Here is a 63,738-nt window from a genome sequence, read left to right on the forward strand (position 1 = left end):
TTATGTTTTAATTTCATTAAAGGCATATTCAACATCGTTATTCTAAACTCACACACACGCTAGCATACATCTAGCAATCAACATGGCATCAATCATCCCTAAACCCTAACATACACCTATCACGGAAACTCATATCAAACCTAGCATACATCTATCATACATATCATATCATCTCATCCAAGACAGCAAGCAAACAAGATATCACAAGGGCAGAAACATAGGTATGGCAAGATCAAAATAAACATGTGATAGATATCCCTACGTATCATTCAACCAAGCATTTTCATATACATCACCAAAGCATAAGATAAATGTATCTTCATATGAATGCATGTCTTACCTCACTTACCTTACTATATCTCAACACCTATGCATTAATGCATGGACAGTTGATTGCATGTTCATGGCAAAACAAAGAAATCATTAAAGAGAAACCTTAATCTAGCATATTAAAAACAAACAAACAAAAAATCAAATAGAGAAACAAGGACTCAAAAACATAAAAGAGGGTCAAAACAGAGGCATATTTTGTAAAAGAAATAAAGAAACAGGAGCAAAAAAACTCAGATTAGGGTTTTTGGGCACGAGTATGCGTATGCATACAGAGGCCTACGTACACAAGCCAATTGTTTGCGTACGCATACTTCAAGCTTGCATACGCATGCAGAAAGTATGCGCACACAGACACGCCTTAGAACCCTAACCCAGAAATAGAAACACAAAAAACAGAGTAGAAACAAAAACAAAAGAAATTAACAATTTAACATGCTTTAAAACAGAAGGCTACTAAACCCTAGGCTACCTAAACATATTACAACATAAACAAAGCAAGAAAACCAATAGAAAACAAAATTAAAACAAGGAAATGAAAAGAAAAGGGTTAGAACTGAATACCTCAAACAAGAAGCTTTTCAAACTTGATTTTGACCGTTCCCCTCAATCAATCTATTCATAATCAAATACAAAAGTGATTAGTAATCTTAAAACTCGAAGATCAAGGGCAAAAAAGGACTTAATAAAAAAAATTGACTTGAGAATGTTTAGTGAAAAACTCTCTCTTTGATTCACTATTTCTAGTGAATCTTGTATTTTCCCTTAGGATTTTCTGTGTGTTTGAAATATACCATGTAAGGCTTTATATAGTTGAAAAATGGGGGTTTGGAACGGCTCCTAGACGATGTGGGATTCATTCCAAACCTTAGATTTAATGCAAAAAAAAACTTGTCTTTCATAGCTTTTGGAACCCTAGCTATTTACGCAGGTCCGTGTATGTGTACGCATACATCAAACCTGCGCACGCAAATGCGTGTATGCGCATGCAGCTCTAGGATTTTCGTGACCTTTATTTTCCAAAAATAGTTTTATTTTATTCAAAAAAGAGTTATATTTTCCCAAAAAACCTTCCTCAAGTCAATTCATAATCTGATTGGGCCCTAAACCAACCTTGGGTTTAAAATTCTACCATCATTGGAGAACAGGGGCCCAAGTCGTACGAAATGCGGTGTCTACATCGGGGAGGTGGAGATAGGGAATAAAAAAAATAGAACTATAGCTGAGTGTAATGCATACTAGTACGGCCTCCCTCTTTACCTCTAATATCAAATCATCATCTTCCCATTCAACCCAGCTCACCATGTCCTTAGGAAGAAGAAGGGCTCTCTTAATGCAGTTAGCCATGCGGCCACCCCGACTACCTCTCCATGACCTTACCCTTTCAGTGATATAGATGGGATCATCATTGATTGTGAAAGCTTGCGCGTATTGAATAAAATCAGGGTTTACTCCCGTGGACAAGAATGTCGATGAAGGGTAGCCGAGGATCCCCAACTTTAATTGCTTCGGGAGCCTTCTTCAAGATCCAATACATGTTGGTGTATCTAAGAACAAGATGAGCCACCCATAGTTGACCGTCTATGTGTTTGTAAATCGGTGACCGGAGTAGTCTATTGAGATCAGTGGCATTGATCAGCTGCCTATTCTTCTTAAAGGTAACGTCAACTGCAAAATGAAATAGCAAAGTTAGTAAGAAGGTAGTGTTAAGTCAAAGTAAAGGACATTAACTGACGTTCCTAAGTTCCTACCAACCTGCTATACCCTAAGAGATAGGGCAAAGAAGCTCATCAGGATGCCAATTTCCTGTGACCACAAGGAAATCTCCCTCTATTTCCTTGTTGAAGTTTGGGAGATATGAAATCTGCCTGACTTCCTTGTGGCGGCACTTGAAGTAGAAACCCAAGGTTGCGCTATCCTAACAATTGTATATCCAATTGATATCATGCTTTATAAGGTTGAGCTTGATTCTTCTATTAAGCTCGGTAACACTACTGACCACCTTGAATATGTTCGGGGTACACTGGTTGAGACATATCCTAAAATATCTAGGAAAATTGGTGAGAAGTTTACTCATTAGAATCCTAACCCTACCCTCTATGAATACAACTAAAGGGATGATCTCAGTTTCTAGTGTCCTACTAACATCTTCATCATCCTCATGATAGTACCTCACCCCGTCGTTGTTAGGGATCCATATTTCACCCTAAATGCGGCTTACCTCTCGAGAGTGTCAACTAGGGACCTAAACTTACCCATTTTTCTACTTTAAGGAGAAACAAGAATAGATTGGAAGAATGTAAAGAATTAAGGAGGAAGCTTACCTAGACACAGAAAAACTCGAACTGGGCACCTCAGGAAGTTGAATCTCTTAAAATGGTTGAGCTCTCTCTCAAGAACGAGTGGAAAAAAAAGAAGAAATGCGTACCTAGAAACTGGCCTAGGCTTCCCCTTCATATAGGAGTGGGGTGAGTGGTAAAGGGGAGTCTTGACTCTTGGATTCCTACGTCCCATTGAATCCCTAAATCACCATTTGACTGTCTATCTAGCACATATAATTCATCAAGGCTAGGGAAAAAGGGTTATGTTTGGAGCAATTAATGCAAAGTTGCGCCATATTCCATCAATGGCAGTTAATGATGATCCAATGCCTCGAGCCATGATACCCACTCCATTATAAATGAAGAAGAGATTGTGAGGGGTTGGAACATGGCTGCCTCGCGGACTTTAGGCCGAAGATGAAAGGCTAAAGAGACACTCCCGAAATATGACCTCGGCCTAGGTCCCAACTTAAAAAAGCCTAATCCTAAGAAAATATAGCTCATCTGAATCAATTGTCGAGGTAATTTAAGGAACAGATTTACCTCGAGATAGAATGACCTAATCAAGAATAGATCAATGAATTCACCAAAGATGCAACTTCAATTCCCCATTCCTGAGGAACGCGAAGAATATGACGTAGAGCTCAACGTAATAGTCACATTCATATTAATTAGGTGTTTCTACCTAATGTTAGCCCCATTAAATGCTGAATGCCTTGCATAAACAGTAAAGATACCCCAAAAGTCTACCTTCATGATCAAGAAATGGTAAGATGGGGTGCCTGATGGGGCAAGTATCTGCACAAATCCAGTTAAGAGAGATACAACTAGAAAAGAGGAAGGGAAGGAGGATAAAAGGAGGATGGAGCCAACATGAAGGGAGATCTAGAAAAATTAGAGAGAGAGAGAGAGAGAGAGAGAGAGAGAGAGAGAGAGAGAGAGAGAGAGAGAGCGAGAATTTGTATTTTTCTTCCTTCACTTAATTCACTCTTTCTATCTTAGGAATTGGTTTCTTCTTAATCAAAGTTTTTTGTTTCCAATCATCTGTGCCTTCAATTATTTTCCAGCCTTCCCATTGTGGAGTTTTACCTCTCTTTGCATAGAAATTAGTTGTGTTGATCAAGAGTTCTATAGGCCGTTCTTGATAATTTGTGTTTTGACCCCCAAAATACTCAACACCAAGTGAAAACCAAGAAAAATAGAATGTGTATGTCATTGCATTTAGGAGAGAAAAAAAAAAGCTTTGAGAGGATTTAAAGCTCTAGAAAGATTTACCATTTGTTCGTTTGGCAATTTTGTTGAATAGCTTTTTTTGTGAGACCCTACATCTCCTAATCCTTAATTTTATTTTTTGATAGATACAATAGGGTTTTAATTTATGATGTTCACTCTATAATGATTGCTCTTTATCACCAGGCTAAGATTCCAATTGATTCTTGGTGTAGGCAAGGTTTAAATTACGAATTTCTTTTTTGATGATAAGAAACATTATTTGTTGAGCTAATTAAAACCCATTCATTATTCTTAACTAATCCTATATTATTTTGTAATTGGTATGATAATGATTTAATCATTCAAACAATTCACATAACTTGCACAATAAATTTAAAGAAAGATTGTGATGCCCTAAATTATGCAGATTTGATTGGGTAGGCTTGGATTGTTTGGAAGTGTATTGTGGGGGAGTCAAACATTAAGTGTTTACTAGGTAGATGTTTGAGCATTCACAATGGTGGAACTAAATTTTTAGCTTTTAACATGTCAAAAACTCACTTTATCCATTTTAACGCACCACTTTATAACACACCCAACATCAGTGGTTCTATTTTTTTACCACTTTGATTAAAATAATAGGGAAAAATGCCAAGATACCTCCTAAACTTTGAAGCAGTGGCAAGAACATCCCCTAAACTTTTATTTTCGACAATTTGCTCCTTGAACTATACAAGCTTGCCAAATAAAGCCATCTGTTAGTCTGTCTAGTAAGTGACTAATGGAACACGTGCATTTCATTTATATATTAAAAAAAAACTATCCAAACCGATTGAGAGATCCCAACAATGGCGACATGTTTGAAGAGGAATAGGAAGAAACATGGACATGTCACATCATCTTCAATGCTAAGTTCACCTACCTTGGCAAAATAACCATCATCTTAACTACTAGCTTCATTTAAGTCAAAAGATTAGCACATTTGTGAAGACATTATATAGATGTGTTTTCAACATGTTCGTCACTTCTGTCACTCTTTTCTTCATCACAAGCTTCTAATCCTTCTGTCATGGCTACTATAAAATTCTTTATATCACTTTCCAGAATTGAGTTTCTTTTTCAATTGTTCTATTGTTGAAAGAAAAGAGAGTTTCAAATGATGTAAACTTGTTTGAGGCCATAGATAGTGAGCGCCAAACATGTTCGACAAGTACCATCTTGGGTTTTCAGCAAAGTCTCAAAGCCCAAACCAAAGCTTCATTATGCAACTTCTCTCTCTAAACCCACAGATCAACCTCTCTCTCAAACTCACAGGTTAGTCACCATGGTTGACTCAAGACCGCTACCACCACTGCCGGCTGTGGCTCCTAAGACCAAGCCATCTCTCTTCTCTAGCTTCTCTCTATTAATTTTTCTCTTGCAATTTTCTCTCTATAGCCAATCTACAGCCTCCATAGTTAAAAAGTCTCAAGCTCTAGCCTCTAAGAAGTCAAAACTAATCCCAACTCTAATCTCCACATCTTAAACTCTCTCTCCCTCTCTTAAAATTAATCCATAGATTTCTCCAATCTAGGTTTCTCTCTCAAGGTCGTATACTCTTTTTCATATGGCAATAATGGCTGCAAATGTACAGACGATGATAAGTGGTAGAAAATATAAATGACGTCAGAACCATAAACTCAAGTGATGCACTCTCTATTAGAATGTGGTGGATTTTTTTAAATTTAAATGAAATGCACGTGTGTGTTGTGTTCCGTTAGTCATTTAATAGATAGAATAACGGATGGCTTTATTTGGCAGGCTTGTATGGTTTAAGGAGCAAATTGACCAAACTAAAAGTTTAGGGGTGTTTTGGCCACTACTTCAAAGTTTAGGGGGTCTCTTGGCATTTTTCCCAAAATAATATTAAGAAATCATTAAAATGATAAAATAATCCACCACAAAAACTTTAGCAACTAGCCACAACCACCACTTTAGCAAGCCACAAACGAATTTTTTTCTTCTTCAATTTAACACCAAAATTTTAACAATTTCGTTAGTTAGCATCGTTTTCAAACTATTTAGGAAACTAAAATCTCGAGTCTCTTAGACTTGAGTTTACTGTAGCAACTCGAGTCTTAAGACTCGAGTTTAGTGTGTTGAGGGTGGAACTTGAGTCTTAAAGACTCGAGTACCCACAAACCAGAGACAAACCTAGAAGACAAACCAAAAAAAAAAAAAAACAAATCCAGAAGACAATGTAGAGAATAAACCAGGGAGACACCACTGGAGACACCAAAGAGAACAAACCCAAAAAACAACAAAATCAAACCCAAGCACATTAGAGACAACAAACCTAGAGAGAAATAACAAAATCAAGCAACAAATTCACAGAGAAACAACAAACCCAAGCCGCTCTGGTGCTGAGATCGAAACTACCATGGGTTTGGGGATATTTGTTTTGATTTTTTTGATTGTGGGTTGCTACTTCTTCTTAGGGATGACAATTTTTGCCCGACCTGTGGGTACCCTGCCCGACCTGCGGGTACCCAACCCTAATGGGTTGGGTTTTACCCGGTCTGATTAGAAATAGGGTCGGGTATGGGTTTTTTAAAAAAAAACCCGAAGCGGGTCTGGGTTTTATTAAAAAAACTCGAGACTTGACCCGAAACCCGGTCCAATAAAAACTCGATACCCCTAAATTACCAAAATACCCTAATATATATACCTATAATCTAACCCTAACTAATCCCTCATTTCTTCTTCACTCTTCAGCACAGCAGCCCACTCATTTTAGCTCACTCAGTCTGTGTACCACAGTCCCTCTCCCTCATTTCAGCTCACTCCCACACTCCTTCCTCCCTCACGCCTCAGTCCGACCCTCCCTCAGTCCGAGCCTCTCTCTCCCATAGCTCAATCCACTCAGTCCGACCCTTCCATACTCCTTCAGTCACTAAGTCAGTCATGCCTCCCTCAGTCCTTGATTAGCTTCATCCTTTAGGTACAACCGCAGTCTAGTCTGTGTATCCAAAGCCTATTTCTTGTTTCCCTTTTTTTTTTTTTTTTTTTGGTTAACTAGGTAACTATTCTTTTCTGTTAACCATGTATATCTATGTGTGTGTGAGTGGAAATTGATTATTGAGTTTTATATTAATTTTGGAAATATATTAATTTTTTCTAGGTGTAGTTGTATAGATTATTTGTTTGCATCAGATGGATAGTATCACTAGCTAATGAGTTGGGGTTTTTAAAATGACTTTAATTAGGATAAATTTGTGTTCACATTTGTAAACTTACAAAGGTTTGGGAATGATTTTGTATCTTAGATACCTGAATCTAGCCCGCTTATTAATTTTTTTTTTTCCTTCAAATGAATAGAATACCTCCATTTATAATTTTCTTTACACTAAAAAGTAGGGTTTCTTGAATAGAAGTAAGCGTGGCTTTGTTTCTCTCTTATAATATAACTTAATTAAGGGAAAAAAACCAAGAAGCTCACTAATGCTTTGTTTCTTTTTTTTTTTTTTTTTTTTTTGGTGATTTGGATTTTGTCTTATACAAGTTTCTGAAGAAGAAAAGATATATCGAGTTTATTGAGTTTTTCTTTTTATATTACCTATGTTATATTTTTCTTTTTTCTTTTTCTTTATTGAGTTTTTTTGTTGATGTAATGTTTATGGTTTGCTTAATTTCAAATTTTAATCACTAGACTAAAAAGAAGAAAAGATAAACAATAGCATTATATTGTTCTCCTTTTCAACCTTGGTTGGCCAGCTCAAATTCTTTAGCTTCTATGAAACTATGTGCATTAATCCTCCCAAACATTTGTGGTGTAGCTCAATATGCATGCTGAACAGTACTGACATGATTATGTCCTTATAAAGTCTAAATTTCTACTTATAATAATCCCATCAAAATATGACATACATTTTATGATGAATTTTTATTAATTATATAAATGGTTAAATAGGGTTTGATTTTATGTTTATTGGTTGAGTTAATTGTAACTCCATTCTATCATTGTGTACTATTGGTGTAAGGCTGAATTTTTACTCTGTTAATTTGATTCACATTGATTTGGATTTGATGTTAATCATAAATTAACTCTGTTTGAAATTTATTTTCAAATTAACTTTGTTAACTTGCATTTCTTGTTTTCTTATTGTGATTTTGTGTTTGTTGGGAATGCAGAGCCTAAAACGAAGATGGAAGACACAAACAAATCTGGTTCTTCCTCGCCAAGCGGCTCTCCCTTAAGAACTAGATGTTGTCACTTGCCAACTATGCAGTCTCCTTCGCCATTTTCACGATCACCCTCGCCATTGTCGCCTGGCAACTCACCCTCAGGATCACCATCACCTTTATGCCCATTAAACAACAAGTAAGTGTTTGAATTTGTTGTTAATCATGTTTAATTTATGAATTTGTGCCTATTAATTAATGAGTATGTGTAATAATAAATTTATGATAATTTGTTTTGATTCTAACTCCCAAACTTCTGAACCAATTAGGAGTCCGAAATCCCTGACGGTAGACTTAGAGGTAGAGGAACAAGAAGGGAGTCAACGGAGTCCAGGGATAGAGGAAGAGAGAGAGCAAGAGCCTACAAATGAGGACTTGGATATAAGTAAAAAAAGAAAGACTACCTCAGATGTTTGGGCTCATTTTATAGGAAGAAAATTGAAGGAAAAGTTAAAGCCCAATGCCATCATTGTGACAAACTTTACTTGGGTGATTCTAGCCAAGGTACAACCCATTTGCGTAATCATTTGGCAAGATGTCCACGGATGAAGTATAAAGATATACGACAACAAGTTTTAATTAAACAACAAAATATGGTGGATGGAACTACGAGTTTAAATACTTACCAATTTGATCAAGCTAGAGTGAGGAATAAGCTTGCTCGTAATATCGCCTTTCAATGGTTGATCACATTGGGTTTAGAGAATTTGTGACTGATCTTCAACCTATATTTAAACTTGTCACAAGAAATACTTTGAAGAGTGACTTTCTTAAAATCTATGATAATGAGAGGGAGAAAGCTTTGAAGATCACGGACAAGAATGGAAGTGGGATGGCAATTACAACTGATATGTGGACTTCAAGTAACAAAAAGAGAGGGTTTATGATCATTATCGCACATTTTATTGACCATACTTGGACATTGCAAAGCCGGGTTTTAAGGTAATTTTTTTATCTATAAATTGAATGTTAAAAACTTTACATTTAGAATGTTTATTGAGTTATGTTAAATTGAATATTTATTTATTTATGTTATAATTATTCCTAATATTTTTCTAGGTTTGTTTATATTCCTTCTCCACACACGAAAGATGTCCTTGCTGAAATCCTTGTTGATTGTTTTTTAGACTGGAACATTGATAGGAAGTTGTCCACAATAACCGTAGATAATTGTAGTACTAATGATGCCATAATAAGACTTCTTTTGAATAAGCTTGATACTAGTTCTCTTTTGTTGGGTGGGTCTATTTTGCATATGAGGTGTGCTGCACATATTTTGAATTTGATTGTTCAAGATGGGTTGTCTCTTATTGGTTATGGTATTGAAAAGATTCGTGATAATGTAATTTATTGAACTGGATCACCAGAAATGAGGCAAAAATTTGAAGAAAATGCACGTCAATTGCGTGTTCAATGCACCAAAGAGTTAGTCTTAGATTGTAAAACACGTTAGAATTCAACTTACTTAATGCTTTCTACTGCATTAATTTATAAAGATGTTTTCTCACGTTTGGCTAAATGTGAAACATCTTATACTTGTTTGTCATATAATCATGATTGGGAGGTAGCCAAAGATATTTGTGGGAGGTTGGAGTTGTTTCATAGTGTGACTGAGTTTTTCTCTGGTCGTAAGTATCCCACAACAAATATGTATTTTTCTTTGGTGTGTGAGTTGAAAATTGCATTGAATGAATGGAGTTTGTCTTTAAGTGAGATGATAAGTACGATGGCAAAAAGCATGCTTGCTAAATTTAATTCTTATTGGGCTAATGTTAGTGTTGTTATGGCTGTTGCTGCTATCTTAGATCTAAGATATAAGATAAAGTTATTGGAGTTTTATTATCCTAACATTTATGGTGATAATTCTGATTTAGAGATTGAAAAAAGTAAGAATCTTTGTTATGATTTTCTTGACGAGTATGGAGATGTAGATGAGTCTCCTAAAGGTAATAAAGGAAGTTCTCATATGCCTACAAGTACTTCAAATCAAGTGGCACAAATAAAATTTAGGTTGATTGGGTCAATGTTAAGATTTGATAGGTCTGTGATCAAGTAGTTCAAACAAACATGGGGAGTGGTAGAATGAAATTTGATCATTTCATTGATGAGAGAGTGTTGAAGAGGACTGAAGACTTTGATATTTTGACATGGTGGAAGAGTAATGGTCTCAAGTATCCTACTTTACAAAGGATTGCAAGAGATATTTTAGCTATTCCCGTTACAACTGTTGCTTCAGAAGCTACCTTTAGCACTAGTGGAAAACTTTTAAGTCCACACCGTAGTAGACTACATCCCAAGACTATAGAAACAATGATGTGTGCTCAGAATTGGTTATGGAGTGAAATCAACTATTAGCAATTGTCTAATTTCTATTTATAAAATCAAAATTGTGTTTTTATATTTGTTAATTACAATTTGATGAAGTTTATTCAATTTTTTAATTCATTGTTGTTGTAGGTTCTTCAACTATATCTGGAAATAGTACATTTCAATCAATTGTTGATGATGCGGAGCCAAATGAAAATGATGGGAGTTGTGCCACAGTTGATGGGAGTTATATCACAATTGATGAAGATTAAACAATTTGTATTAATTTAGTAGCTTTTTTACTTTCTTAGACTTGTTGGATTACTTTTTTGGTTTGTAATTATTCTAATTGTTAGGGTTTGTGCTATAAAATCCAATTTATTGGCATGTCATGAATATTTAAGTTGTTTAATTATATGATACTATTTATGAACTAGTGGGACATTATCTTAGTCCATGAGATGCATAATATGTGATTTATGTGAAAAGTCACAAAAAGATATAAATCACAAGTTCTTTGTAAACTCAGAATTTTAGTTTGTAGTTGGTGATGAAATTGGGCATTTCATCTGCGAAGACTATAACATATCAACTAAGATGATTTGTCTTGATCATGGAAGTGAAGACTTCTAGTTGATATGTTTTAAGAGTTAAGACATATTGAACTAGACCACTGTGAGATTTATTATTTTCCTAACGACTGTCAAATGAATAATAAATCTCACGACTTCTATTTACATCAACTCTAAATCCTGAGAGAATAATAGACCTGATCATGAGATGCATGTTGCTTTGATATATCAGGAGTGAGATCTATGTTACGGTCAAAACCTCAGTATGTTGAGCAGTCGCATTTAATGTTGATGGAACATATATTCTCAAGATGGAATTCATAATCTCTTAATGGAGATATAAAATATTCTCTTGAGATAAGTTTAATGGGTTTAGTTATTTAGAGTGTTGGGTCCAACCACTTTAATAAGGAGTTACTAAAGTATATATTTATGGAATTGGATTTCATAAATATATGATGAATAACATAAAAAGATTAAACCGGGTACTCAAGGATTAAGTTGTAGTAATTTTCAAAATGGTAGTCTATTTTATAACTTTGTATTACTACGAATATTTTTATGAAGGAGTTGTATGAATAATAAAGTCTTGGAATATAATTTATTAATAAGGCCTAGAGTGCAATTATATTCTTATAGTGGTATTAAATATAATTAATGGTAACTTTGGACTTGTCAAGAGTTGACAAAAAAGTCCAAGGCCCATTGGAGCTAGAGTCTTATTTGTTCCCTTTGGTCCCATCTCAAGCCACAAACTAAATCCCAATTTGGTAAGTCCAAAAGGCTAACCCAATTAGATAATCAGTCATTATTTAATAAGAGTTATTAAATAAAGAAACTACAGAGAATAGTTTAAACGTACGTAGGATAAAAAAAAGAAAAGAAATCAGATTTTCTCCACAAGGAGAAAAAGAAGTATTTTTTTTTTTTTTTCTTTGAGAGTCTATGTACAAAAGACTGATGGAGAGACCACACATCTTGGGCACCATGTGGAATTGAGATGAAAATTGAAGGTATTCTCAAGTCATGTTTTGAAATTCACTGCATCAAGGTACGCATCTTGTTCTTTATTCTAGAATTCATGGTTACATGTTATCTTGCAGTGATTGAAGTAGATTCGTCTTTTGTTGCTTGTGCTGTGTGTTTTGTATGAGATACAAAACCAGATTTTCCAACAAATGGAATTAGAGCGGTCTTCAATATCATGCTTGTACAACACGTAATTGGGTTTTAGAATCAAAGAAAACCGTTTGCTTGTTGTTTCAAGTTTTCTGCAGTAAAAGTTTCTGCATAATTTTGTTTTAAAACTATTGTTCATTAAAACCAGATGGCGTGTGTTTCTAATCTTTGTATTAAAGTGGAACACGGTGGTTAAGAATTGCTATGTTTCTAATCAACATAGATTGTCCAGGTGGGCATACAGTTATTAGAAGCGATATACATTTGATAACGTTGATTACACTTTATTGAATGTAGAATAACGGTTTACTTTTTTTTTTTTTTTTTTTTTTTTTTTTTTTTTTTTTTTTATTTATTGAATGTAGAATAACGGTTTACTTTTTTTTTTTTTTTTTTTTTTTTGTCTCTATATTTTATTAATAATGTTTCAGTGAATTCGTTTGCATGATGATGTTCAACGTTGTTTCATTGATATTGTTTATTAATATATATATGGATTCATATGATTATATGAGTCTAAGTTATAGGGTTTCACATGAATATAATTATTGAATGTAAGTGGAATAACTGTCATGTGCGTAAGTTTCTTTATTGCATCGCATGGATGTTTTGCACTGAAGGATTCATCCTATTGTTGTTCACCTTACATTATATATATTTATTTTATGATCAAACAGTAAGTTAATGTTAGGATTATGAAATTTATTCCTAATGAGATTAGGATTGTGTTTTCAAGGGTTTCTAGCATATTAGGGTTCTTGATCTTCATCTTGAAAACCTTAATGTTTGATCTGTAAATCTTCGTTGATAAAATCAAAAAGTGTTTTTGATGGAAGAACAATGATGATGTCAAAAACGGTTATTTGAAAAACTGAAAACACGGGTTTTACGCGGGTTAGCTTCTTGCGAGGCTACTCGCGAAAAATGCCACTGAAGCATAAAAATTTTCGCAGTTAAACTTTACCCGTGACATACCCGCGAGACAGTAGCGAAAGTTTTTGTCTGAGTTTTGTATTTTCAATTTTTTACTTAACTCGTTTTCACGGGAAGCACTTAGTCGCGAGATACTCGCGAGACAGCAGAGAAAGTTTCTGTCTAAATTTTGTATTTTCACTATTTTGTGTTTTCAGATACGCCTTTTTTTGCGAGAAGAGCTTAGTCGCGAGATTCTCGCGAAAATGCATTTGAAGGGAATTTTGAATTTTTTTTCTAAATGTTTTCAAATGTATAAGGTGTAAGGCAATGTGTGATGTGATTACACATGGTTCTAACTAAAAGACCTAATGAGATCAAAAATGTTAGTTAAATAGAACTCTTAGTACTAAATTGTTTTATGATTAAAAGTCCTTAATTTATTTTAATTAGAGGTTTTTAATGAGATTAAAATTCTAATTGAAATTATATAATTTCTAATGAGATTAGAATACTTTGTCTAGTAAATTAAAGATAGAGTTCTATATAACTAATTTTTGATTCATTAGTGTTTAAGGAATCCTAAATAGTTTAAGACTTCCATTTTAGTTAGTGATTCTAATAAGATTAGAGTCTTTATCAAGTGCAAGGTTATAAATTGTGATGGGATCACAATTATTTAAGAAAAACCCAAATAACGAGTGGGAGTGCTGAAATAACCTTTTTTGTTAAGTTTATTGTAATGAGAATAGATACCTTGTCTTGACTTTGAGTCTTGCATTCCATGAAGAGGGTATTTACTTCACGGATTACAAGGTTAAACTTCTTTGTGATTGCGTGAATGTTCATTACGCTATTGTGACGTGACTTAGTAACATCACATTGAATTTAAACAATTAAACACATTTGATGTGTAGGGTTAAAATTGTGATTAGATTATAATAATTTCATGTCAATCCACTTATTTTAAAATTTCTAGTGGGAGAGAGATTCAAGGGTTGATTCTCACGGCCTCCATTGCTAGTTTATAGTAGTGTGATTAGGCACCTCGCCTTGGCGTATATGCCTTGCTCTCTTCGGAGGGTGTTTCATTCATGGTACTACAGATTAAACTTCTTAATGATAGATGAAGTGTGTTTTTACATTGAGAACGACCACGCTTCCGTGGAGTTACTTGGTGACTCGCATTGATTCTAGGCAATGGTGTACACGAGACTAAGTGTAATGTTAACCTCCCTTCGGAGCTATGTCATTATTACTTAGAGGCTAAAGGAAAAGCGGCATATTATTTTTGTTTGGTAAGAGTTACCATGATAGCATTAATAATGAGAATAATTCTCGCCTGATCATAGTGATTGGTATGACCTCGCTTCCGAGGAATATAAATTGCAGGATTAGGTTGTCGTTGCACCTAGTATAATATGTTTTTCGGGTTCCATATTATATGATTATGGATGCAAAATAATAATGTCTTGGTTATTATGTTCATAGTCGCAAAATAAAGTTGTCATAAATTTTGTCCTCTAGCTACTATTTTAGTTGAATCACATTAACTAAGAAATAATTTTGAACATGGTACTTAAAGGAGTTGAAGTACATATTTATGTTACGATTTAGCATTGTCATAATTTCCTATACGTGATGCATTTAATGGAAGATAGCTTATGATATGATCATAGTCTCCATTGAAATACTAAAATGTTCATTGGCTTCTATCTCAATTGTGCTATAGCATGAGATGCAAGAGTTAGTACTAGACTTAGACTTTATATTAACTCTAAATGAGATGTTTGGTATGAATTGTATTGAGTGCTAAAAAAAGCTTAAGGAGTTCCAATTCTATATCATTTTATGAAAATATATTTTAAAAATGAATTGGAATTCTTGGATGTAGAGATTAAATGTTAATCTCATATGGATATGATCCATAAGTCCTTGTTAGAATCATTTGATCAATTCAGCTTGTTTTGAAAATAAATTATTTTTATGTTACCTGAATTAATGAGTGAGTTCTACGCAACGGAAGACATCCTAAAAGCTAAGGCTATGATCAATATGATTTAGTTTGAATCCTTAGCCTAAACCAAAAGGTAAGGGTGGTAAGAAGAGGAATTATAATACCAAACAGTTGGACAAATTAGTTGCTCTAATAGTTGCCAAGAGGAAATTAGACTTAAAAGTATGACAAAAAAGAAAGCGTTTCTGTTTTGGTAAAGCTAAGCATTGTCCATGATTGTCTTCTAGATGGAAATTTACATGTTTTACTATATAAAGAGAAAATTTCCATCCTTTGTAATTGTATGTTTTGTTACTTATGTCTATAGATCTTATTAATCTAAATGATATTCAAGATTGATGAAAGATGGGCTTTTAGAACCATTTTTTATTATATTCTCAATCTATAAATTCTATTTAGAGGATAATAAAATCTAGAGTTCCTTTTTATAAAGAAATGAAGTTCTAATGACTTCTTTAAGTTAGTGCATACATAAAGGAGGAATATGGCTCTTTTAAAGATAAATTGTTCTAGAAGAAAAATGTTAGAATTTGTTGTAAGATAAATATAAAATACATTTGGAAATGAGTTGGTTGTATTAGATACACAACAAGACATTATTCTATAGATAACTATTACACTAGTACAACATCGTAGTGGGAGGATTACCAAAATAAATTCATAGTTTTGGAATAAACTTTTGTAGTTATTCCACAAGGATATGAATTTGATCCTCGGTCCTACATAAAGGCAATAAATGATATGAATATGGATTACTAGATCAAGGTTATGTTAATAGAATTATATTCTATTTAAAGTCTATAACTTCTAGAGGCGCCTAATGGTATTAAGCCTATTATTTTCAAATAGGTTTACAAGAAAATGAGATTGATAGTTTTGAAGGTGCAAACCTTCAAAGTCAAGACTAGTGGCAAAAGATTTATTCAGAAAGAATTGGTTCAACTATGAAAAGATTTTTTTACCAATAGTCAAGTTTGACTTTATCTAGATTCTTTTATCCATTATATTTCATTTTGATGAAATATGGCTATAGATATCAAGAAAGCTTTTTTTAGTAAAAATCTTGAGGAAGACATCTAAATGATGTAACTAGACTTCTTCATAGTAAAGAAATAGTAGTGTTTAGCATGCAAGTTGCTTAAAGTCCATTTATGGACTAAAGCAAGCATCTAAATCATAAAATGTCATCTTTGATCAAGCAATCAAATTGTTTGATTTTGATCAAGTATTAAAAGGCCTTATGTGTGTAAAAGTTATATAGAATAATAAATCTCTTAATGTATGTTGATGACATTCTAATCATTTAGAATGATGTAGAGTTATTGTTAACAATGGAATTTGTGGTTGTCTAGTCCAGTTTGATATAAAGTACTTGGGAAAGACTAGCTACATCCTAAGAATTATAACTTTGTTAAAATTCAGAAATTAGGATGTTGGGTCTATCTCAAACTGCTTAAATAGATTAGATTCTAGTTGTATAGCATGAATACTTTAAGAAATGATTCATTCCTTGTAAGTTTGAAGTTTTTTTATATAGGACTATAGTCCTAAGACATATAAAAGGAAGAGCATACTAAGACGGTTACTTATATTAAATTTATAGGAAGTCTTTATGCTATGCTATATACTAAGCTAAATATCTATTTTGTAGTGGGCATGGTAAGCAAATATCAATTGAATCAAAGATTACTTAATTAAGTGGGAGTAAAGCATATACTCAAATATTTTAAGAGAATGAGGGATTATATGCTTGTCCACCAAAGTGAGGATTTGATGATTACTGGTTGTACAAATATTGACTTGTAGTTTGATTGTAATTCATGAAGTAAGACTTCAAGATATGTGTTCATCTTAGGTGGTGAAGATACACATTAAATGTAAGTATTATCCCATTAGAGAGATATGAGTACTTAAAAAGTAGTAGTAGAAAATGTGATTTATGCAAGAAATATGGCTGAAACTTGTTTCCAAACATTGCCTTAGAGTAATTGTGAGTTACTGTAAAGGGAGATAAGTATTGGATATATGATAAATTGTCTTTATGGGCAAGTGGGAGATTGTTAGGGTTTGTGCCCTAAAATCCAATTTATTGGTATGTCATGAATAATTAAGTTGTTTAATTATATGAGACTATTTATGAACTAGTGGGACATTATCTTAGTCTATGAGATGCATAGTATGTAATTTATGTGAAAAGTCACAGAAAGATATAAATCATAAGTTCTTTGTAAACTCATAATTTTAGTTCGCAGTTAGTAATGAAATTGGACATTTTTTCTGCGAAGACTATAACATATTAACTAAGATGATTTGTCTTGATCATGGAAGTAGAGCCTTCTAGTTAATATGTTGATATGTTTTAAGAGTTAAGACATATTGAACTGAATCACTGTGAGATTTATTATTCTCCTAACGACTGTCAAATGAATAATAAATCTCACGACTTCTATTTACATCAACTCTAAATCCTGAGAGAATAATAGACTTGATCATGAGATGTAGTTGTTTTGATATATCAGGAGTGAGATCTATGTTACGGTCAAAACCTCAGTATGTTGGGCAGCCGCATTTAATGTTGATGGAACATATATTCTTAAGATGGAATTCATAATCTCTTAACAGAGATATAAAATATTCCCTTGAGATAAGTTTAATGGGTTTAATTATTCAGAGTGTTAGACCCAACCACTTTAGTAAAGAGTTACTAAAGTATATATTTATGGAATTGGATTTCATAAATATATGATGAATAACATAAAAGGATTAAATTGGGTACTCAAAAATTAAGATGTAGTAATTTTCAAAATGACAGTCTATTTTATGACTTTGTATTACTACGAATATTTTTATGAAGGGGTTGTATGTATAATACAGTTTTGAGATATAATTTATTAATAAGGCCTAGAGTGCAATTATATTTTTATAGTGGTATTAAATATAATTAATGGTAACTTTAGACTTGTCAAGAGTTGACAGAAAAGTACAAGGCCCATTGGAGTTAAGAGTCTTATTTGTTCCCTTTGGTCCCATCTCAAGCCACAAACTAAAACCCAATTGGATAGGCCCAAAAGGCTAACCCAATTATATAATCAGTTATTATTTAATAAGAGTTATTAAATAAAGAAACTACAAAGAATAGTTTAAACGTATGTATGATAAAAAAAAGAAAAGAAATCAGATTTTCTCCATAAGGAGAAAAAGAAGTTTTTTTTTTTTTTTCTTATTTGAGAGTCTTTGTGCAAAAGATTGATTGAGAGACCACACATCTTGGGCACCGTGTGGAATTGAGATGAAAATTGAAGGTATTCTCAAGTCATGTTTTGAAATTCACTGAATCAAGGTACGCATCTTGTTCTTTATTCTAGAATTCATGGTTACATGTTATCTTGCAATGATTGAAGTAGATCCGTCTTTTGTTGCTTCCGCTGTGTGTTTTGTATGAGATACAAAACCAGATTTTCCAACACTAAACTTATGGGATTTATTTTGTAGTTTTTTAATTTCTTGGACTCGTTGAACTACTTATTTCTTAGACTTGTTGGATTTATTTAATTTTTATGTTTAGTTGGTGATTTTAGTTATGATTTTGTTGATTAATGATTAAATGGTTATTGTGGGGGTAAAAGCCCCAAATTATGTATTGGGCCTAGGGCCCTATTTGAAGACTAAAGTGTGTTCGAAGAGAAAAAAATGGTTGAGAAGGAACCCAGGTGGGAGAACTATACCTGGGAATGAACGGAGAGTATAGTCTGAAGAGAGCACCAGTAATCTGAAGAGTGTGTTCTCCTCGGATATAAAGAGTCTCAGTCAAGCAAGTACCTGGGAGGTTCGAGTGACCTTCCTGACGGTTCCAATGACAAAGATAAACCTCAGGCATGCATAGAGATGATAAGAACGGATAAATATCTAAAGTAAGCTGCTACCACCACATTAAATGCACTGTAGCAACTTTTTTGGTTGCATTAATGTGGAGAAGACCCCTGAACAGTGCATTCTCAACCACCACCACTCACAAAGAACCATAAAAGATGCCAAATGGGATATACACTTAAGTGAAAGCTCAGATGACTAATAAGTGTACGATCAAGATGATCTAAAAAGAGGCTATATAATGTAAGAGGTCTCCTAGAGAACGGGGGAGAGAGAGAAAAAAGTCTGTGATATTTCTAAGAATGATACATGCAAAAGTTTGTCTTTTCGAACATGAATATATTAAAGTTTCAAGTTTGCTCTTACATTGATTCATTAGTAAAACCATTATTGAAAGTTGTTTAATTCACAACCAGCTTAACTCTTTCACCCACTCTCTACAAATTCGTTGTATTGGGCTTATTGGACTCATACTCTAAATCATTTGGTCTTGGGTCATAAATCTTGACCTTACAATTGGCGCCGTCTGTGGGAAGAGCTTGAGCAGAAAGGGAAGCAATAGTTGATAATGGCTAAACCAGGGCAACAACCAGCAGAATCGAGGGCATTCCAACATGTTGATCATTTTCTTAACTTGGAGTGGAGACAAGATCGTGATGGTAGTGTACACACTACGCATACTGATCGAAGCTAGTCACATGGTGGAAGTCGCGTGTCTCATGTAGAGAAGAACAAGAACACGCAACTAGAAATTGACAAGCTGAAAAGGGAGTTGTGCCATGCAAAGAGAAAACGAATTTCTTCGTATTCTGATGAAGACTCTGATGATGAACAAGACGTCACTTACAAGCAGAGATCTCAAACACCAATTAGTGAATCTTTCTCCTATAAAGAAGAACATTATCGTAAACGACAACCGCAAAGTCCGTCACGTGGAGGTGTAAGGAACGATGCTATGAGCAAGGCCTTGAACCAAATCTCCAAATCACCTTTTACGCGCAGGATTGAGGAGGTAAGACTTCTTCGTCGTTTTCATCAACCGACGTTCACTATTTACAATGGAAAAACAGATCCTGTAGAGCATGTAAGCCATTTCAACCAGATAATGGCAGTCCATTCTAAAGATGAGGCTTTGATGTGCAAAGTTTTCCCCTCCAGTCTTGGACCAGTCGCGATGAGATGGTTTGACAGCCTGAGAGTAAATTCCATCAATTCATTCAAAGAACTCACCCAAGCATTTGGTTCCCGTTTTGTCACCTGCCGAAGAGTGGCCAGGCCCTTGGCTTCATTGCTATCCTTGAGCATGCAAAAAGGTGAGACCTTGAAAACATACTTAGATAGGTACTGAAAGATGTTCAATAAGATGGAAGGCGACTGTGATGGAGTGGCCCTCAATACGTTTAAGCTCAGCCTCCCTATTGACCATGGTTTAAGGAAGTCCTTAACTGGTAAGCCAGTTACTAACGTGCATTAGCTCATGGACCATATTGACAAGTATAAAAGAGTTGAGAAAGATCAACAGTAAGGAAAAGGAAAGGACAAGATTATCCCCCAAGAGAGTAGGGATTTCAGGTCGGATCGTTACAAGAACAGTAAACCGCGGAGAGATTTTGCTGGACAATCAGGATCATTAAATCTTCAAGTAGTCAGCGCTGTATTCAAAGAACTAGTGCACCAAGTCTTGGAAAAGATTAAGAATGAATCATTCTTCAAGTGGCCGAATAAGATGGTGGGAAACCCTGAGAGGCGTAATCATAATCTTTATTGCCAGTACCATCAAGACCATGGGCATACCATAAAGGATTGCAGGAGCCTGTGGGATCATTTGGACCAACTAGTCCACGAGGGTAAGTTGAGACAATTCTTGCACCACTCTAGTGGCCGAGGAAGTCAGGTGAACTAGGAGCCTCAAAGGGATGATTCTTCAAAGCCTCCTTTGAGAACTATCAATGTCATCTTCGCCGCACCGAGGAGAACAGGATCTTGGCCATCCAAGGTCATGTCAGTAGCCCGGGTACCCGCAGGGGACTTTAGTCATGATCTGAAGAGAGCTAAATCGAATACTAAATCGGTGTTAGGGTTCTCGGACGAAGACAAGGTTGGAACCATCCAACCCCATGATGACGTTTTAGTAATCACCCTCAGAATTAGATGGTATGACGTGAAGAGGGTAATGGTGGACTAGGGTAGTGCGGTAGAGATAATGTATCATGATCTTTACAAGGGGTTGAACTTAAAACCCGATGACTTAGCACCATACAATTCTCCTCTAGTGAGTTTTGAAGGAAGAGTTATTACCCTGAAGGGCTAAATACGATTACCTGTGCAGACTGGTGCAGAGGTAGTAGAGGTGGATTTCGTCATTGTAGATGTATATTCGCCCTATACTGCAATTGTAGCTAGACCTTGGCTTCATACACTAGGGGCTATTTCCTCTACTCTGCATCAGAAAGTTAAGTATCCGTCTAAGGGTCAAGTTAACGAAATCTTGGGAGATCAATCTATGGTGAGACAATGCTTGGTGGCTGCCATCCAGCATAAACCCAAGATTGAGTCCTTGGCCCATGCTGGAAGGGATTTATAGCAATTAAAACATCCAGTTCTGCACACCAATGATTTAGCTGAGGGTGTGAGAAGTGAAGATTTGACAAAAGTTACCATCGAAGATGATCTAGAGAAGTTCTTTCTAGTCGGATCTCAATTACCTCTTCAGGAGAAGGATGCGCTCGTAGAATTCTTTTTGAAAAATATCGATGTATTTGCTTGGAATGCTTATGAAGCCTTAGGGGTAAATCCAGAATTCATTTGTTATCACCTAAATGTCAACTCTTTAGTCAACCTTAAGAAACAGCCTCCTCGACGTCCATCCAAGGAACACGCTGATGCAGTATGGGAGGAGGTAATGAAGCTCAAACAGGCTGGAGCTATTAAGGAGGTGTTCTATCCTGAGTGACAAGCAAATACTGTAGTGGTGAAGAAGAAGAATGGGAAATGGCGAGTATGTGTAAACTTCACTGACTTAAATAAGGTTTGCCCCAAGGATCCTTTTCCTATGCCTAAATTGATCATCTAATAGATGCCACTGTCGGCCATCCTCAAATGAGTTTCCTAGATGCCTTCCAAGGTTATCACCAAATACCATTAGCCCTGGATGATCAAGAGAAGACTGCTTTTGTCACCCCTATTGAGAACTACCACTACAAAGTGATGCCATTCGGTTAGAAAAATGTAGGGTCCACCTACCAAAGAATGATGATAAGGATATTTGAGCCACAATTAGGTAAGAGTATTGAGATCTACATAGATGACATGGTGGTGAATAGCAAGATTGTTTCAGAGCATGTGAAAGACCTTGAAAACATTTTTGAAATTCTCAGAAGATACAAATTGCATTTAAAAGCCTCCAAGTGCTCATTCGGCGTCGGATCAGGCAAGTTCTTAGGGTACATGGTGACTCACAGGGGAATTGAAGTTAACCTCGATCAGATAAAGGCCATCAACAATTTACAAGCTCCTTGGAATCTCAAAAAAGTTCAGAAACTGACAGGAATGACCGCTGCTCTGAACTGATTCATCTCTCGATCAGCAGATAGGTGTAAACCTTTCTTTTCATTGATCAACAAATGGAAAGGATTTGAGTGGACTGAAGAGTGTGCTCTAACTTTCCAATAACTTAAAGACTATTTAGCTCGACCGCCAATCATGTCCAGTCCTAAGCCAAATGAAGTCTTGTTTGCCTACATTGTTGTGGCTCCTTATGCTGTGAGTTTGGTGTTGATACGAGTGGACCAAGGTGTACAAAGGCCAGTTTACTACGTGAGTAAATCATTGCATGAAGCCAAGATTCGATATTTGCCACTAGAAAAAGCTATCTTGGCAGTAGTGCTCGGTACACGGAAGCTATCTCATTATTTTCAAACACATATGGTGGTTGTTCATACCCAACTTCCACTCAAAACCATACTCAGAAGTGCTGACTACACATGAAGAATAACCAAATGAGGCATTATCCTAGGGGCTTTTGACATTAAGTATATGCCCCGCACCTCCGTAAAGGGGGCAGGTCCTCGTAGATTTAGTAGCTGAGTTTACTAAGCCCTCGTTAGAAGAATTGATACCAACACAGGACATAGATGAAAATCCGGTTGGCGTAATCTCCCAAAAAAGCCCTTCATCCTGGGAAGTATATGTAGATGGTGTAGTGATTTAGAAAGGATCTGGAGTGAGGATAGTGTTAATATCTCCAGAGAGAATTGTTATCGAAAAGTCACTAAGACTAAGCTTCATGGCCACAAATAATGAGGCTGAATATGAAGCTCTATTGATGGGAATGGCTATGGTTCAAAGAATGGGAGGAAAGTCAGTGGAAGTGTTCTCGGATTCAAGGCTAATCGACGGACAAGTACAAGGGGAATTTGAGGCGAAAGATGAAAGAATGTAGGATTAACTAAGCCGAGTTAAATGCTTGCAGTCGGAGTTTGAATCTTTTAATTTGCTACACATCCCCAGAAGTGGAAATTCACATGCTGATTCTTTGGCCACGCTCGCCACATCCTCGGCGCAGGATTTGCCTAGGGTCATCCTCGTCGAAGACTTGCATAAGCCTACGGGAACAAGGAGTGAGGTTGTTCAAATTCATCAAATCAGAGCCGAGTTCAGTTGGATAGATCCTATAGTTAAATTCCTAAAGGATGATATTTTGCCCGAAGAGAAGTTGGAAGCCGACAAAGTTCGGAGGAATCTAAGAACCATAAATTGTACAAACGCTCCTATTTAGGGCCATACTTGCTGTGCATACATCATGAAGCAGCTGAATCACTCCTCGAAGAGTTGCGTGAAGGAATCTATGGTAGCTATGCTGGATGTACATCTTTGGCTCATAGAGCCATTACTCAAGGCTATTAGTGGCTGAACATGCAGAAGGAGGCCTATGAATATGTTAAGAAATACGATTAGTGTCAAAGGTTTGCGCTGAACATACATCAACTAGGAGGAGTGCTTAATCCACTGTCTAGCCTATGGCCATTTACTCAATGGGGCTTAGATATTATGGGTCCATTCCCTAAGGTTGCAAGAAATAAGAAGTACCTTCTGGTCGGCACAGACTATTTCACCAAATGGGTTGAAGCTGAGCCTCTAGCCAACATTAGGGACGTAGATGCAAAGAAATTTATCTAGAAAAATATTGTCACTCAATTTGGGATTCCTCATATCTTCATCTAGGACAATGACCTTCAGTTTAATAGTAAAGCATTCAGGAATTATTGTGGTGAGTTGGGGATCACGAATAGATACTCCACCCTTACTTATCCCCAAGGGAATGGGCAAGCAGAAACTGTTAACAAAGTCATAGTAAATGGACTAAAGAAGAGACTAGATGACGCGAAGGGCAAATGGGTGGAAGAACTACCACACATACTTTGGACATATAGAACTATGCCTCGTAGGTCTACCGGAGAGACCCCCTTTTCAATGACCTATAGGGCTGAAGTTGTCATACCTTTGGAGACTGGATTCCTAACATTGAGAACAAGTTCATTCAGTCCGACCGGCAATAGTGAGCTGCTAAAGAAGAGTTTGGATCTGATTGATGAAAAGAGGGAAAATGCAATGGTCCGATTAGCACATTACCAATAAAAGTTTAGGCAAGGTTATGATGCGAACGTAAAACTAAGGCCTCTAGAACCTGGTGATTTGGTGCCCAGGAAGGTTGTGGGCATTGCAAAGAACCCAGCTTGGGGAAAATTAGGACCCAATTAGGAAAGGCCATATCGTATTACTTCAGGAGTTGGCATTGGGGCATATTTCTTGGAAGATTTAGATAGTCATGTAATACCACACCCTTGGAATGTAAACAACCTTAAAAAGTACTATTATTAATTGAACCTTTTCTTTGATCAATATGTCAATTTATTATATAAAGTGTTTAAACTTAAATCCAATCATGCCTGAAGTTTTCGGACAAGATGATTTGGGTTAGTTAACACTCTATTACAATTTTTCTAAGTGTTTAAATTTAAATCCAATCATGCCTAAAGTCCTCGGATTAGATGATTTGGGTTAGTTAATACTCCATTACAAGTTTCTTAAGTGTTTAAACTTAAATCCAATCATGCCTGAAGTCCTCAGAGCAGATGATTTGGGTTAGTTAACACTCCATTACAATTTTTCTAAGTGTTTAAACTTAAATCCAATCATGCCTAAAGTCCTCGAACCAGATGATTTGGGTTAGTTAACACTCCATTACAATTTTCTTAAGTGTTTAAACTTAATCCCAATCATGCCTAAAGTCCTCGGACCAGATGATTTGGGTTAGTTGACACTCCCTTACAATTCTTGTAAGTATTTAAACTTAAACCCAATCATGCCTGAAGTCCCCGGATCAGATGATTTGGGTTAGTTGACACTCCCTTATAATTCTCCTAAGTATTTAAACTAAAGTATTCGAATAAATTCTAGCTTATGATAAACCTCTTTGGCCATGCACTCAATGCAAAATCAGTGCTCAAAAGTATTATTCGTAAGTATTTGAGAAAGCCTATGAGACCTTCATATCATTTAGTGCCCTTATTGTTTGTTAATAATCCTTATACAACTTGTTTCTTCCAGTATTTAAGTAAATTGTCTGTATCATTAATATAATATCATTGTTAAGTTTGCTTATGTTATATTAACTACAAATCAATTATTTGCAATAATAATAAATTTCATAACATGTGCAACGAAGACAGAAAATAAAAGAACAATTTTATTGACTAAAAAGAAAGTACATTGCAATCCCTTACATAAAAAAATTAAAAAAAAAAAAACTAATACAAGTACAAAATAAAAATTCTTAGACATCTAAATCTACGTCTGGGTGGCCAAGGAGTCAACTGTCTGGCTAGGCTGAGCAGCAGCAGCATTTGGGGCTTGATCTTTAAGTTCAGGAGTTCTCTTCTTCTTCTTCAGATCTTTACTCTTTTCTTAAACATCCTCAGATTGCTTACCCGTCCCACTAGTCTGACCAGACTCTTTGGATGCTTCAATAGGATCAGGAAGGGTCTGGTCGACTATAGGCTGTTCTGAAACTTCTGGGAGTTTGCAAATGTCTAGTTGGTAGCAAATACTCCTAGGTTGCCTCAAGTCAGCCTCTGGAGGGACTCCAGCAGCTTCCAGGGCTTTGTCCTAAGTTATATCATAGTATTCTCTGCAAACCTTTGCAAACTCCTCAGTGAGTCTGAGTTGGGTCTCCTCCACCCTGAGCGTATAGGCTACCTGCCTTTCGGCCTCGACTGCCTCCTTGGCTAGCTGACCACTCTTCTCAGCCAATTGGGTAGCTTACTTGGCAGTCTGTAGCTCAACCCGAAGACCTTTGACCAACTCTCGCTCTGTCTCAAATTGATCTCAGTCATGCGCAACTGCGTGCGTTGGTCTTCGACCTGCTTTTCAGTGGTCCTCAGGTTAGCATTAAGATTATTCGTTTGGTTGGTTATTTCTTTCAGCTGCTCGGATAGCCGAGAGTAATCTTCCTTCAGATTACCCAGAGACTTTTCAACCTCAGACCGAGTGTAAGCTTCGACCTGGGCTTCATTATAAGTCCTTTTATTCCACTCTTCAACCACATAAACCTGCTGGGTAATCTACATAGTAGAATGAAGAATTTCAATATAAAGTAAAGAAAAAGGAGCGAATAAGAAAGATCAATATTCTAGTTGAAGAAGTGGGCTAATTCACTTACCATGGCTAAATCCCTTTTGAGGGATAAGAAGAGTTCATATTGGCTAAAGTGCCTGTAAGACTCCATGTTCTTCGGAAGGAGGAAGGGTTGCTACAGGGCTTCAACAACTAAACATGCCCTCCCCCCGTGATAATTTATGAGGGATGCATCCCATGGGATGGGAGCACCATCCAATTCCAGCTTAGAGAACCAGGTGCACGGTCCTCGACGCACCTCAGCAACAAGAGATTTATCTCGGCTATTCGTAGATGAAGCCCTTTTGCTCCGTTGGTCCTTGACCACTTTCTGTTGCTTAGTCCCTTTTGGAGGCACCACCTCTCTTTCTTCATTATCTGTAAGGGGCCTCTTCTTCTTCGGATCTGGCAATTGCTTTAAACCGAGATCAGAAGGAACTTGAGGAGGTGGTGGAGGAAGACTAACAATTGATTGAGACGTACTGGTCTCTTTGGCCCCAACTTTTGTATTTCTATTCTTCATCAAGTCCCTCAGGCTTGCCATGTCTTCCTCTTCTAAAGAATCGTCTGGAAGAGCAGTTATCAGGATAGGAGGGAGAACACTGGATTACTTGTCAATCTCTTCCTCGCCTTCCGAAATTGGAATGACTTGAACCCCTCATGAAGCCTTTCTTTCAAACTTAAACTTGTCAATCTGCTTCTCAAGCGAAGAGGTTGAGGAAGCAACTCTTTCTCTTTTTGCAGCCGCTTGTAGAGGAATTTGTTGGACTGGCTGTATGAGCTGTGACACACCCTGCGGATTCGGATGTAGTACAGGAGGAAGATCTATTGGCGCTAGGAAATTAGGCCGAGAGACGTCTATTCAGTTAATCCGATAATCCCCTTATGTGATAGCGTTGCTGATCGGCTGAAAATCGGTCAATTTGGGTGTGAAACCAAGAATAAGAGGAATGGACCGAAGTTGCCCGTCTTCACTTACAAAAATTTCTGATCATAGTAAATAATTGAACGCGGTGACGTTTGTAAGGCTGAGTCGAGGAGTAACATGTTCCTTATCTGTTGACACCATAACAGAACTTAGTCAGAAACTTGAAAATAATGATACAAAGAGAAGAGAGATTGTTAAAAAAAAAAAATGAAATCTATTGTTAGGAAACCTAAATCTAGGATGGCCTACCTAGCTCTCCTGGTTGGGTTGGGCAATAAAGATCGTCATGCCACGCGCCCGAGATGATCAGATAATCGTCTTTCATCCCTTTGTTAGACTTGGGAAGGCAGGAGACGAGTTGAACAACGTTGGATCGGGATTTAAGATAATATCCCGCTCCCTTTTGGGTGTGGCACTTGTACATATGTACCACATCAAGCCAGGTGAGTTCCAAGCCTAGATGACGGTTCAAATCGTCAACTGCTCTTAAGATTCTAAAAACGTTGGGCGCACATTATTCGGAACTAAGCCCATGGTTTTGGAGATAGTCTCTGGTAATGGGACCCATGGGGATAGTCATTCCCCCTTCTAGGAAGACGATGATGGGGATTATAACCTCGCCCACCTTTTGATTTGTTAGTAATTTTTCTGGAGGACAGTATCTCAAACCTACGTCTTGAGGTATGTGATATGTTGCTCTAAATTTCTCCATTTGGGCAGGACTATCAACCATATACCTAAATCTACCCATCTCAGTTAAATAAAAGAGGAGAAATAATAGACGTGATGACTGGTGAGTAAGTATTCAAAGGCAGAAGAAGTTAGCCGAAGAGAAGATGAAAGGTTTGAAGAAATGGAGACTTACACGAACTAAATTGGAAAATGGTCTTTAAATCCGGAGGGGAATTCTTGTAGATTCTTGGAAGAAATGAGGTTGATGATTTAAAGAACTTGTTAGATTTGAATGCTCGAGTTTGCTAGAGAGTAAGAAATTGCAAAGTAAAAGAGAGAGTCTTCTTTGAGGCTTTATATAGGGGCCAGAAAGTGGGTGGGAGTTATCCCGCCCAAATCTTGAAGAAAAATGTCATCCGTTGGATCAACAGCCCATCGTTGGATGCAAATGACAAAGTGCCGCCTGGAGTAATTAATGGCGCTTCGTAAATACCAAAACAGTAGTGGCAATAATGAATCACCTAAATCTATGCTTACATGTATAAATATAGGTAATTCTATATTTTTAATCTTTATTTCTGTAACAAATTAAAATCTTATTTTTTCTCCTCGGATGTAAGGAAAAAATTAAAATTTCGAGGGGCCATTATAGGGGTAAAAGCCCAAAATTATGTATTGGGCATAGGACCCTATTTGAAGACTAAAGTGTGTCCGAAGAGAAAAAAATGGTTGAGAAGGAACCCAGGTGGGAGAACTATACCTGGGAATGAACGGAGAGTATAGTCCAAAGAGAGCGCTAGTAATCCAAAGAGTGTGTTTTCCTCGGATATAAAGAGTCTCAGTCAAGCAAGTACTTGGGAGGTTCGAGTGACCTTCCTGACGGTTCTAATGATAAAGATAAACCTTAGGCGTGCATAGAGATTAGAAGAATGGATAAATATCTAGAGAAAAAGTTGCTACCACCACATTAAATGCACTGCAGTAATTTTTCTGGCCGTATTAATGTGGAGAAGACCCCTGAACAGTGCATTCTTAACCACTACCACTCACAGAGAACCATAGAAGATGTAAGATGTGATATACACTCAAGTGAAGGCTCAGATGACTAACAAGTGTACGATCAAGATGATCTAAAAAGAGGCTATATAATGTAAGAGGTCTCCTAGAGAAGGGGGGAGAGAGAGAAAAAAGTCTGTGATATTTCTAAGAATGATACATGCAAAAGTTTGTCTCTTCGGACATGAATATATTCAAGTTTCAAGTTTGTTCTTACATTGATTCATTAGTAAAACCATTATTGAACGTTGTTTAATTCACAACCAACCCAGCTCTTTCACCCACTCTTTACAAATTCATTGTATTGGGCTTATTGGACTCATACTCCAAATCATTTGGTCTTGGGCCACAAATCTTGACCCTACAGTTATCTTAGCTAGGTAATTTATTGATTTAAAATCTTAGTTATGATTTATTGAATTATGATTATGATATTAGTTATGGTTTATTGATTTATAAATTTATAATTAACAAATGATTTATTGAGTTAAGATTAGTAGCCTATGATTTGGACTGATTTGGCATTTGGGTCACGTTAATTATCTAGGCTTGAATTAGAATATACAGGTTTAATGTAGCTTAAATCTGAATTAAAATCTAGGCTCAATATATATATATATATATTTTTTTTTTTTTTTGGTTGGACCACGAATTGGGCCCAATTCCTAAATGGGGCCTGCGGGGCCTGGCTGGGGCAGGTCCGGGCCCCGGAAAAAAACTCGGTACCCTAAACGGGTTGGGTCTGGACCACGGGTCTCGCCCCGCGGGTCGGGTCCGGGTATGGAAAAAACCCGGCCCGAACCCGACCCGTTGCAATTCCTTCTTTTTTTGTAGTCAAATCCTCCATTTTCTCAATCAGATTCTTCTTCTTCTTCACTCCTTCTTCTTCTTCTTCTTCTTCTTCTTCTTCACTTAGTTAGATTTTCTTTTTGCAATACTGAACTCGAGCTCTATAGGCTAGATTTTAACATTGAAATTGAGTTCATTATACTTGATTTAGCACACTAAAATCGAGTCTATAACACTCGAGATGTTAGTTCCCTAAATAGTTCAGAAACGATGCTAACTAATGAAATTGTTTAAAAATGAGTGTTATTTTGAAAAAAAATTCAAATCAAACCCACAAACAAAATCAAACAACAACCACCACCACCACCACCACCACAACCTCCAAACCCACAGACAAAATCAAACACTACCACCACATGGCCACCAAACCACAACCAAAATAAAAAACTACCACCACCACCACCACAACCATATCGAGAGAGAGAGAGAGAGAGAGAGAGAGAGAGAGAGAGAGAGAGAGAGAGAGAGAGAGAGAGAGCTACGAGAAGGAAGGTTAAGGCGGAGAGATGGAGAGAGCTTCGAGCTTTGAGCTTGAAGAATAGTGAGGAGAGAGCAGTTCTGAGATGAGAACAGAGAGGAGGGAGAGCGATATGGGTAGGAAATTTGTGGAAGATGTGAGAAGAGAGAGGTCTTAGGTTTGGTGGAAAGATATTTCAAGCTTGGGGCTTAGGTCGACGACAACTGGGCAGGGGGAGAGGGTGTTAGTGAGGAGCTGGAAGAAGAAATGAGGAAGAAAGAAAAAAAAAAAAAAAAAAAAGGAAAGGAAGAAGAGAATTGAACATAGTGAGATTGTGAAGCAGAGAATAAAACATTAAAGATAGGGGGAATATTATTTAATTAAAATAGGAGAAAGATTGAATAAAATATTGTTTTTTTATTATTTAATTTTGAGCTATCGTGTACTGCCATAGATGGTTGTTCTTAGTAACTCAAGTGTTAAAAATATTAGCAATAGCACCTCTATTACAGCCTCATTTTTGTTAAAAATAACAATTAGAATATTGTAATAGGTTTATAAATTGATTAGGACTTAAAAAGAGTATGACCTGTTTGGTACATATACTTAAACAACAGTTTTTAATTTTTAAATAATATTACACGTATTTTCACACACTTTTTTACCTACACATATTTCTAAAAAATGCGATTAACGCTACTAGAAATGTTATAATAGGTTTATAAATTGATTAGGACTTAAAAAAAGTATGACTCGTTTGGTACATATACTTAAACAACAGTTCTTAATTTTTAAATAATATTACATATATTTTCATACACTTTTTTACTTACATATATTTTTTTTAAAAAATACGAATAACGTTACCAACCAGCACTGTGTAATTTGGAGTGCAATTAACCAATTTTGCTTGGGTTGGGCCTTCCTATCTCATTGACCCAGTTGGGAAAAGCTTGGGAGGTGACGGTTGCTGTGAAGTGTAATAAGAAAAAGAAAAATTGAAGGGGAAATCAATCAGTCTGAGTCTGAAGTAGGAAAATGCTGGGTCGCTTCGCCGCCGCAAAGCGTGTCCTTGAGATCCGTGAGCTTCTCACCCGTCGTCACACATCGTCACCGTTGAGATCCTTCTCCACTGCCCTTAACTACGTGAGTCAATCTCAATCTCAATCTCTTCTTTCATTATTTTTCTAATCTAAAAATTTCATTGAATTCATGAGCAGCACCTTGATTCGCCGGATAACAATCCCGACCTTCTCTGGGAGTTCACATCTGTTAACAAACACAAGGTATTTCTATTTCTTAACTCAGATCCCTTTTTAATGTATGACGACGATCATTTCTACATTTTGTCTACTTTTTCTTCAATTTTTCATTTTTCATTCCCATTCCCACTCCCACATATTATGAACTTCTTTTCCTTCCAGCATTTTTCAATTTCCCAAATACACTGTTGTCCCTAAAGTTTACATTTGCATTTTCGTCCTTATGGCCTGTTTGGATGTTTAAAAAAAGGAGGGGAGTAGAGTAGAGGGAGGAAGAGTAATCTAATTACCTTGTTTGAAAGTTTTTTAAGGAAGGAGGGGGAGGGGTTTCAACTAGCCTCCCATTTTTAATTCTCCCAAATTGGAGAGATTTGGAGGAAGAGTAGAGTACATAAACTATTGACCAAGTAAATTACCTAATTTACCCTTATTATATTAACAAAATTATACAAGGGGAATGGCTAATTACTTCCTTCCCCCTTACTAATTTTAAAAACATCCAAACAAGGTAGAGGAGAATCATTTTTCTCTACTCTCCTCCCACTACTCCCCTCCCCTCTACTCTCCTCCCTCTCTAAACTTCCAAACAAGCCATTAATGTTTCAAATTTGCATTTGTAGTACCTATGTTTAAAAATCGATCGCAATTGGTCCCTTCCATCTACTTATTCAAACTTTGTATTTGTTTAGCGTGTGCTCATGTAAAGATTGATTAGTTCATATTATGTTAGTCTTGGACCTCTTTGTAACTATGTGGTCATTCTTGGGGGTGTTGGGATGCTGATTATTTATAATGGAATGTAAAAAAAAAAAGAAAAAAGAAAAAAAAAAAAAGAAAAAAGAAGAAAAAAGAAGAAGAAGATAGCCAGATTATTAATATATATATATATATATATTTTGAAGCTTTAGATATGTTTTACTCTTTTGTCACCTGGAATTCAAAACCTGACAAGCTAAGCGCTAAGTGTTGGGTATTTCCATGATTCGTTTAAATTTGGAATAAGCTCAAACTGACCCAAGAGATAGGGTAAGATCAAAATACCTATTCAAACTTGATGCATTTCTTTCTAGCCATACTAGAACCTGTGCACAAGCCTAGTCAACTTTGAAAGTCTAATTGAACTTAATTTATGTTTTAAAATCCCTTACTGTTTGCTTAAACTCAAGTTTTGGTAGAGTTTCTACGAAAAAGTGCAGATTCCCCCATTGCAAAGAATTACATTATGAAGAGTCAAAATTCCCAAAAATATAATTACTTTCAGTTTATGCATCTGCACGTGTTATAAGGTTTATTATATTAAGATGCTAATCTGGTGTTTCTTCAAATGAATTCTAACTCAAATGGCACCTCCTCCCATTGTAAGAATAGACTGAAGGGTGAAGTCATGGGTCCAACCCAGCTAGTGCTTGTGACTTGTCACTCGATAAAAACATGAATTTGGTGTTTCACCTGTAACCTGCTTTTGCTTGAATTCTATAGCTCATAGTTTAATTAAGCAGAGGTGAAAAATTAATTTGTTGGGAGATATCATTGAACACAAATCTTTCTTCTTCCTCTTTATTTATTTTTCATTTGGCTTGTTTTTGATATATATATATATTATGTTAATTAGTTTGGAATTTTAATTAATAACCAAACCCAAGATGTGGGTATTAGCAATCCTTAATCAGCAACAGCGTTTCTCATGAAGTTCTATTCTAAGAGATTTTTTATTTTTATTTTTAATAAGTCATAATATTTATTCAAAAAGAATCAACACTTCCATAGGAAGTATACTAGCTCAAGGTTATACAAGAGATCTAAAATGACAATGAACAATAACAGATGAAATCTAAGAGATACGTAGCAAGATGCCCATCAGGTGCTGTGCATCTAATGGGCATCTGTAGTTGTTAGTCTCTCCCCTAGACTCCTGCATTGTCTTTATGAATTGGTTATTTAGAGTTGAAATCGTGCATTCATGCCCATTATCCAACCCCCTTGAAAGCTTAGCCCAAGTGACAAGGAGGACTGATTGCGCTAGGCCTTCTCTTTGAATCTAACTGATTTGGGTATTCCTTTGGAGCCAACCTTCTTCTTTGGTAGAGAGGGATCTAGCAATAGAAGTCTGTATTGCTTTTGAGTTAATTTCATGTTTTAAAGTTCTTTACTTACAATGACCATGAATACTCTAATAAGCTATAAGTAGTAATTGTAAACTCCAATACAGCTATAAGCAATGATGCACGGGGTGAAATTGCCAAAACACCTGTGTCTGACACGGGTATGGGTTGGATACAACTACAAATGTATTGGATATGCGAAAAAAGGTATTTTTTTTGGTTACCGGTACGGCCAGGACATAGTTAGGATACTGTCTAGGTATGTCTCAGGCATGGAAGAGGAAGGAAAAAAATTTGACACCTGGCAAGCTCCCACAATAGATCTGTTGTCCTTGCTGCTCACCACTAGGGGTGTCAAATGGGTGGGTTTGAGGGAGGCATAATTGGGTTGGGTATATAAAATCCATTTACCCATTAAAACCCATTTAACTAATTGCATCTAACCCAAATTCAACCCAACCCAATTATTATGGGTAAATCCCAACTCACCCAATTACCCAATTTTCAAAATTACCAAAATACCACTAAAGTGAAAATGACCAAAGTACTCTAACATGTGTGTGGGGCCTACAAGTTGTAAACGGGTTGACTAGCTCTCTTTGAGTTGACTCACTGTGTCACAACAGACCCAGCTTTGTTGTTGTGGGCGAGCTGCCATGCCAATGTAGCTATGAGAGGTCAAGTATGCCAACCTAGCATCAGAGACCCATTATTTTCTTCTACTTTGTACCCTTCTCCACCTGCAAACAAAGCCAACAACATGCTTGCTTGAACGCGTTCGACCTGAGGTGAACTGGTGCAAAACCAGCCGATCCCATCCGAGTTCTCTGCTGAGTCAACGTTTCGTGCCTCTCGACTTGGTCCACACTTTCACAGTCCACCACGTTGCATATCTGTTTCCCTAAGTACACCTCGGACATCACCTTATCCTCACTGTTCACTGATCCTTCTAGCGAGTCAAACATGGTTGAGTAGTAATGCAATGACTCAGTGAACCGGAGCGGTTTTACGGAAATTCTTAGGCTCAGATCTCGCAGCGGAGCTGCGAGCGGTTGCTGGAAAGGTTTTTACGGAAATTCTTAGTTCTTTCTCTCCACAAAATTTGTTTGTTTCTACAGAAAATAATTTCATAGAAAGTCTTTGATTTTCCAAGAATGTTTCGCTTTTGAATCAAGTGCGTCACTTTTATTTCTGTTTTTATTTTTCCGATGTTTATATATGAGAGAAACGATTTTCCGTGAAGCCATGGTTGTGGGCCTGTGGCTTGTCTCGATTCTATGTACGTTATCAGTTATAATTTTTTTTTTTTTTCGATTTTTCTTTGTGGTAAAGATGTGTTTGGTTTCCCAGAAAACTGTTTGGGAAAAGAAGAGTTTTGCTTTTGAATCTGAAAATGAAAACCCTTGTGAAATATTGAAATGTTGCTGGGTTTTTTTTTTAATTTTTTTTTAATTTTTTTAATGAGAAGGGATGGGTTGAATTTGGGTATACTGTTTTTGGGTTAAATGGGGTTCAATGGGTTTTTAGTTAAAACCCAATAATCACTAGGTTTAATTGGGTTGATGCCCATTTAATCCAACTAATAATTGGGTGGGTTTGGGTTCAATTAAAATGGGTGGGTTTGGGTGGGCAAATGAGTTTGGGCTTACTTTGCCACCCCTACTCACCACTATGTTGCCGGTTGGCGGTCGCTGTCTCATTGCCAATCACACTCTCTACATCATCTTCTTCTTCTTGTCCTTATGTCGCCCTACTCTCCTTCTTTGTCTTCCTTTTCTTCTTTCTTCTTCTTTGTTTTTTTTCTTAGTTTGTTCACAAGATTTTTTTGTCTTTTAGACTTAGTTTTCTAGTTTTGTCCACTTATCCCACGTGAGAGTAATAAATGATGGTCAGTAAATTCAAGCAATTGTCTTTTACAGCTTGATTCCACCCACCCATCAAGAAACGTGCCAATCTTTTTAGCCTTTTGCATCTTATTTTTTTTCTTCTTCAATATTTAGGTAGGCACATTTACATAGGAACACATTAGTATTATTGTTATTATTGGTTAATGACTCTTAAGTCTTAATGTTAGTTGCAACTTGTCATTTTTTTTTTCTTTTGAAATGAAGTTGCTGTGACTTATATAATAAGTCTAGAACTTTTTATTGCCTCACGCCTTGGGTGATACAAAGCCTTGGTGCCTTATGGTCGCCTTTTGCGTTTGACTACCTTGATCTAGAGTAATTTTCCTTACCCCCTTTCCTAAAAGAAATTTCTTTTAATTAATTTCTTCTGTTTCAAGATTTGTGAACTAGTCTCTATGCTTGGCAGTTGGGGTTTAATGGTAAACAATTTTAGTCTGTTGGCATTCTTATTCCTCGTCTATGTTGACACAGTACATAATAATTGGTAAAGGGGAATGGAATACTAAAGTTTGTAGAAGGGCCCATGTGTGTGGTCTATGGCGTTGTTTTAATGATGGATGGGAGAGCTTCTCCAAATATGTGGCCCTAGTGGTGGGTGATGGCTCTTGTATTCTTTTTTGGCATGATAGGTGGGTTAGGGATAACTCACTTAAAATGCTCTATCCTCAGTTGTATGCGTGTTCAAATGACAAGGAAGCTTGCATTTATGATGTTCTATACTATCAGGAGGGTGGAAATGATAGAATTTGGAATTTGGGAGGGAATTAGAAGTTGCCTTTTCTTTCCTTGGTTTCATTCAATCTCGGTTTCCTAGGGGTGTTGAGTGTGATAGTTCCCATTGGTGCCTTAATGGGAATGGTGAGTTTGATATTCGGTCCTATTACAATCAGATTTGGGGTGCTTCTATCTCCAGTTTTCCTTGGAAGAGTATTTTGAAAGTTAAGGTCCCTAAAAGGGTGGTGTTTTTTTATGGATAGCAGTTCATGGGCAGATCCTTACCTTGGATAATCTTATGCTTAGGGGTCTCTCTTTGGCGAATCGGTGTTGTATGTGCTGTTGTAACGAGGAATCTGTGGATCGTCTCCTCTTCCATTGTCCTGTAGCTCACTCGTTGTGGGTGCATAGCTTTAGGTCTTCAGGATCCAATGGGTCATGCTAGGTTCTATGGAAATTTTGGTGTTTTGTTGGAGCTACTGGTTGGGGAAATTTAATTCGGAAATATGGAATATGGTTCCTAGCTATTTGATGTGGATTTTTTGGATGGAAATAAATCGGCACTCTTTTAAGGCTACTGAGAAATCGCTGGTTCAGTTACAAGTTCTATGCCCGAAAACTCTTTTTTATTGGTCTAGGGGCTGGGGTTCTTTGAATTGTTTTTCTATCATTGAGTTTCTTTCTTCTCATAGAATAAATTTTTTTTTTTTTTTTTTTTTTTTGATAGGTAAGAAAAAATATATTAAAAAACTGCTAGATGCAATTAGCATGAGCATAACAAAAGTACAAAAAAGAAGGAAAAGCAAAAACATAAAAAACTTTAATTACAAAGAAAGAGAGCTAAGGAATAGAGGAAGAGAGTCACTAGATGTGAGTCTCCAAGCCCTATCCCAATCAAACAGAGAACCAGAAAAGATAGCAAGCATTTGGTCCTCAGATCTCATAGAATTGCCCCCTTAAGTTTTTTTCTTTGCTGTTGTTTGTTGCTTTTTCTTGTGTTCACCATCATGAACACCTTGTATTTGCTTTCTTCATTTATTCATCTTGAGTAATATTATTCTTATTACCTAAAAAAAAAAAAAAATTGATAAAAAAACAAAGGATTGAAATGCTCCAGTTTATATCTGATGTTATGAAGACCTTTTAAATATCTTGGATTTGATATGGGGATGCTATAGCTTTTCAAAACCTAAACCTATCTAACCATAGCCATTGATGATGTTGTTTTGTATATCTAAGGTTTTTTTAAAATAATTTTTTAAACCTTGCTTTAACAATTTTAACTTATGCATTTCCAGGTCAAGGAAATATTATCCCACTATCCATCAAATTATAAGCAATCTGCAGTGATTCCTCTGCTAGATCTTGCACAGCAGCAGCATGGAGGGTGGCTCCCTGTTTCAGCTATGAATGCAGTATGTTGGCATGCCTCATTTAAAAAGATCTTGATTTGTATTTGTTTATACATGCAAATATGTTTAGATCTGAGCCAGATCTGCATTTGTTTAGAAATTTAATGATATGATTTCAAGAATAAAATCTATTATTTGATGTGATATATTAACCTATACTAAATAAAATTCTTAATTTGCATGCAAGCCTGCATTTGATAATGAAATTTTCATCACATGTAAATCAAATTTAGTGTGATTACATGACTGATCCATCTTAATCTTACTTACTTCAGAGAATGTCCATCTTAATCATCATAGCATTCATTCATGTATTTTTCAGTAACTTACCTACTATTTTAATTTTACTGTTAGCCCTGCCCATAGGCTAGTTTCTGGGCCTATGCAAGCTAAGTCAAAGCTCAATTCTTGGAACTCTTCTGAAGGGAGGCAGTGCCCGCTAAAATCTAAAACATCTCCTCTTTTAATATTTTGACATAATATCATATTACTACATGTCTTTGAAGTATATACCACAGTGTGAATGCTTGTGTGTAACATTACACTATATAGGTGAATGTGATACCCTACTTGACATTCATTCAATATATCTAGCACACCCTTTACTATAACACTAGTAGGCTTTTGTTTATTCTTTTTTACCAAGTCAATACTAAGGTACTAGATCTGTGTAGCTAGAAAATTAGGCATAATATTCATACAACTAACATAGTTGTCAGTCATCAGAATATTCATATTTGGGTGATTACTCCCCATTGCTTGATGCGGTGCATTTGGAGGAAAAGGAGTACCAGGAGTTTTGAAGACACTGAAATTTCTATGCCTAGTCTCAAGTTATTCTTTTTTAGAACCTTATTGGATTGGTTGTCTATGAGGAACCTTTCTTTATTTTCTATTGTTGATTTATTAGATTTACGTAACTTTTGTATCTGATTGTTTACCCTAATATATTTCCTGTATACTTGGGTGACTCGTTTTTATGATTTATACAATTTTATTACTTATAAAAAAAAAGGTTCTCAGACTATTGATTTCATTGATATCTAAAGGTGGAAAGATGGCTTGTGTTCAACCACTTTCCACTATTCATTTGTAGTTTGATGGAGAAAATAAGAAAACCAAAAAATTGTGCTCTCTTGCACTCTCTTCTGTAAGCCTGGAAACTAATTCAAGTCAAAGTGCTATATTTTCACCTCTGTTGGTGGAACCTTCAATGCATATTGAGCAATTGACATACTAACATATCCCAACTACTTCCCTTCATCCTCTTTTGTTATTATATCATCATTGTTGTTGTTACTATTGTTAATTTCAAGAGCTGTCTTGCACACATTATAGGTCTCTCTCTCTCTCTCATTTATTTATTATTTTTTCATAAGTGTAGATACCAATCTGGTGCCTTCTGTTTCTGTCCATTCTCTGTCACCACCAAACCATAAAATTACTTAACTAAATTGTGTTTTTTTTGCACCGCACTTCTAACTGTTAGATGTTGGTTGGAGGTAGTAGTGGATGGTGTTGATGAGTGGGGCCGGGCGTTTGCAAAATGAATATTTTTCCTTAAAAATGTTGAAGAAGATCGCAAAGATATTCCCTTTGTAATAGAATCCCAGCTTTTCAGCATCACATATAGAGTCCTCTTAATAAAAAAGCAAAGATGGTCCTCTGCAATGGGTTCTCCAGTGCATTGTTGAAACACATTATTTTTATTTGTGAAAAAGTTGAAAAAGATTTTTTTTTTTTTTTTTTTTGAGAAGAGAAAAAGTTGAAAAAGTTAAGAAGTGAAAGATTAAACAAAAAGGTGAGTCTTTCAACCATTGACCTAAAGCTTCAAATGGGTGTGAAAGCCAAGAGAAAGCTTGATTAGGTAGAGAGAGAGAGAGAGAGAGAGAGAGAGAGAAGAGAGTGAGAAAGTGATGGTAGTACAAGATGTTTTCCTTCCTTAGATAAGATGAAAACCAACAGTGTAAAGATGTACAACTTTTAGTGTTACACCCAGTGTCAGTTGATCCTGTTTATATCTGAATTCTTAATCTGCGTGCCTGATCAGATTAATGTACTGAGTTGAATTTTGTTCTAATTTCTGTGAAAAGAATTGTTGTGTTTTCTAATATGAAGTACCTGAATGTGATATGAAGGCTTCATTCATGCTTTGTTGATAATTAATTATGGCATATAACCTGAAAAGGAGACTATGAATAGGATTTTGGCATCATGTTACAGAAAAATATGAGGAATTGTACTTTTCAAAACTGACACTGTGGTTGTAGCTCCAAACAAATTATTTCCATCAGGCAAACAATTTCTTCAAAATGATATCTATATATATATATATATATGTTTTTTTATTTTTGGGAGAAATGGTGGCATCTTCGATGAAAACTTTGCCAGTCAGACACTCAACATCTTTGCCAGCAAAAAAGAAGAGTTTAAGAAGAAATCCCAGAAACAAAACAAGATTAAAGTAAAGAAAAAGATATAGGATTGAATTTGGAACAATCAAGTATCAATTTGATTGGATGACTGCAATGAGCGGTCTTTTTATTCCCTCTTTTTGGGATTTTTATATTTGTGTTCTTTTGCTTAATGGTTTGTTTCCATTCGTACACGTCCTTTGTACCATAGGAATAGTTTGTATGCTTCTCTTCTTCTATTAATAAAGTCCTTTTACCTATCCAAAAAAAAAAAAGTAAAAGAAATATTTGAATTTCATAAAGTAGGTAAGAAAAGCTGCCAACAATGACTTAAAGGAGGTTATTTATAATAGTCTTTAGTAACCCTGAAATCATGAAATCATAACTCTTTATCTTACATAAAAAAATTAATCATTTTTTTTTTTGGACGAGTAATAGAAGCTTTATTGATAAAAAAAAATGTATTTCACGTTCACCAAATTAAAAATAAAATAAAATACACACACACACACACACATAAATCCTAAGCATCCAACTTAATTAAAAGTCACATGCTAGTCACATAACCTTTTAATATAGTAAAGGCATAATAATTAACAAAATATAATACATAAAACATATCATAGAGAAATGAAAGATGAGTTTTATAATAGCTATAGGCTAGACAAAATGGACTAGTGGGCTTTCTTAGCATCACTGGTTCTCTAAGATCTGCCATGTGATTTTTTGTTTGTTCCTTTGTGTTCATCATCGTGAATTCAAAGTTTTTATTTTTCTCTGATTAATAAAATATTAAAATTGAACTACTTACCTATCAAAAAAAGCATTTTTGATTAGATGAAAATTGCAAAAGGTTTTGTACTAAATAAAAAGTTCCTTCCTTTTCTCCCCCCCATGCGCGCACGCGTGCGAATCTCTCTCTCCCCATATATTTAAACATATACGTCTAGATAGATAATTATTGTTGATATGCTTGATGCCTTTAATGCTTATATATGTACATATGTATGTATGCATGCATGCGTATGTATAATCACATGTTTATACTGGATCTCTAAATAATATGTAGGTTTGATATGAGTTAAGATTTAAGTTGCAATTTACTAGGATTTGGAATTTTTGGTTCACAAGTAACTAGATTGTGTGGATCAAAGTGCTTAATTGGGAGGTGAATTCTATGTATGATTTTTTGCTTTTTCTGGCTAGTATTGTCCTTTTAAATGAAGAATGATGATCGATTGAGGTGGACTTTGAAGAACAATGGAATTTTGACATTTGCTCGTATTATAATGTTCTACGAGGCTCTTCCTCTATCACTTTTCCTTGGAAAGGTATTTGGGGAGTGAAGGCTCCTAGACGAGTTTCATTTTTTGTTTGGACTACGGCTTGGAATAAGTTACTCATTGGGGATTATATGAAGAATAAGGGGTTTGATTTTGTTGATTGGTGTTGTATGTGTCGATATTGTGGGGAGACTGTGGACCATTTGTTGATCCATTGTGAGAAGGCTCAACAGTTATGGTGTTTCATCCTTTGATCTTTTGGGGTTTCATGGGTCTTACCAAGAACGGTGTTCGATCTTATGTTTGGATGGAGGTATTGGTTGGGGAAACACTCGTCAGACATTTGGAATTTAGTACCTTTGTGTTTATTGTGGTGCATTTGGAGAGAACGTAATCGCCACACGTTTGAGGATGTGGATAGTTTTGATGATCGGTTGCTTGCTTCTTTTAGTGGTTATTGGTTTGATTATTCTTGGGCTTGGGGACTCACTTCTTGTGACTCCATCCCGTTGTTCATTAGCTCTTATTTTCTGTAATTAGTTTTCTGTTTCCAGTTTTTTCTTCCCCTTTGTGTACTTATCTACTACTTTGTGCTTTTCATGCACACTGTAGTTTTTTTAATATAATTTTTCTTATCTATCAAAAGAAAATAATAATAATAATAATAATAATACCCATGCAGTAAGCTGCGCTATAGAATATCAAGACTGCAAAATGTGTGATCCTTAGAATATAAGAAATTCTATGAGCCATATGTGTGCTCTTTGTTGGCACACAATGCTCACATGTCTTGGAAAATGGAGTATGTGCTCATGGAATGCCAAGTCCATTAGAGATTTTAATGCTTGGGATTGTAATCAGTAGTTTTGTTGTATGCTTTTCTGTACACAAGCATCCCAAGAAGAGAGGCCCCTTATTATATGAGGTAGAGTTTGAATGGAAATTGTAGGTTTGATGTATGTTCATATAATGTGACATTGAGATGTGTAGGAGTAGTGATGAGACTATGGATCATTTGTCCTTGTATTGTGACATTGCATATGCATTATGGGCCCTTGTCTTCTTAGTGGTTGGGATTCAATGGGTTAATGACGAGGATTGTTGTTGATCTTCTATTTGGGTGGAGGAATTTGTTTGGAAGGAAATTTTTTTTTTTTTTTTGGAATTTAATCCCATTATGCTTGTTGTGGACATGGTGGAGAGAGGAATCATCATACTTTTGAAGATGAGGAAGCTCAGTTGGTTCATAAGAATTTGGTTTTCATGGGTTGTTGTTTGAATAGTCTTGTATTTATTCATTCTATTGTAGATTCCATTGATTTTCCCTCTGTTCTGGTTGTAATTCTCAATTTTTGTATTCTTTAGGCTGTTTTATGTAATCATACTATTATACTATGTACATATGTTATGAATATATATTAAAAAAAAAAAGGCATTTGTTATGAATACAAGGTCAAATAAATTTGGTTTGGTGGTTGTCTACACCCTTTAACAAACTGTTGGCAAACTGTTGCTAAAGTCAGTTTTCTTTGTATTTCTTTTGAAAGTAAAATAGTTCATTCCTGTTTTAGAAGTCCCTCATTTTTGCATTATCTCATGTCCAAAAGTTCTTCAAATGAAATTTTCTTTTGTTTTTGCACAGAAAATTGCTATGTTTTTCTATTGCTTTTAATATATTTTTCCATCATCTTCTCCAATAAACTTAGGGTTTGTTTGGAATTTGCTTATTTGTTTGAAACTAAAATTTTTTTACTGAAAATACTGGAGATAAAGGTAAAGTTAGCTGAAATAGTACAGTGGGACCATGAATAGTATTAAAAAGTGCAGTGGAGCCCATAAATAGTATAAAAAATAAACTGAATAGTAAATAAGCTGACTTTTTAATTTTTGCCAAACACATACTTAGTACCCGTTTGGATTTAGATTATAACGTCTGCATTTGCCCTTTTTTTTTTTTTTTTTTTTTTTGAGAAGCATGTTCTGTGGCTGTGGTGCTTTTTCAGTATGCCAAACACATACTTAGTACCCGTTTGGATTTAGATTATAACGTCTGCATTTGCCCTTTTTTTTTTTTTTTTTTTTTTTGAGAAGCATGTTCTGTGGCTGTGGTGCTTTTTCAGTGGGTCCCATGTACTGTTCACAGGACCCACAAACTTCTTTTTTCAACAAAACTTTCATTAAAAATGGGTCTCACGGTATTATTCACACATTTAAAAATTATTTTGCTATAGTGTTTTCAATTTTTAGCAAAATAAGCGGTATTCAAACACCTTTAATGTGACTGAATAGGATCTTTTAATCCTTTGGGAATGTTGGAGGATATGTAAATATTGATGTAATGATATTGTATTTGAATGCATCAGGTAGCTAAGGTTATAGAAGTTGCTCCTATCCGTGTATACGAGGTTGCAACATTTTATTCTATGTTCAATCGAACAAAGGTGAGAAATATTTCTTTATTAAGATCTAAATACATCTGCTGGTACCAAGTACATTTATGGAAGTTGCAGTTTACCTGCATGGACTTCTTAACTGGTTTTGCAGGTGGGCAAGTACCACCTGTTGGTTTGTGGCACTACACCCTGTATGATACGTGGTTCTCGAGAAATTGAAGATGCTTTGCTGAAACACCTAGGAGTGAAGCGCAATGGTAAGTTTTATGCAAAATATCTGCTTTAATTTCTCACCCCACATTTGACAAAATCTCTTGAATGTTCTTGAAATTAAAATGCATTTGAAGAATAAGCTTGTAATATTTGTTGTGTGCAGAAGTAACTGAAGATGGTCTGTTCTCTGTTGGAGAAATGGAATGCATGGTGAGTCTTTTTTTCAACTTTTTACTGATCCTAGCTCACAGCTTTTGAGCAGGCCAGCATGCTTTTACCCTAGTTATGTTTACTTAATTCTAGAATTAATAGGACATTTATTGGAAGGAAATTGGTGATGCCATAAAATTTTGATAAATGCTGTGTACACTACATTTTCACAACACTTTCATAACAAATCCTATGTGATAAGTTTATATTGGTTCTAATTTGAATCCACTATTGAAATTACTTTTTTGCGCATTAGTAATAGCCAAACACTTAAGATTTGTTATGAAAGTGTTGTGAAAATGTTGTGGATATAGCACTTTTCTAAAAGTTTTAAGTTTTTTTATAACGGATTTTTAGTGACAATTTGTGATGAGTTGCTATCTTCAGGTCCAATTTTTAATGGTTAAAAAAGCTCAATAACAGGTGAATTATAAGTGGATAATGGTTCTTACCCCAATTTCCCCATTAAACAATTTGCTCTTTGACCTCAATATCATGGTATACAGAGAAATTATTTATCACCATTCACCAACTATGGTTGTAAATTAAATCATGAGTTCCTAGCTTTTATGAAATATATTTTTGCTGTTGACTTCAATAGAAAAATGATTTCAAAAGACTTATCTTCAAATACAAAGCATGGTGTGCTCTTCAGAATTTGCAATTGTAACTTGATGAGTTAATGTTTTTTGTCATATTTTTTTAGTCTTTGAATAAAATTATATATATACCACACACAAAGTATGGTGTGCTATAAATCGTTGCTTCTTTGCAGGGATGTTGTGTGAATGCTCCCATGATTACAGTGGCTGATTACTCTAATGGATCTGAAGGATATACTTACAACTACTATGTGAGTCCATGATCATCCTATGAATTTTCTACTTATATATATGTATATATATAAAATTCATCCTTTGAATTTTCTAAATCATTATGACATCATGATCAAATGGTTGAGGACATTTAGAATTTATTTGAGTATTTTATGTTAATTTCAGGAAGATGTTACTCCCAAGCGAGTTGTTGAGATAGTTGAATTGTTAAGAAGAGGGGAGAAGCTACCGGTAAGGCTCTGGGCATGAATACTTGGGTTCTTTTTCCATTCCTCATAATTTTGAGTTCTCGTTGGCTTAGCGTTGTTACTACATACTATAATTTCCTTTCTTATATTTCAGCCTGGTACACAAAATCCAAAACGTACAAAGTGCGGACCAGAAGGAGGGAATACTACTTTGTTGAGTGATCCCAAGCCGCCTCCATGCCGAGATCTTGATGCCTGCTAAAGTTTTGGTATTTGTTGTCTTGAATAATGTAAAGCTTGGATATTGTCAGGCTTCCATGAGTCGTTGGCTCTTGTTGAATCTGTAAGATTCTCAACCATTTTTAGAATTTCCTGTGCCAGTATGAATCTGGTATATGACTTGCTAAATTTCATGTGCCATACAATTCCTTTTGAGTCATGACTTGGTAAATTTACATTCTAGCAGATGGGTGTAAATTGATGTTTTCTACATGGTTGAACAATTGTGATGCGGGAGACGCAAGAAGATTATTGTTTAGTATTATTTATGTTTTCAAGCCAATTGTATTTTTATGTTTTAGGTCCTATTAGTTTATTGGACTTTTAATATTTTAATTTAGAAGGAAGGTTATTTTTGTAATAAGGCAATTAGAGTTTCTTAGTTAATTAGAACTAGGGTTTAGCAATCCTTTATAAGCAATCTTGAGAGATAGTTGATATTTTGATGAATGAAAAAAATGGTTGTTTGGTCTCTTTTGGTCTGGTGCAGACCCCTAGTGGTTTTCTCGCTTGGTGTTGACTCCAAGCAAGGCTTAGGTGTTGACTTCTAGATCATATCAATTTATTTTATTGTTGTTTCAATTTTGTCCTGATTGTCTTGTGTCAGTTTTGGTATCGCAAACACCGATCTGTTTGAAGCATCGTCGCTGTCAATCCAGAAATAAAAAAATATCAAAAAAAAAAAAAAAAAAACTCCATTCACCACATTTTTTTTTGCCACCAAATGCTTTCCCAACAAACCCCATGGCCAGATCTGGTTAAGGTCTTTCAAGAAATTTCCTTGCACGCCACCACCCATTGGAAAGCTAACAGTGCCATTCCTCGTCTGTCAAATTGCACCATAGTGAGCCCCACCACCATTCTCTTCTTGATATCGCACCACCATGACCCTCAATTGCCCAGCACCATGCTTTCGCAATCCTTCCATAAACTAGCGATTCCATCTCAAAGGTAACAAAATCTAGCTTTTTATTTAATTTAAAAAAAAAACCCAGCACCTTATTTTCTGTTTAAACTCTTCTCGATCAGTTTTTATTTGCAACCCCACAGTGTTTTCCCACTAAGAACAACTTGACCTGGCCCATCTGAAATAAAGAACTCAAATTGAAACCCATTAAACTACCTGACCCAGCCAAAACAACAAACTCATCGTACACTCTCACATAAGCCATATCGCCACCACCACCAGTAACATAAACAAAACCTTGCCCAACCCATTCGCTAACAAGCCCAAAGCCCATACTTCACAACACCAGTTTTCTTTTTAAAAAAAAAATAAAAAATACAAGACCCAACCCACGAAATCAAAACCTGTCAACCAGCCCAGTCCTAGCAAATATTTGTCCAAAGAACATCACAGCCACCCAGGTTCTTGTTCCAATTGCTAGCTATTTGTTGAAGCACTATTTTAGAGAAGCATGGTAATATCAGAAGCACCTTATTTTGATGGTTGTGAAACTTATCCACGAGATTTTGTTATCTGGATGAATGGGATGGAGCAATTCTTTGAGTAAGCAAATTTTGCAAATAACAAAAAGGTTAGGTATGTCAAGTTAAAGTTAAGAGGTAAAGCACAAAGGTTTTGGGAGAATCTTGAATATTTTTGCTACATGAGGTATGAACTTGCCATTAGTGTGTGGGAAGATATGAAATAAAAGTTTTATGATGAGTGTTTATCACCGTACTATCGAGCTAAGTATCTACCCCAATCTCAATGTGGTACTTTTCAAGTTAAAGCAAATACAATGAATCCTCATCCTCATCCCATTTCATGTCCTCAATGCATTTTTGAACAATCTATCAAGGAATTATCTACCAAGGAATTAAAGGAATTATCTGTAAAGCTAATGAAAAATGTTCAAGACAGGATTGCTTAGATGAAGTAAAAGAAAACTTAATCCGATTCAATTGGAAAACCAAGGATACTTGATCACAATGAACTTATTGCTGCCCCAATAGAAGACAACATTGATGATGATATCTTGGTCGTGGAGAATCCTCCAGCAACACCAAAGCTTAATGTTGACACATGTGCCTTGACAAGTGTTGCGTTAACATGCGTAAAAGGAAATGAATTTATTGAAGAGCAGTAAGGTGAAGAGATGATGTCTAAAGAGAGTATTATGTTTGAGGGTGCACATGATGTGATATTGGAAGCTAATGAATTTGCTTTTGATCAGCCTTCCATGGTGCATGAAGTCAAACAGTTTGCGAAAGTGGAGAACATAGTGCTTCCAATGGTTCAAGATAAGATTATGTTGATTCCACACATTGATTTTGTTATTCCAGAAGAGTTTGTCATGGTGGAATTCAAGATTTTTCTTTTTTCTATGCCTCATAAGGTGATTTTAGACTTAAGGCAAGTGTTACTTGTCAGCATCCTAATACTTCAACGCTTTAGAACTCAAGGTCAAGTTTTTTCTAACCAGAGGAGAATGATGTGGGAGACACAAGAAAATTATTGTCTAATATTATTTATATTTGCTAGTCAATTGTATTTTTATGTTTTAGGTCCTATTAGTTTATTAGGCTTTTAGTATTTTAATTTAGAAGTAAGATTATTTTTGTAATAAGGCAATTAGAGTTTCTTGGCCAATTAGAACTAGGGTTTAATAATTCTTTATAAGCAACCTATTGTACTCTTTAAGAGATAGTTGATATTTTGATGAATGAAAAAAATGGTTGTTTGTCTCTTTTGGTTTGGTGCTGACTCCTAGTGGTTTTTTCGCTTGGTGCTATCTCCAAGTAAGGTCTAGGTGCTGACTCCTAGGTCATATCCATTTATTTTATTGTTATTTCAATTTTGTTTTGGTTGTCCTGCGTCACACCAATATCTACATTTAATGCACTAAATTTTCCTAACGTCTAAAATAAGGTTTAGGTTCATGATTCTTTTTGATCATTTGTGAATCATCATTAAATGACCTTCCATTTATATTTTCTCTACCACTACTATATAAAACCTCATCTCCTCCATTCCAGCACACAAAAAAACCCCTCTTTTCTCATCTTTTGAGTTCTAGTGAAGTAGAGTCTTATCATATTTTAGTCTTCCTGAGATTCAAGATATTCACTCTTCCTCTCTTAGCTCTTTTTCTCTACTTCACCCTTAGGACCTCCACTAAGTGTCTCCTTTTCCACCATGTGAATCTTGCATGAAGGTATAATCTTTTTCCGTAATTTGTTTTTTATGTTGCCATTATGAGAATTTAAGATTAAAGCATGATAATCATTATTTAAATTCCCTTGAATATGTTTGAATGTTCTTAAATGGTCATATGCGTTCTTCACATGTTCTTGGTTGTTCATCACATGCTCATGCATAACACTTGCTTTGATCTTAAATTCACACAAAAATATGAAAAATATGTTTGTTTCATAATTCTCTCAAATCTTTTGATCTAGGATATCATTATCTGCACACATTCACTAGAATTTATTTTTCAATCCAAATGCAATGCTTAATAAATTGAATTAGGGTTTATCACTTACACACGCATTAAATTCAACATGCAAATTTATTGACATATTGGATGATATGATATGAATTTTGGTCACTATAGTCTAGAAGACCGATTTCATCGGGCAAGGTGGGTGTCTAATACCTTCTTACCTTGTAACATAGACTCCAAGCTTAGATCAAGGGTTGATAAATCAACTCTTATCCTAATTTTTTATTTCTAGATTGTAACTAGAAAACCAAAGCCATTTACTTTAATCTTAGATTGTATCTAGGACCAAAGCCATGTAATTTCTTAGGACCAATGTAAATTCATTTGCAATCAATAAAATGAGGAATTTTTCAATTTTGGTTTTCTTATTTATTCCAATAATTAAATAATTGACGACTCCATTGTAAAACTTTTAATCTAAATAGGAAAATATAATCAGTCGAACATTTATTTTGAAAGGTAATAATACGACTCCACCCATTTACGTGAGTTTGGCCCAACATCCTAAAAAAGGGCCGGGGGCACGGTTTCTCGCAGTGGTGAATTCCAATTTGGTTGTGTTGCAAGTTGTGATGGGTTTTTGGTTGGGTTATGGTGGTTTGGTGGTGGCCACAGTGGTGGTTGACTAGTTGGGTTGTTGAGTTTTTTTTTTTTTTGGTAGGGATATTATTTTAAGATATTTTAATGTGTTGAATTTTAAAATAGAAGGTGCGATGTAGAATGCATTATAAAATGATGTGTTAAAATAAAAAAGGTAAGTTTTGGTATGAAAAAATGACATTTGGGATAGAAGAGCTGATGCTAGTGCTCTTAGATTAATTTTTATATGTGATATAATTTGGTTGAGTAGTTGGGATTAGTATATCCTAGATTGTGAAAGGAAGAAAAAAATAAAAGAAAAGAAAAGGCCAACTTTGCCATATCTGGTTCAAGTCACAAAAGGCTTGATTCCACGTGACATTCATATGACCGCAAATCAAATGAGGGTTTTCCTCATATCCACTCCACAACTCAAGCACCATTTACTTCCTCACAACCACACGCACACTTTCTCTTCTGATCCCATTCTCTATCTTTCTCTGTTTCGCTCAACTGATCGAGTTTGATGATGGATACTGTTCTCTCAAATTCAACATTATTTCCAAGACCACTCCTTCCTGTTAGAACGGTTACCTCAACAATAACCTTGAATTCAACAACCACTTGTTTCTTCAAGAAGCTCCAAAAAAGAAGAGTAGTTAGGTTCCGTAAAAATCCATGTGCTGACACAGTAGTTGTTGCTGTTGGTAATAATAAGTCATCAACAATAATTAGTTGTGGTGGTGGTATTAGGGAGATAAAGGAGAAGGAGTTCTCGGACGCGGTGTTGAAGTCAGACCGTCTTGTTCTTGTGGAGTTCGTTGCCAATTGGTGCGGTCCCTGCCGCTTAATCTCGCCTGCTATCGAATCAATTGCCCAGGTATTTAATTTATCTATCTATTTTTATATTTACCTTTTGCATTGTTACACAACATATCCCCTCCATTCTAACCCAAAAGTATCACTACTTGCAGAGTAGGGTTAATGTAGTAGTAGCAGTAGTATAGCAGTAGTATTTCCTTGTAGTAAAAATTTAGTTTCAAAATTAGTTGTAACGTAAGATTATAACTTTACTCAATATCATTCACGTTACTTCATATTTTGAAAATCTAATCGTTGAATTGCACGTTCTTTATATTCTTAATATACATTAAATTTTGTGCCAATTTGATATTATTTACTATATGATTTATAAGTTTACATTTTATGCATAATTTTAAACAAAAAAAAAAAAACTTGCAATTTAAATAATTTATTGATGTTATAGTTATTGATTTTTAATTTTATAAAAATTTTGCAAACATGGAGGATATAAGAAGAAAATTTACCACCAATAATAAGATATTAAGGAAGGTTGTAACATTATGTTACAACTAATTTTGTAGCTAAATTTTGTATTTCCTCTTTTATCTCACATGAATAATAAACCATAATTATTTTAATTACTTAAAATCTTCATTCATATGAGAGAATGGAGCATATACTAAATAATTACTCATTCTAACATTTTTTTTTTTCGAGTTTTTGAGAAGGTGGTATACGTTATTAAGAAAGACTAAACTACATTGGCTAAAATTACACCGTTCAAGTGTAAAGAAACATCATTTATCCACACTAAGAAGCTAATTCTTATTCTAACATATGATTGTAGAAATAAAATTTTATGAATAATATTGAATTTACTATAAATTTTATTATAAAAAAAAAAAAATCTTAAATTAACTTGAAAAATTGACAACAGAAATCGTTGGTGTCACTTCAACTAATAAATAAATAAATAAATAAATAAAATACATATATATATATATATATATATATATACTTTTCAGCAAATGTTGACACATGAATTACTTTAGTAACATGCACATAAATTTACTTTTGTCTTGTTAACTAGAAACTTTTTTAGTAATCATGGAGTAAAAATGTAGTAATCAAATAATAATAATGTGGGGGCCTTTTCGCGTTAATGGGCCAAAGCCCGTTTGCTACATCAAGGCCTGTGAGTGAGTGGGTAAGGGAGTTAGGACTGGCCTCGTGGGGTTATACTGTAGGCCAGCTTGTACGCAAGCCAGACATGCCCAATACTTAGACGGCATGGAAACAATACGGCAGGTTGGATGCAGTAGATGTAGTTACAGCAGAATAACTGTTACAACGGGCACAACAAAAGATACTACGACAACATAACTTTTATAATAAAGCATAACAAAAGAAACTACTGCAGGACAACTATTACCGCGAATAAAATAAAAGATAATACAGCAGAACAACTGATACATCAAATAGAGTAAGGATGTCATAGCAGAATAATTAATAATTTGAAAACACTACAGCAAAATGAATAACATGTGAATATCAAATAAGCTAAAATATTAACAAGGGAATAACTACAATTCTAAGCAAGTGCAATAGTGTTAGCTCGCTCTCCCAATCTTGGGCCGATTCATTCAACAGGATTGGCTCCAAGAAGGGAACCAAACGCCAACACGGGCAACCTCGTTACAAGTTTCTGCTATTAAAGTTACTCATGCTGGAGAAAGGGCCTAAATGGTTTTGGGTTCCAATTCATATAGTTTTAGAGGGTGGCAATATCATGAGGGAGAGAAAATATGGTCTATTGATGCATGCCTCTATTTCTACCGTGATTTCTCTCTTCCTTTTTTTTTTTTTTTATTTTTTTATTTTTTTTTACCACTTCATTTTCTTTTCTTTTGTTCTCTGATTCTTACTTTTTTCTATTACTCTCCTTTCCCATCCGTGAGGTCCTCCCTATTAATTGCTACCTCCCTTCCTTTTATATTGCTTGATTCCATGCGATTTCTCATTTTTGTCCCTAAGGCTTCACTAACCATTTTTGGTTTCTTGAGGGCATCTCTTCAGGATTACCCACTAACCTGTTGGTTGCCCAGCCTCTACCTCTGCTCAGAGTGTACTTGCTACACCACTCTTCATTCCAGGACAAAACTCTTTGTTTTGTTTTTCCCCCTTCCTTTCTCTGCCTTACCCGAATGGATAAGAATTGGAGGCTCTCTCTCTACTTACCCCTATAGCATGCATTAAGTGGCTCTGACCCTTTACTTGCCTCTTTTGGGCGAAATGTCATCCCAGTAAGGCATTTTTCCCAAAAAAAGCCTCAGTAGGAGTTCCAAAATAAACCACTTTTCTCCCTACCATCAAACCACACCCTCTGAATCCCTTGATAGAGGACCCACCTCTCCAGTATTGGCTGTGTACAAGTAGGTAGTGCTCTAGCCCTTGTGTGTGTTCTACTATCCTTTATGTTTATCTTCTTTTACTCCTATGCCATTTCTACTGTTCTTGCCTTGTCTCATTCTACTACGTGTCTTGGGTTCATGCTATCCATCATGGTGTGAAGAGTGTGGGCTCTTGGGTTTGTACTACCTCTTTTTATTCCCTTCGTGGGCCTGGACATTGTCTTGGCAGAAGCCCTTGCCCGTCCAGCTTGTTGGGCTTCTATTTCTATTGCTCCTTTTCTTGCCATGCCTATGGGCTTGCCATGTTGGCCCATTGAATTTATTACCTCTTCCTTTGGGTTTCCACGACTCATTTACTTTATTTTTACCTCTTGTTGTGCCCATGGGCTTGCTGGCTATCATTCTTGTCATGTTGGCCCATTAGGTTTATTACCTCTTTTCTTGGGCTTCCACAGCTCATTTACTTTACTTTTACCTCATCAATTTCCCTTTTTCTTTCACCTTCCCCTGATGTTGCGCTTCTTCTGCCATTGGGTTTTTTGTCAAAAATAGGCATCAACAAATAATTATGAATTTAATTAGCAGAATTCATAATTAATATACTAGAGAAAGAAGTACATACTAAGTAATTACTCATATGGTAATATAATGATTAATGAATAATATTGAAGTTATTATAAATTTTACTATGAAAATTTTCAAATTAACATAACAAACTGATAATGAATTTCCTGTGAAATTCACGAATCAACGTGACAAATTGATAATGAATGTGATTGATGTCACTTTTATAACTAATAAACAAGTATTTATGTCAATGTTTCTTAGGTAACTAATTATTTATCCCAATTACTTTTATATAAATATTGACAAATTATATAAATATTATGAGTAATTTCTATATTTAATCATTTATTCATTAATATATATAATTTTATAACTTTAGGAATACGGAGACAGATTGAGGGTTGTAAAAATAGATCATGATACAAATCCAGGGCTAATTGAAGAGTACAAAGTTTATGGATTGCCTACTTTGATCCTCTTCAAGAATGGGGAGGAAGTTCCAGAAAGCAGGAGGGAAGGTGCAATTACGAAAGTGAAGCTTAAGGAATATGTGGATGCTTTGTTGGAGTCAGTATCAGCTGCATAGTTTTGCCTACCTTATCTTTCTACCTATAATTTTATAATTTGCTATAATACTTTGTAAGTAAACAGGGTTTGTAATTTGTATATCCTGTTGAGTTGAGCAACCGTACGTGATCATCACACACAATTTTCTCCATGGTAACTTGGGTTTGGTTATGTACAAATGATTAATCCTTTCGAGCATCCAATTACCATTTCACAAGTGTCCCTCAACTCATGCCATTGCCAATGAAAGGTGCTTAGTTCCATTGGTCACCAATTTTTGTTTTTATTTTATGTCACCACCCAAATCTCTCCGAGTCTCACATGGAACCGAGAATATATAATACATTCTCTTAACACTAACACACACCCACGCAAAATGCTGCTAGTCCACCACTGACATGCATTTTGTACAATTTTAATGATGATTTTTTTGTATAAAGTGGAGCTTCATTTTTTTTTACCTCCTACAGGAAGTACCATAGTATATGATTGGACTATTCTTTAAGTTCTTGGGTGAAGACCCAAAACATAAGGAGCTTGGTTCTTAAAAGAATGAGGAACCAAAGATCAAATGTAGGGAAGGCTTCATTTAACCTTCTCCACTCCCCCTATCAAGTCTGAACTTGCAAGCAGCATAGCGGCATAGCATTTTACTCAAAAGATCAGATATCAAATCCCTTTACCAAGAAAATTTTAGTTTTTTCTCAATAATCATATAAAAATATCTAATAAATAATAAAAATTAAGTTTTTTGAACTAGATTTGTTATGCAGACAAAGAGCAAAATACTCAGACATCTTTCATATCATACAAACAATTTTCTAGATTTTCATTATTGGTATCATGTTGAATTTGGCTTATAATAAACTTCAGCATCACATAAATTTTTTCAGAATCAGGATGTATTTTATCATGAGCTATGAACCTATGAAGGTTTCCAAATATCTCCACAAAACTAAAACCCGGAGATTTCTTCACCCCTCTCCTCAACATGGCATCTCTCATGGTTCTTGCATCATCCCAGCGCTTGGTTCTTAAAAGAATGAGGAACCAAAGATCAAATGTAGGGAAGGCTTCATTTAACCTTCTCCACTCCCCCAATCAAGTCTGAAATTGCAAGCAGCATAGCGGCATAGCATTTTACTCAAAAGATCAGATATCAAATCCCTTTACCAAGAAAATTTTAGTCTTTTCTCAATAATCATATAAAAATATCTAATAAATAATAAAAATTAAGTTTTATGAACTAGATTTGTTATGCAGACAAAGAGCAAAATACTCAGACATCTTTCATATCATACAAACAATTTTCTAGATTTTCATTATTGGTATCATGTTGAATTTGGCTTATAATAAACTTCAGCATCACATAAATTTTTTCAGAATCAGGATGTATTTTATCATGAGCTATGAACCTATGAAGGTTTCCAAATATCTCCACAAAACTAAAACCCGGAGATTTCTTCACCCCTCTCCTCAACATGGCATCTCTCATGGTTCTTGCATCATCCCAGCGCTTCTCAGCTGCATAAATATTTGACAAGCCAACATATCTACCATCATGATCTGGCTCCAGCTCTATAAGCTTCCTTCCAACTATTTCAGCAAGATCTAATTTCCCATGGTTCATACACCCACTTAGTAGAGCACCTAACATTGAAGCTGTTGGCTCCACGGGCATTTGACTTATAAACTGATATGCCTCTGCTACTTGACCAGCACGAGCCAGCACATCTACCAAGCAAGCATAGTGCTCACTCTTACGTGTCATGCCATGTTTACCAAGACAATCAAAGAAATCCCAAGCTTTCTTTACTAATCCTCCATGAGCACAAGCAGTAAGCAGGCACAGGTATGTGATCTCATCCGGGGTAATCCCAACAATTTGCATTTCGGTGAACAATTCAAGGGACTCTTTGACCAATCCATGTGTTGCAAGACCTCCAATTACTGTATTCCAGATCAAAACATCAGTACGACTCATTGGAACCCCATGAAACACATTCAAAGCCTCTGGTATCGCCCCACATTTGGCATACATGTCCACAAGAGATGTTCGCAAGACTAAAGTTAAAGGCAACCCATTATCGATAACATACTGATGCATCATCCTCCCCTGCTCAAGTGCACCTAAGTGAGCACAAGCACACAAAACACTCACCATAGTCACCTCATTGGCCTTGGTTCCCGAAGCAGCAGCACGCATATTTTCAAACACAACCAGAGCCTCCTGGTACTCCCCACTCTTAACATAACCATCAATCAATGAGCTCCACGACACAACATCCCTCTCTGGCATCAATTCAAACACTCTCCGCGCAGATATCACATCCCCACATTTGGCATACCCATCCAACATTGCATTCCATGAAACCAAGTTTCTTGTAAGCATTCCATCGAATACTGTGCGTGCATATCTGATATCCCTGCAAGAAGCATACATATGAATCAAAGAGTTTTGAATAAACCTATCAGACTCAAACCCAGTTTTCAGGACATGGGTATGAACTGCCGCACCGAGTTCCAGCTTCAAAAGGCGTGCGGAAGCCTTTACAAGAAAAGGGTACGTCAAATAATCCGGGGAGACCCCAACTCGCAACATTTTAATAAAAACTGATACAGAAGGATTGGGGTTTTTGCTGTTCGAGTAGCCTCTAATGATTGTGTTCCAATAGAAGGTTTTGGGATTGTGAAGTTGTGAAAATAGCCTGTGAGAGTAATTGATGTCACCCCAATCAGATAGTGCAGAGAAAGAAAGAATTTTTGATACAAAAGGGTCATCTTGGGAGAGGCCAAGAGTGGTTATGAGAGCATAAACTTGCTTAAGCTCGTGCATTGATTTGCATTGATTAAGAACGGCGATTAGAGTTTGGTTTATACATGTAGGCTTAGGCAACGACGCATGCAACATTTACTTACTGCTCTGCTGCCAAACACCGCTCCGTTGAACTCTTGCACGCCTGTGTTCGGACTTTCAAGAGTTCGGTTTATAATGCCATTTTTATAATGCCATTTTTACAAGGCAATGGCAAATGTCAAATGTCTACTTGAATGGAATTTTTTGATTGGCCCCGTTCAAAATGTACTTAATTGAATAAATTTGAAAATTTGAAAACTAAATTAAACAAATACATATATATATATATATATAAATTAAAATGAAATTCGGTGAAATATAGGAAATAAGTTTTGCATTTTAACTTTTTTATTTATTTAATATTTTGTGCTACAAATAAAGTCTAATTCGAATGTAAAATTTCGATAATGAAAGGTTTACTTGGAATGTGTTCATTATTATAGCCTTATCTCTTATCCCTCAAGAAACATCTTAAAGCTATATATATATATGTGTGTGTGTGTGTGTGAGAGAGATTTTTTTACTGTAATTACACATATTTAAGAGATATCAAAAAATGATTTTGGATGACCACTTGAATACGAGAGTTCGTCAATATATATTTCTTGTTATAGACACTCAATTTTGCACCTACAATTTAATCTTGGAAGATAACTGAAATGATCATTCTAAGTACCCAAAAATCATAATTGCATTTCATGCATTAAATCATTCATCACGTATCATAAAATGATCTTGAGATTCTAACAATCATGACAATACGTTCGATTTCCAAATTGGACCATCAGATCGAAAGATATCACTAGATTAAGTTTGCATGGTTTGCATGCATTTATTGGGTGAAGTTGATTACGTGTGATTAATTGAAATTAATTTTGATTGACTGATAATTAAAATTAATTAAATAAATTTATGTGATTGGTTGATGATTTTGATTAAAAATAAGTTTGGTTGTAAAGGAATAAAAAGGAATAGTCTAATAATGTTGAAATTGGATTTATGATTAAGTTTTTAAGATAATTATCTCTGAGATAATTATTTTTAGAGATTTTATTATCAAGTTTAAATGGATTTTATTAAGAATACAAATTCAAAATACATCCAAATATGATTCTTAGCTCAGAAAAATGGCCAAAAAAGAGTTCAAAACATACAAGAAAAAGATACTGGGCTGAGCACTGAGGAGTGCCAATTGGTACTGTGCATTTATAGAGCGCCAATCGGCACTTCCACAGTGCTGATTGTCACAAATGTTAAATTGGGTCTAGATACAATTAGTTTAGGTCTAGACCCATCAGATTCGATTTTTTAGGGATAAAACCTAACCTAATTCATATCTACTGATTTTCTAAGCAACCCTAGCTTAATTTTTTTAAGCAGACTTGCCTCTATAAATAGAGGAGAAAATCTAAAATTCAGCACCCCTTTGCCCCTTTACGTTAAAGAAACTCTGGAAATTTGACTTTAAGATTTTCTTTCTTGTTATGTAAAAATTCTTTAGGACTTAGAGAGATTCACTCTCTCTAACTCTAAAGTAATTCTTCCCTGTAGAATTTATTCATGCATTGATGTAGGTATCACTTCTACTCTCGTATTACATGTTTATTCTTTCATTAGCGTGTGTATCTAATTACATTTTCCTTGAGAACATTAATCTCTAATATGATTTTCTTGTTTTTGAATCTTTATTTCATGAAAAAATGTAATGATTGTTTGGTCATGTGTGTTCATACGTTTGATCATATAGATGTAGGATATATATGATATAATCTTAGATTTGTTGTTCATAGTTGGTGAAAAATCAAATTTGAAAATTCTTTTTTTAAAATCCACTTTGTTTTCTAACAAAAAATTCAGATCTGAAATTTTATTTCAAAATTCAATTTGTTTTTTAATTAAAAAAAATCATATTTGCAATTTCTCTTTGAAGTTCCTTCTGTTTTTCAATTAAAAAAAATCAGATTTGAGAATTCTTTTCAAAATCCATTCTATTTTCTAACAAAAAATTCAAATCTGAAATTTTATTTCAAAATTCATTTTTTTTTTTATTAAAAAAAATCAGATTTGCAATTTCTCTTTGAAGATACTTTTGTATTTTAATTAAAAAATAAGATTTGAAAATTCTTTTCAAAACCCATTCTGCTTTCTAACAAAAATTCAGATTTGAAATTTTATTTCAAAATTCATTCTTTTTTTTAATTAAAAAAAAAAAATCAGATTTGTAATTTCTCTTCAAAGTTCATTCTATTTTTTAATTAAAAAAATCAGGTTTACAATTTTTCTTTGAAGTTCATTCTGTTTTTCAATTAAAAATCAGATTTCAAAATTCTTTTAAAAATCCATTCTGTTTTATAAAAAAAAAAATTTAGATCTGGAGGGTATACTCAAAAAAGAGTATTGATTATGAAGAAACCTTTTCACCAGTAGCAATGCTTAAATCTATTAGAATTCTCTTATCCATTGCTACTCATTATGATTATGAGATTTGGCAAATAGATGTCAAGACTGCATTTCTTAATGGCAATCTTGAAGAGGAAATCTATATGATGCAACCAGAAGGTTTCATAGCAGAGAACCAAGAGCATATGGTATGCAAGTTGAAAAGGTCCATTTATGGACTTAAGCAAGCATCTAGGTCATGGAACATCAAATTTGATCAAGCAATCAAATCATTTGGTTTTGAACAAAATCTTGATGAACCATGTGTGTACAAAAGACATCAAGATAAAGTAGTAATGTTCTTAGTGCTTTATGTTGATATTCTACTCATTGGAAATGATGTAGGGGTAATGTCATCTATAAAGGTTTGGTTGTCAAGCCAATTTGATATGAAGGACTTGGGTGAGACTAATTTTATTCTAGGGATCAAGCTTTGGCGAAATTGTATGAATAAGATGTTAGGCTTATCTCAAGCTGGATATATAGATAAGGTTCTAGAACGGTTTAGCATGCAAAACTCCAAGAAATGATTACTTCCTTTCAGACATGGAGTTCCTCTTTCTAATGACCAAAGGCCTAAGACTCAAGAGGAAGTAGATATGATGAGACAAGTTTCTTATGCTTCTGCAGTAGGAAGTCTCATGTATGCCATGCTTTGTACTAGACCAGATATTTGTTATTCAGTTGGCATGGTCAGCCGATATCAATCAAATCCATGACCAAAACATTGGCAAGCTGTAAAGGATATTCTCAAGTATCTATGGAAAACGAGAAATTATATGCTTGTTTACCATTGTGAGGATTTGATTCCCATTGGCTTACAGATTCAGATTTTCAATCGGATCTAGATTTCAAAAAGTCCACATCATGATGTGTTTTCACCTTGGGAGGTGGAGCCATAACTTGGAGAAGTGTCAAGCAATCTTGTATTGTAGACTCCACCATGGAAGCAAAATATGTTGCTACTTGTGAAGCACCAAAGGAAGCTGTATGGCTCAAGAAATTCCTTTCTGACCTTGGTGTAATGAGAATGGAACAAGTTCCCATCACATTGTTTTGCGACAATAGTGGTGCAATTGCATAATCAAAAGATCCAAGGAATCACAAGAAAGGAAAGCACATCGAGAGAAAGTATCACATCATTAGAGACATTATTGCTCGTGGAGATGTGGTGGTAGCAAAGATTGAAAGTGCAAATAATCTAGCAGATCCCTTTACCAAAGCCTTGCCTCAAAGGACCTTCGAGTCGCATTTAGAGGGAATGGGAGTTAGATTAATGCACAATAGTCTTTAGGGCAAGTGGGAGATTGTTGGGATTTGTGCCCTAGAATCCTATTGTATAATGCTATGTATTACATTATGTATGACATGATGTATGACTTAATATTGCAATTAATAAAGTTGTTTTATTATTATCTGAAATAATGGTAACATGAATGGTTGGACATTATCATATAGTCCATGAGATGCATAGTATGTGATTTATGTGATTTAGTCAGAGAAGATATAAGTCACAAATTCTTTGTAAACTCAGAATTTGGTTCGTAGTCGGTGATGAAATTGGGCATTTCATCTGCGAAGATTATAATATATCAATTAAGATGATTTGTCTTGATTATGGAAGTGGTGACTTCTAATTGATATGTTGATATGTTTTAAGAGTTAAAACATATTGAACTGGATCACTGTGAGATTTATTATTCTCCTAATGACTGTCAATTGAATAATAAATCTCACAACTTTCATTTGCATCAACTCTTAATCCTAAGAGAATAATGGACCTGATCATGAAGTGTAGGTTGTTTGATATATCAGGAGTGAGATCTAAAGTAACGGTCAAAATCTCAGTATGTTAGGCAGCCACATTTAGTGTTGATGGAACATATATTCTCAAGATGGAATTCGTAGTCTCTTAACGAAGATACAAAATATTCTCTTGAGATAAGTTTAATGGATTTTTTATTCAGAGAGTTAGGCATAACCACTTTAGTAAGACTAAAGTATATATTTATGAAATTGGATTTCATAAATATATGATGAATGACATTAAAGGATTAAACCAGGTACTCAAAGATTACGATGTAGTAATTCACAAAGTGGCAGTCTTTATTAATGACTTTGAATATTTTATGAAAGGGTTGCATGTACAATAAAGTTTTGGGATATAATTTATTAATAAGGCCTAAAGTGCAACTATATTTATATAGTGGTATTAAGTATAGTTAATGGTAACTTTGTATTTGTCAAGAGTTGACAAAAAAACCCAAGGCCCATTGGACCTAGAGTCTTATTTATTCCCTTTTGGTCCCACTCCAAGCCACATTCTAAAGCCCAATTGGGAAGGCCCAAAAGGCTAGCCCAATTAAATAATCAAATATATAGAGAGAAACATACAGATTTAATGGAAAATATGAATTGGTATGAATATGAGTGTTGGACACTCTTCAATTCTCTCTAGAACAAACTCATATATCTAATTGAGAGACCACACATCTTGGGAGTTAGTGGAATTGGAGTGAAGATTGAAAGTCTTCTCAAGAACTTCTGAATTTTCAGTTTTGAAATTCACTACTTCAAGGTACACAGTCTTACTCTCTAATTCTGAAACTTATATGGCACATGTTGACAATTGTGAATGAAGTAGATCCGTCAATTTAATTTTTCCGCTGCGTAAACTCTTGTTTCCATCAGGGTCAAACTTGGTCAAAGTTGATGAAAATCACCGAGTAGCTCAGGTTTGATGTGGAAACATCAAAAATGTTGTTTTGGAATGATTTTGACCAACTTTGACTTTTAGTCAACCCAAGGCTAACTAGGGCATTTTGGTCAATTTGACCTAAAACGACACTTTTGAGTGCTCCAATGCCCAAACGGGTTATGCCACTTCAATTTAGATGTTTCCGCAGCCCCAAGGGGAAAGGATAATATTTTTAGAATTTTCGAGGTCTGGCATGCAAATCGATGGTGGAAAATATGATGTCTATAGGGTTCTTAATTGATCATCCTAAGTCTAATATGAAGCTTAGCCCTCAACATCCCTAGTGGAGTCGCCATTGTGAGAGATTGTGACTTGGCTCTCAAAAAAAAAAGAGATTAGGCATCGGCGTCTCTCTTTTCAGGATCATGTGGAGTCGCCACTTATTTTTTTTATTACAAAAGTAAGAAAAGAAAAAACTATAATACACTATTTACATATCTAAAATACCTCAAGTTTCATTAATTGAATATACAAATACAACTTGGTAGAATATCATTACAAGGCTTTGATTCTAAATACAATATATGTAAAACAATAAAAATACAAAGCTTTGGTCCTAGATACAATATACCCAAAAAAAAAAATATATATATATAATATATATAGCACTAGTTCTACCAACCTAAGATTCTAATGTTCAGGGGCCAGGTTAAAGAATAAGAAGGTGCTAAGCACCCATTATGCCCGAACAAAGTCTGGTCTTCTAGACTTTTATGATCAATTTAGTATCCTTAAACAATGCAACTTGTCGTATTAATATTCTGAAATCTATGGTTAGATATTATACAAATATCTTAGATCTATAGCTCTTTTTGTATAAAGAAATTAAATCTGACTTTTTATAATAAAAAATGATTTTTAGAGAAAAAATTTCATATTAAATTTCAAATTATGAAAAAGAATAATTTAAAAGAAAAGATTCAGATCTAGTTTTTTAACTAACAAAAAAAGGAACAAATTTTAAAGAAAAATTTCAGATTTGATTTTTTAATTATATAAAAATTTCAGATCTGATTTTTGGTTACAAAACAGAATGGATTTCGAAAACAATTTTCAAACCCGATTCTTTAATTAAAAAATAGAATGGACTTCAAAGAATTTTCAAATCTTATGTTTTTAATTAAAAAACTAAATGAACTTCGAAGAGAAATTGCAAATCTGATTTTTTTTTTTTTAATTAAAAAACAGAATGAATTTTAAAATAAAATTTCATATCTTTTTTTTTTAAAACAGAATGGGTTTTGAAAATAATTTTCAAATCTAATTTTTTAATTAAAAACAGAAGGAACTTCAAAGAGAAATTGCAAATCTGATTTTTTTTTTTTTTTAAATTAAAAAACAGAATGAATTTTGAAATAAAATTTCAGATTTTAATTTTTTGTTAGAAAAAATAATGGGATTTGGAAAGAATTCTCAAATCTAATTTTTTTAATTTCAAAACAGAAGGAACTTCCAAGAGAAATTGTGAATCTGATTTTTAATTAAAAAACTGAATGAATTTTGAAATAAAATTT

At 35.0% G+C, this 63,738-nt stretch overlaps 3 protein-coding genes across 4 annotated transcripts; 2 read left to right on the forward strand and 1 right to left on the reverse strand.

The window, feature by feature from the left end:
* The first annotated feature begins 31,508 nt into the window (after positions 1-31,508).
* On the forward strand, positions 31,509-46,073 carry LOC111993317 (NADH dehydrogenase [ubiquinone] flavoprotein 2, mitochondrial). 2 transcript variants are annotated; one of them, XR_010625953.1, is made up of 10 exons: positions 31,509-31,723; positions 31,798-31,863; positions 37,861-37,977; positions 44,035-44,112; positions 44,216-44,321; positions 44,441-44,487; positions 45,263-45,340; positions 45,489-45,554; positions 45,666-45,854; positions 45,978-46,073. XR_010625953.1 is itself a non-coding variant. In XM_024025163.2 (9 exons), the coding sequence occupies exons 1-9, from the start codon at positions 31,616-31,618 to the stop codon at positions 45,771-45,773; spliced, it is 774 nt and encodes a 257-aa protein (XP_023880931.1). In that variant the 5' UTR covers positions 31,509-31,615; the 3' UTR covers positions 45,774-46,073. The 2 variants fall into 2 exon arrangements, 1 of the variants encoding a protein (XP_023880931.1); XM_024025163.2 differs by having other exon boundaries at positions 45,666-46,073.
* Positions 46,074-50,162: 4,089 nt separating this feature from the next.
* On the forward strand, positions 50,163-54,444 carry LOC111993406 (thioredoxin X, chloroplastic). The gene is made up of 2 exons (XM_024025244.2): positions 50,163-50,701; positions 53,983-54,444. The coding sequence occupies exons 1-2, from the start codon at positions 50,348-50,350 to the stop codon at positions 54,187-54,189; spliced, it is 561 nt and encodes a 186-aa protein (XP_023881012.1). The 5' UTR covers positions 50,163-50,347; the 3' UTR covers positions 54,190-54,444.
* Positions 54,445-54,950: 506 nt separating this feature from the next.
* LOC111993366 (pentatricopeptide repeat-containing protein At5g08305) lies at positions 54,951-57,187 on the reverse strand. The gene has a single exon (XM_024025208.2). The coding sequence runs from the start codon at positions 57,079-57,081 to the stop codon at positions 55,450-55,452; it is 1,632 nt and encodes a 543-aa protein (XP_023880976.1). The 5' UTR covers positions 57,082-57,187; the 3' UTR covers positions 54,951-55,449.
* Positions 57,188-63,738: the final 6,551 nt, after the last annotated feature.

Source organism: Quercus suber, unplaced genomic scaffold (assembly GCF_002906115.3).
Source record: "Quercus suber isolate HL8 unplaced genomic scaffold, Cork oak 2.0 scaffold_665, whole genome shotgun sequence".
In the NCBI taxonomy this organism is placed as follows: domain Eukaryota; kingdom Viridiplantae; phylum Streptophyta; class Magnoliopsida; order Fagales; family Fagaceae; genus Quercus; species Quercus suber.

Coding starts and splice junctions, on each gene's coding strand:
- LOC111993317 (XM_024025163.2), top strand. CDS start 31,616: ATGCTGGGTCGCTTCGCCGCCGCAAAGCGTGTCCTTGAGATCCGTGAG. Junction 31,864..37,860: donor CATCTGTTAACAAACACAAG/GTATTTCTATTT, acceptor ATGCATTTCCAG/GTCAAGGAAATATTATCCCA. Junction 45,341..45,488: donor GATATACTTACAACTACTAT/GTGAGTCCATGA, acceptor TGTTAATTTCAG/GAAGATGTTACTCCCAAGCG.
- LOC111993406 (XM_024025244.2), top strand. CDS start 50,348: ATGATGGATACTGTTCTCTCAAATTCAACATTATTTCCAAGACCACTC. Junction 50,702..53,982: donor CTATCGAATCAATTGCCCAG/GTATTTAATTTA, acceptor TTATAACTTTAG/GAATACGGAGACAGATTGAG.
- LOC111993366 (XM_024025208.2), bottom strand. CDS start 57,081: ATGTTGCATGCGTCGTTGCCTAAGCCTACATGTATAAACCAAACTCTA.